The sequence below is a fragment of the Polistes dominula genome, unplaced genomic scaffold (assembly GCF_049000335.1).
Source record: "Polistes dominula isolate Pdom_NZ unplaced genomic scaffold, Pdom_raw_medaka contig_20, whole genome shotgun sequence".
In the NCBI taxonomy this organism is placed as follows: Eukaryota; Metazoa; Arthropoda; class Insecta; order Hymenoptera; family Vespidae; genus Polistes; species Polistes dominula.
The window spans coordinates 4,064,383-4,136,471 of NW_028301147.1; the positions used below are offsets into that span (position 1 = coordinate 4,064,383).

At 32.0% G+C, this 72,089-nt stretch overlaps 2 protein-coding genes across 2 annotated transcripts; both read right to left on the reverse strand.

Annotated features, from left to right (window-relative positions):
* Positions 1-373: 373 nt before the first annotated feature.
* LOC107074059 (uncharacterized) lies at positions 374-6,120 on the reverse strand. The gene is made up of 3 exons (XM_015335079.2): positions 4,927-6,120; positions 1,181-1,397; positions 374-895 (listed from the first exon to the last, which is right to left on the reverse strand). Exons 1-3 carry the CDS (start codon positions 5,423-5,425, stop codon positions 571-573), a joined length of 1,041 nt encoding a protein of 346 aa, XP_015190565.1. The 5' UTR covers positions 5,426-6,120; the 3' UTR covers positions 374-570.
* A 7,415-nt stretch (positions 6,121-13,535) lies between these two features.
* Positions 13,536-17,154, reverse strand: LOC107074066 (homeobox protein Nkx-2.3). The gene is made up of 3 exons (XM_089177123.1): positions 16,410-17,154; positions 16,001-16,089; positions 13,536-15,911 (listed from the first exon to the last, which is right to left on the reverse strand). Exons 1-3 carry the CDS (start codon positions 16,765-16,767, stop codon positions 15,117-15,119), a joined length of 1,242 nt encoding a protein of 413 aa, XP_089033249.1. The 5' UTR covers positions 16,768-17,154; the 3' UTR covers positions 13,536-15,116.
* Positions 17,155-72,089: the final 54,935 nt, after the last annotated feature.

Sequence of the window (72,089 nt, forward strand, 5' to 3'; positions counted from 1 at the left end):
TTTTATACACTTATTTACAATCTAATTTACACGCTCGCACCTACTTTTTTTATCTATATAATTCATAATAAATTTATATATGTATACTAATAGGTGGATGGATTGAAAAGTTGTGAGCTCATTTTTATTTAAAGAAAGGAAAAAGTAAATAAAAGCTTTATTGTGTTAGAGCTCAAAACTTTCCAACCTCTCTCTACCAGCTTATATATTAGTATAAATATATTTATTATTATTTATAGAATGCTTTGACAACGAAGAATACTCGTCGTCATTTACAAATTGTTCACACGTTTAATAAATCTAAAATTATGGGTTTTTTTTTTTAGTGTCCCTTTCCCTCTTTATTTTCTTTACATTTATATTCAATATTCAAATTCATTAGAATTTAATTTAATTTCTTTTCTTTATTTTTTCCTCCGATAAAAATTCGACAAACTAAACAACTCGTCAGAGATAAAAATGTCGATCAATGATTCTTGTGATTTTATTTTTTATTTTCCTGGTATTCGTTTATTTCACTTTCTGCAGAAATAAAACGTGATTTGATCGGATTTTGATAGAATTTCCATTTTACTTGTCGTTGGTCAATTTTGTTATTTGTCCCTGATCGAGATCCGGTGCGATAGCGTTTTGTACCTGAATGTGGGTAGAGTGTAATGGCGGACAAAGCAAAGGGTGATAGGGCAGACAATAGTAAGGGAAACCCCCGAGGGCTTTGTTCGCCGGATGAATTTGCGGGCTTGACATTTGTCCGGGAAGTTGACCGGAACCACGAAGAGGCAATCCTCTCAAATGTTCATCCGGATGTACCAAAACGCGTACGGCTACGCGTCTCGCGTTTCCGGAATTCACGATTGCACCTAATTCCTGTTGTTGACGTCTTTTGGTTTTATATCTGAAACAAAATTGTACCAAAGAATCGTTGAAAAATAATATTATTACGTTTTATATTATAATATGTCAGTTAATAAAATATTCAAATATTTTATATTCCCAACAAAAAATATTGTAATTAATTATAATGAAAATATTATTATTTGATTAGGTTTTTTTTTAAACTACAATTTAAGACTTAAAGTTAAATGTTAAATGATAATTATTTGAGATACAAATTTTAAAATGTATATTATAATTTATAATATATAAAAGAATTCAAATAATTATTAATATTAAATCTTACCGTCGGTTTTGAAACCAAATCTTAACTTGCGTCTCGGTTAATTTTAATCCACGTGCAAGATCCGCTCTTTCAGGTCCTGACAAATATTTCTGCGCCGCAAATCTTCTTTCCAATTCGTAAACCTGTGCATGAGAGAATGCTGCTCTGCTACGTTTTTTTCTACTTTGCAAACTTTGTCCATGATTTTGCGACTCGAATATATCCTCTTCTATATCATCTGCAATACGAAAAAAAAAATGATATCATTTTCTTTTCAATTTTTTTTTTTTTTATATACAAATCCATCAAGTACTACTACTATTTATAAAAATTCGAAGAAAAGAAAATAATAATAATTTTCTCGCAAGTGAGTAAGGAACGTGTATTTACGTTTGTAAACAATCAGTCGGTTAGCAATATACAATGAGTTTAATTTTCGTACGAATCGAGAATGGCGCCTTTTGCGAAAGAAAATTGTTTTGCAGACGAATGTTTACATCTCGGTCGATAATCCGAAGCGACTGTGCTTTGCAGTTGGATGACTTGCTGGAGGATGGATCGGTATCCTGAAGTAATCATACTCTCGAGCAGCCATAGAAACGGTGATTTACTCGAAGAAAGAAAAAGAAAAAGAAAAACTGAGAGAGAAAGAGAGAGAGAGAGAGAGAGACAAGCAAGTGTACGCATTTCCTTAGCTTTTGATGTCTCGTTCAAACATTAACACGTGCCCTCGCTACTCCGACATGTTTACGCTTTTGCCCCAGCGTTAATTCTCCCTTCCCTCTCCCCCCCCCACCGCCCCCTCTTTCGTCTCCTTTTTTTCTTCTCTGTAGATCGAGTAGCTCCGTGGAAGTGCAATCGCATCGTTCGCATCGTTGCATCCTAGCTCGTTCTACTTGGCAACGAGCCTAAGCTACTCGATTTTCTCTGCTACGCCGCAAGAATGGCCAGCCGTATTACGAAGAGTTTTCGAGTGCCAAATGAAAGGACTACTACTACCTATACCTACTTGCAAAATGAGGAAGACATTTTTGCCAGTAAATTAATTCGGGTTATCCAACGTTTTGGTTTTGTATGAATTGGATTTTTATCCGAATAGTCGGTTGTTTTTTTTAGATACGACTAACGTGTTTCTTGTAATTGGATAAAATATGAAAATTATTTACAATTTATTTATTATATTGCGTTATTTTTATTCTGTTGAAATTGTAATTCGAGATATTTTCTTTCTAATATTTAGATACAATGATAAATGTTTTTGTAATTATAAGATTTGTTTATAATTTCATTTATTTGATAAGTATTTAATTAAATAAATAGTTAATGTATTCATAAATATATTTTGTAAATTTAAATAATAATTTGTAAGTATTTTAATTAAAGATAGAATTGTTTCAAGTAATATGTAATACACATTAATATTGTAGGGTGTTAATCTTTGTAATATTGATCACTTATATTACATACTAATATTTTGTTATTAATACTAACTATTTATTATAAAATACTGGAGTAATAACGTTTTTTTCAAACAGAAATTTAAACCAACAATCACTCATTAATTTTTATTTATTATTAAATATTTTTTTCGAAACAATTTAATTGCAAAGTATAAACGTTAAGTAATGGAATTTATTATGAAAATAATTGTTTTTGTTTTGTTGCTTAAGATTTATCGTAATAGTTTCGACATAGACGTGATACGTTTAAATGGTGATCTATATTTGATCACTTTCGACGTCAAATCTGATGCCATCTCGTTCGAAGTTAATGCTTCCCTACTCTTAATGCTCTCGTCAAACATCCTACATCGCGTCTGTCTAAGAGAAAAGGAGAGAGAGAGAGAGAGAGAGAGACAGAGAGAGAGAGAAAAAGAATGACAGAGAGAGAGAAAGAGTCTGTGTGTTCAGGACGAGCAAGTGGTGTTAGTCCACTCCGATTACATCGATGACCCTTCGGATTCTTCATCTCTCTCTACTTTGACCGCTTGTTTTATCCAATGGGAATAGAAGTTTTTCTATGGTTTATTGAAATACGATGCCTATTAATATCCCATATCAAACATTAGAAGTTTATCCCGTTGATACATCTCATAACAATTTTTATAATCTTTTTTTATTATCATCGTTTTAATAATTTTGTATTTTTTGTTTGATTTATTTTTTTTTTTATAATCAAAGATTCATTTGAAATTTTTTTATTTTTATAAACTTGAAATGAGTATCACTCTTATAAATTTTGGGATTTTTTAAAAATAATTTCTTAAGAAAGTGTTTATAATTCGAATGTCTCTGTAATTTAAATAATGATTTCTAATAACATCTTTATTTCTTCTTTCGCTTTGTAATTTCAGCGATTAAATTTTATTTAAGATTTTAATATAGTAAATATTATTGAATAAATTTCATCGAAGATATTATTTATTAATACAAAAAAATTTGTACCACATACAAAAATGTTGTGACTTCATTTAGAAAATGTTAAAAGTTATATAAAATGAAATGAAAGGAAGGAAGGAAGGAAGGAAGCAGAACGGAAGCGGACGTAGAACGAAAATGTGATTCGTTTACGAAATGCTATATATTTCATAGTTATTGCACGAGATTGACCAAGATAATATATAGGAAACACATAGATAACATCGATGCACGTATAAAGCGACCACAGGGGTGGATTTCTCGTTAAAAGGACTTGTAATTTTCTGAGTACAGGTTGAAACGGTGCCAACTCGTGCCGGTTACTCTACAACTTGGGTGAGAAAGCATTAGTTTAATTGAGGGTTTTAGAATAGTTCGATGTTTTTCAAGCTCTGCCGTAATATCATTTATTTATTTAAAAACATATAAATCATTTTAAAATAATTTACATTCATAATAAGATTTTTATTTTGTTCTTTTTATTTATATCATCATCAATGACGCAAAAAAATATGACGCGAACGTATGCTAGTCGAATGAAAACTAACGGGACGACGAATCGTTAAAAGCATGATTGATTTTCGCATTTCTATCCGCGTTACGGTTAGGGGAATTTTCTGTTTACTCTTAAAGAAACGAATAGTGCCATTTCGACGATGTAATTTCATACGGATTGAAGTAAGGCGTCGGGATGACATTAATCGATAAAATCAAACGTTTGTAATAATCGATCATCTAACATTTTTCACATTTTTCAGAACAAAGTTTTCAAATGATTTGTATTAGAGTGAGAAGGCGATTTTGAAATTTTTAAACTCGATTACTTCCGGGCAACAAATTTCATAACCTTGATCTAAATACGTGTACGAAGTAATCTATAAATTTTTGATTCTCTCTCTTCCTATCTTGAAAGAAAGAGAAAGAAAGAGAGAGAAAGATACAGAGTAACAGTGTACGCCAGGAGATCGGACAAGTGCACAAGAAGAAGAAGAACAAGAAGAAGTAGAGTAGCAAGCACTTGTGACGTCTGCCCGCTCGAGTGGCACTTATGCTACTAAAATTACATTCAATTACGTTATCTGTGCTCGGGTTAACTTTAAAACCGCTTGAAAAGCTCGCCTGTTACAAGGATACCGGGTTCTAAATGATCTCTTAAGTATATATCCTCGTGGCTGACACACAATCCTCTGGAAGGGTTTATTAGTTTGTACCTACACCAATTCACTTAACGCAATAATAACAAAAAGGAAAAAAACTCTAATTGTAATTCTTTAATCTAACATGGTACATTGGATTTTAGGAATGTTAAAGAACAGAAGGAAAAATAAAGTAATTAATTATAGTACTTACCAAGATATTTGTTCTTGCTCATATCCAGTGCCTCGTCCTGTTGTCTTTGTGATGATTCCCTGGATTCTTTGGTGGTCTGATAAGCTGGTAGGTTACCCAAAGTTTCTAGATGCTTAAAAGATGCCTGCCCTAAGTGCGGCAAACCACCGAAACTCGTGAGATTAGCATGAGCTAGATTTCTCCTGAGTATATCCAATTCTCGTGCCATGTTAGTGTCGGGCGAGGGTAATCTTGGAAAACCAGTTACGATTAAACGTTGTTCCCGCTCGATTTGTCCTACTCCTCCTCCTCCTCCTCCTCCGTTATTAATATCACGTTCGAACGTTCTCTTAATCGAATCGCAAACACCTGATTGAATAATTTCGTCGGATTCGGTGACGATCATACGTTGTTTTTCGTGTTCACCGTTTGACGTTCTACGACTTAGAATATCAGCGATGCTGAAAGGTGTGGGTTGAGAAGGTTTAGGTGACGTTTCGCTTCTTTTCTCCTCCTCCATCCTTTACAAATATCCTTTTTTTAATTTTTTTTATATATATACACACTAGAATAATCCCTTAATCTTAATGATTCCTAATCAAATAATTTTACCAATCTTTGACACACTCGCATCAATTAAACGTACGACTCAATAAATGTTCGCATGTATATCAAACACATTTTTCTTTTGATCTTTTTCCGTTCATATCATAAATTTACTATATTTTAATCATTTAAACACCATAAGATAACTAGTTATTTCGACAATCACTTTTTTTCTGAAACACTTTGAAACAAAAACACAAGATTTACTTTCGTGTTAAAAGAGACACGTCAAATAATTTTAAAGGATTATTAACAATCGACAATTGATTGTTCTCTCTTGTTCGTCTCTCCCTCTCTCTCTCTTTTTCTTTCCTCTCTCTTTTGCTTTTGGATCGGGTTATTAATCCTCAGTCAGAGCACTCGCCGGCACTCTCGCAACTTGCTCACACTCGACGTAGGAGCGGTCTCTTCGATGAAGTGTGGTGCTTGTCGCGCGCGCGCCTCCTCCAACTTATTTTTCCAATTGCTCCCGAATTGAAACCGCCTCCTCCGCGAGGAGCCCTTCTTCCTGCGCCCCTTTTTCGGGACGCCTTCCCACCCTCTCTCATCCTACTACTACTACTACTACTATGACTACTACTATTACAAGTGTCTTCTTCCCCTACTATCTCGGACCACAACCCGATTCTCCCCACTTTTACTCTACTCTGCTACCCCCTCTTCTCTCTTTCTCTCTCTCTCTCTCTCTCTCTCTCTCTCTCATATTTTGAGTTTAATGTTTCGATAGTATCATTCTGTCTCTGTTTCTTTCACACATTGTTCATCCTGAAAGTCACTTACGAAGATTCGAATAAGCACTAGAGTATATATTCTTTTCTTTCTCTTTCTCTTTCTCTTTCTCTTTCTCTTTCTCTTTCTCTTTCTCTTTCTCTTTCTCTTTCTCTTTCTCTTTCTCTTTCTCTTTCTCTTTCTCTTTTTCTTTCTCTTTCTCTTTCTCTTTCTCTTTCTTGCTTTCTTTCTTACACATTTAAATCGAACATTCTTTTATGAATGAATTCACGTATACTGTTTTCTCTTACACATATCGGTGACACATGGTCTCCTCTCTTTCTTTCTTAAACGTTTTATTAATGTTATTTTTATATGTATTTCTAATTTTTATTATTTATTAAAATTCTTTGATAATTTTTATGATGAACAATTACTTGTATATTTGAACACACATTTACAGATTACGTATTACTTCTTATTTTTCTTGCTATTTTTTATTAATAAGAACTATTTAATATTATTTTTTTTTCAACGAAATCCTTGCAATCGTTGGGTCTTTTAAAATTGTTTTCTTGCAACTCCTTTCAATTGTCTTCTATCTCTCGTAGAGGGTGGTACTTTCTCACCTTTTATCCTCTCATCTATTATCCTCTTCTATTGGGTCAGGGAAAAAGTTTCCTCGTATTTTCCAGGTAATTGATCTTTAAAATCGAATAACTTTGGTAATACTAAACCTGCATGTATTTGAAAGCTGAAATATCATATGGTAATTTGTGGTATTTGTCTATTCAGTTAATAATTTTATTAGGTTTTGATAATAAGGGAAATTAAAGAAGAAATATGATATACGTTTTTGAAATTTTATAACAAAAAAGAAAAGAACTCGATTCAGGTTGTTTAAATAATTCGTGACATTTATAAATACGGTGCAAGTATTGGTCATCACCTGGTACTAATCAGTTTCGAAAGTTTTTAATTTAAAAATTTTTAATGCTAAAAATGCACCTAATTTTTATCGATAGAATGCATAGCTATGGTGAACAAATATTTAGAAAATTATTTGATGAAAATTGAATGAAAAAATATGAACAAAAATTTGTTTCAACTTTTGCATTAAAATACGAAGAAACTTTACCCCCGACCCAATATATTCCACATCAGTGTATTTCTCTTTCTCTCTCTCTCTCTCTCTCTCTCTCTCTCTCTCTTATGCTGAACGCGTGTTATAGGTAGGTGGAGCTTTGACCTCCTTCCGCTTAGCTTTCCGTAGGATCGTTTCCGTTGAACGACGGGGATGCCTCGCCCTACAGCCAATCAACGGGTTTTAGTACAACAAGACTTTTCAATGTAGGACCAATGGTCGTGAACCGAGAATATACTCTGAACCATCTCTCCTTCTCGAGATGTTCGGAGTGGGATTCTACCCGCGAGTGGGTTCTTCAATTCTCTCTCTCTTTCTCTTTCTATCTCTTTACATTTAGTTACGTCTCATTCTATTCGTCTGACATATTTCCTCTCTCTCTCTCTCTTTTTTTTTACGATCTGTTCTACTCGTCCGGTAGAGAATGATCGACTCTTATTCAAAACAGAAAAAGATGCATGCATTCGTGATGAGAGGAAATTTCCGTCTATGTATATTGAATTTTGTATTTTACATTTTATATAAGATAATTTTTTTATTTTTAATTTAATATTCTGTACATCAAAATAGAGAAATATTTTTCATTTTTATTTTGTAGACGAAAATATACTCTTATTCTTATTATACATATATACCTGTATATAAAATTATTAAAGATTTTTCTATTATTTTGTACAGAGAGTATTGTAAAGTATTGTAATGGTATTTAGTATTGTAAAGATTATTGTTTGTTTTTGAATTATTTTTTTTTGTTATTTTTTTTTTTATGTCCGCGTGTCCATTAATTACTCCATCATTTTTACACTTGGGTAAATACACACTAGGTGATGTCATTTAAGACGATTTATCATCCTATAAGACATTTTTAAACATTACCGTTCACACCGATGGCGACGTTAAAGAGTTAAATGTTATATCCAATAATTTCATCAATAAAATTTTTATTATTGTTCCATTTAAAAAACCTAATCTATAATTTAAATATCAAAAAAAATATATATATATTTAAAATATTAGAAATGTTAAAGAAAGATTTATAATCAAACACATTTTCTATGTCTCATTTTTCTTCTCTAAAAATTTGTCCAATTCTAAAATTTGCAATTTAATTAAGAAATATATTCGACAATTTAGGAATATAAAAGTGAGTTTTAGATTTATGAATATGAAACATCCAAAATTTCTTTCTCCTTTTATCTCTAATTCTCTCTCTTTCTCTTTCTCTTGTTAGAATAGATACAGAAGGATACGTACTATAGATAGTAGTCTAGTAGCACCTAGGTAGTACTTCCTCTCGTATCGAGACGAGAGAAACTGCGCGGTGCATATATAGGGTGTACTTTACATAACAATTGTCGCTAAAGACTTGCAGTATTGTCCGCCACGTGCTACTGGTCCAGAGTTCCTATGTCGGTTTAATTAAGTGTGAACCACAGAAGCGTAGACTACGCCTCACTTCATCCGATGATGACCTTGTACGTTTTAGATATCGATGAACAAATCATTTCACTTTAGTAATACGCAATGCATACTTTCATCTTCAATATATTTTTTTTTACGAGATTCTAATATTTCTATCAATCATATTTTCTTATATTTCATTTCTTAGAATTTATTCTCAAATAAAATTCATTTTTATAATATAACTTATAATTTGTGAAATATAAATGTGTGGAAATACAATTTTACGTACATTGATCTCATTTTTTTGTGTTTATAATATTTATTCCTTTACTAATCAGGTAAATGTAAATTTTTATAATTGAAATATCGATATGAGTATATAATTCCATTTTTGTATTATATAAAATATTTTTATTCTTTTATAAATATTAAATTAAAGTTATTATCTTTATTTTATTTTCATTTGAACAAATTAATTAATAAGTAAGTCTTAATATCAATATTATTATTCTCCCATTCTAAGCTCAAAATGACGACAAATAAATTTACTAAAAAAAAATTGTTCTCTTTGTTCTTTCTCGATTATAAAAGTAAGTAAAAAAAAAAAAAAAAAGAGATAAAATAAAAAGAAAGAGAGTGAACGATGGTAACCGAGCCGGAAAAACGGTGTGCTCGTCTTCGCTTCCCTTCATCGAGCTTCTTACCTACGAACGAGGCACGATTCGATGGGTAATCTTAAGAAATCGACCAATAGAAAGTTCGAAAGAGAGAAAAAGAAAGAGATAAAGTTCGAAAGAAAGAGGGAGAGAGTAAGAGAGATCCTGGAAGTTTTAGTTTTTTTTTTATCTTTCTTTATTCCATCTCTCTGCTCTTCTTCTCTCCGTTAGATTCGATCTAATCAATAATAAATTATAGGGGGGTTTGGTTCGGTGGTGGGTACATCTCTTTCCCCTTAGAACCAACGTCTGACCCTCCCGCTCAATTGGTCGCAATTCTTAAAGACCTTAATTGGCGCGGAAAATTATACCTTATTTCAGTTATCCCCACCGTTCTAGATAAAGCAGACGAGTTTTCTCTTTCTTTCTTTCACATTACTTTCATTATTTCTTTCTCTTTTGCTCACTCGCCCTTCTTTTTCACCCTTAAACTGTGCTACTTCGTCGCCTCTTTTGCTTCCTTCTCTTCTTCGAATTCGTTCTTCTATTCTATACACACACACACACACACGCACACTTTTTCTTTCTCTTTCTCTTTCAAAGATATTTCTTTCCTCTCTTTCCTGAGCAATCGCTCGAAATATCGACGATTTGCGGCCGTCTAAACGTTTTATTCCAACAGGAAGGGCCGGTCCGATCTCCTAAGGTTTTACTATAGACTACTTTTCATGCGGTAGATCCTTAAAAAAAAAAAAAAAAAAAAAAACTATCCTGATGATCTTTGTACGTGTCTTTTTATTTAACTTTGATACTTTTTTTTCTGGTTTTCAACTTCAAGAGATTCGTAATGTAATAAAAACATTTATTTCGGGATGTGTCAACTCAAAGTCGAATGCTACGACATCAAAGTATATTTCATTTTTTTCTATCTTTAAAAAGAGATTAACGTTTTATCATTCGAATTATTAAATATATCCTTTGTTTATATTTTTGTTTTATTTTCTTCAAAATAATTATGTTTATCCATCTTTAAGTGGACATTACTTTAAAATATAATCGAATCATTGAATTTTAATAATATTTCACATACATACACACACATATATATATATATATATATATATATATATATATATATATATATATTTTTTTTTTATCAAGGTTAGTAATTGATAAAAATAAAATATTATTTACAACAAACACGTTTGTTTTTGAAGATAGTAAGAACGAAATCAAGATATTTAAATTCTTCGACGGATATAAATATATTTAACGAAATATATCATTGAATCTATAAGTGCGAATACAATAAAGCATTTAAAGAGATCTCTCTCTCTCATAAAGAGATCACATAATTTTCAAAGAAAATCCGATCGGAACGTTAGGAACGTGGTTGTTGGAGCTTTTAGAAAGTTCATGAATTTATTTAAAGACGGTCGCCCAGGTTTCCGCGAAATTTACCGAGGAGAAAGGCTCGCGTCGTCGTCGTCGTCGTCTCCTACGAGATTCAAGTGCAAAGAGATAGATAGATATATAAAGTGAGAAATAGAATGATAGAATGAGAAAGAGAACATAAACGTTTAACTTAGTTTTAACCGCGTCGAGTATTAGGAGCAGGAAATTTCGCTCTCGCGTCGAGACGTCTCGTCTTTCTGACGAAACGAAAGCGATCGACGTATCCGTGTAAAAGGCGATCACGAGAAAGATGAACTATCTCTCTCTTTCTCTTTCTCTCTCTCTCTTTTTATCTCTTTTTATTTCTTTCTTCATGAGCGAATACGTTCGTTCGTATGCGCGCGCGCGCGCTCACGTTCATCCTAAGAATATAAAAACAAGAAGACCGGATGACTGCTAACTGTTTGTTAGTCTTGGCTTTTAAAGTCCGCGCGTCTGTCAGTTCAGAGATGTAATATTAGTGCTTATAGCTCGTGTACATTTTCTATGTATAAGTTTTCTATATGTTTATGTATGTATGTAGTTAAGGGATGTATGATTTTGTCTTGGTACATGGGTGGGTGTGTTTCTGTGTGTGTGTCTTGTAAGCGCCAGCATCTTCTTTCTCTCCTTTTCTTTACCTCTTCTTCCTTCATCCTTTCTTCTCTTTCTATCTCTCTCTTTTTCTTTCTTCTTTCTTATTCTTCTTTATTTCCTCTTCGTCGTCTCTTTCAAAAAATGAACAGACGCGAATGACGTCCGGACTTCGTTGAATTTGATGACCAATTAGTGGACGACGAATTTGTTTTTGATATATGTTCTCGTTTTTTCGGTTTTTTTTTTTTAGACATATCAATAAGAACTTTTGCGTGTACTTTTTTATAAATATATAATTCTTTTTTATGGGTCTTACGACGAAATATGTATCGCAATTTTTTTTTTTAATGATATATATATATATATTTTTGTTTAATATTAAATATATATTGGATATATTTTGTTTGTTTCATTTATATTGTACACTAAATTATGTAAAAAAATATGTATCAAAAAATACATACACTTAATGTAATAAATTAAACTATAAATAATTTGTATTTATATTATATAAAAAGTATGATCACTTGAAAATTGAGTTCATTTTGTATAACAGTTATTATATTTTTATGTGTTAAAGTCTAATAGTATCTTGAGCTTCTTCTGCTTCTCTTCGTTCTCGTTTCAAGATGTAACGAGATGTTATAAATCATTGTTGCTTAAATGTTCTCTCCACAGAAATACCAAAGCAGTTGTTTTTTTTGGCTACGAATCTATCGAAGCTCATCGTTAAAGTTTAACATAGCAATTTGTTTCCCTTTTTGTGTTTAGATAACTCGTTTATTGAAATGTTTATCGCAAATTATTTAGAGTTAGTTAATACTGATTATATTTTAAGAAAAATTTTGTATTTATATTCAATATATTTTATTTATTTATAATAATTCATTAAAAAATCATTTTGGTTAAAGTAGAGTGCACCACAAAATAGTTTCATGTGATTTAAAGGAAATGAACTTATCAAGAGTCGGTATAACAGAAATCTACGTGTCAAGAAAAAATTATTACGGTTGATAAGGTAATTTCCTTTTTTATCATGGTAAAAAAGGAATCTACAGAACTGGTCATTGATATTTAAGTAGTAAAAAGAAATCTTTTCTTCTTCAATTTGTATAAAACAAAAATTTTAAAAATAAATCCTAAAAAATTTTCTAAATCGATTATTACACTTCATAATGAATTTAAAATATCCAAGTTTTAAAGTATTTATCGAGCGATTGATTATCAAAGTAGTCTACGTCAAACTTATGGTATGCAATACACGTATTAAGTCATAGCTTAAATTAGAAAAGTACTATAAACTGATCGCGCAAGTAAGCTAAAATTTTCTAACCGTTTCTATGTTTAATACGATACTTAAAAGCTTTGTGAACTTTTTTCAAATTAAGATATTTTTATTTTTTTCTTATTCTTAAATAAGAAATAAAATAAATGTCAGCAAGTTAATTTTCTTAAAAAGAAAAAAGAAAGAAAAACAAACAAGAAAGGAATGCACCACGCAGGGCAGTGATTTATGATACTAATTAAGAAAAAGGGAGAAACAGTGAGAGAGGGAGGGGGGAGGAGGGAAAAAATGAGTCAATTAGGCAATATACGTCATGTGTCGCGGTTAAACGTTTTACGCATAGAAGAAGGGAATCTATTTGAACTTAATCGCGTGCCTACCCTTTTGAGGGAATTCCCCCTCTTCGAGTTTGCTTACAGGCAAATAGGATCATATTTCGATGTTAAACGTCCCGTGATTGATCATATGAATATATGACCGTATATAATGGACGGTCATCGATTTACAAAGAAGAAAAATATCGTAGGAAATCTATTTAACGATGCATTCGTATGCGTTCCGAAGATGAAGAATTGCATTTTCAAAAAAAAAAAACTTCATATATCAAATATTAAATCTTGACTAAAATAATCACTTTAAATTAAATTCACAAAAATATATGATATCTCTACATAATAAATTTGTAAAATTAGTTTGAATAATAATAATAATAATAATAATATTAATAATAAAAGAAGAAAAAATAAATAAAATGAATACTCATTTGATTTTATTATTTTAATAAATCATTTTCTCACACTCACACAATATCATACATCGATTCAAAGTTATGATCAGACTTTTTATTTCTTTTTTTTTTTTTACACAAATCAAAAGATAAAAATTCAATCATTCTCTTTGTTTCTTCATATACATGCACACATAAACGTACACATACATACAAACATACGTATTAACATATGTAACCCATGTAATAATTAAGGTTCACGTGGGAAAGTGATCTCGGTCGATGTTGAGAAAAATGAAGACCGACATTTTTATCAGCATGTTCCCATGGCCCTTTTATAGTGGCGGTAGCACCACGAAACACGATTACAAGAAGAGCACCAAGTTCATACACAAAGTAATGTTATGCACACCAAAGTATAGTCATCTATGTACACGTACGTATGTACGTACGTACGAGGGGCACTTGACTGCCAGATGACCCGTCGTGTTCATGCGATAACCTAAAAGGCACCCATGGCTTCGCTCAAGCTGTCAGAACTCACCTATTTATAAATGCCGTTTTGCTAGATTATTTCAATATCAAATTTAATTTTCTATAGCCAATTATATTTCCTTTCGTTCTTACCCTTCTACCCTTGTATCAAATTTTTTATGTTTATTTTATATATATTTTTTTATTATGTTTGTTTCAATTTATTTGTTACGTTAAATGTATACACGAAATAAACAAAAAAAGAAATTAATAGTAGCGATGAAAAAAGACTATCACTTTAAGATGATGGAAGGTGAACCCCGAGTGTGGCGCTAATCGAGTTCAAGTGCCACGAATGTGTTCCCCCGTTGGCTGCGTAAATCTTAAAGGATGATAAAAAAAAAGAAGGGAAATAACTTTGAATTTATGCTACACTGTGCGATAACATGAAGCAAGGTATCTTTTTCCGGTAGCGTTTAAGTATGATTAAAGATTGTCCATGTTTTTTTGATAAGATTTAAATAAAGTGATTTTTATGTGATCGTTAGAGATTTTTCTTTAATTATTATGACGATGATCAGGTGTTTTGGGAATTTCACTTAAGGATGGGTCGGAATCTAAAAAAAGAAATTTTACGATGAGACACAAGTTATATACGCGGAATGCCGAGTTAAATGTTTCCGCAAAAACCACTTGAAGCGGTTTCCGTTGCGGCCACTCAAGGCTTTCTATCCTTGGATTTATCCTAGAGCGAGTGAGAAAGAAATAAAGAAAGGAAGAAGCAAAAAAAAACCTTACCTAACTAAAGCTATTAAGAAAAAAGAAAAAATCTTAAAAGAACAGCTGCCAATAACTAAATAACTAAATTTCCCAACTAAGATTTGGTTTTTTCTTTTTTTTTTCTCTTTTTTTTTAATAAAAACTACAATTACACGAGTTGAAGTTTAAAGAAAATTTTTAATGTAAATTTGATCTACCTCTTTGGTTGATAATTAATAAAAAAAAAAATCAATGGGCTCGTATCTTTGGTACAAATTTGGAGATTCGTCGTTCCAACATCATCGGAGTCTTTGAATATTCGAATTTAATCATTATAAATTCGAAATCGAATTAATTAATTAGTATAAAAATGTAAATGTCACTTTCAAGTTCATTAATCGAATTATCGCATTTTCTTTACCACAATCGTTGAAGATTTTGATCCATTCCTGAAATCGGTGATTCAATTGTGTTCACGTATTGCATCGGATAATTTAACGGACCAATGTAATTAGTGAAACCATAATCGCCACTTGTAACGTCCATTATACCAGCTCGACATTCAGCTACCATTTTGTTTTCCGTTGGTACACATTTTAAATCTGAAAATGAGACATCGTTGACTGGATTCGTTGTACCCTTGTATTCGGTTTTGATCGTTCTGACACACTCGTGAACACTCGGACGTAATTCAGATACGAAATTGCTTCTGTATTCGTTGTTTAACATTTGTTGTCTTTGTTGTACGTCAACGTTTAGTACTGGTCTATTATTGTGATCAGAATTATGAACATCGTTTCTGAACTCTGGACTGATACTTGAATCCATTTTAATTTCATTAGAATTTGATCTAAATTCTGGGCTCAATCTGACGATCGATTCCGAATTTCTAAACTCTCCTTGCATGTTCATCGACATATCGGATCGAACGTTTGACCAATAAGGAACGTTGTAAGCCTCGTGAACATTTGGTTTGCCATCCTTGATCAATACGGGTACAGAAATTTTCTTCAATGATTGATTCTTCATACCTTGTACTTGTAATTTTTCAGCGTCTTCGATTCGTGCTCGTTTGTTCTTGTAACGACGATTTTGGAACCAGATTTTCACCTGAGTACTACTGAGTTTCAAATTTTGTGCTAATAATTCACGTTCCGGTGCACTCAGGTAACGTTGTTGCTTGAAACGTTGTTCCAATTCATAAACTTGTGTCTGGATAAGAAAATAAAACAATTTTTGGTTTGAAATTTACAAATATATGTAAGCTTGTCTAATGATTTTAGAAACATTTTTTAGTTTACCTGGGAAAATAATACTCGTGGTTTTCTTTTCGTTCTTTTACCGGACTGACTTTTCCGTAATTCTGTTTTGCTCGATGTCACGATGTTTCCTTGAAGAGAATATATAATTGTTAAAATTTAATAAAAGTGCATTTTTAAACGAAATTATAGAAAATCAAATTCGTACAAATAGTATTATTAAAATTCTGAACTATTTGTAGTTTGATTTTATATAAATTTTAGCAATATAAATTGAAATCACACATGAAATGAATTAACATAAATTTTAATCATCGAAATAATTAATTGGAATTTCTAATATCAATGATCAAACAATCAGTAAATATCAATTACTGGAAATGTCAAGTATTTTTCCAATTTTGTTACATATCTAATGAAATAATAAAAAATAAATAAATAAAAAACAAACCATCTTCGGTGACAGGAGCTTCTTGATAAGGTGGTACAACTTGACTCAACTGATGTACATGATTTAATTCAGAATAATGTGAATAACCATGTACTCCTTGTTCTTTAAACTTTTCCGCATCCCAATTATTATCAGGTACCGCGTTATACGCGTAATAATCCTGTGGCAAATGCGACTGTTGTTGTTGTTGTTGTTGTTGTTGCTGTTGCTGTTGCTGTTGTTGCTGTTGCTGTTGATGATGATGATGATGCGGTTGATGTTGATGATGAGTATAACACTCCATAACTGCAAACTGTTGATCCTCGTTAAGAATATCACGCACGCTGAACGGAGTCGCTGATATCGAAGATGACAACATTCTAAAGCATTCTACTTTTTCCAAGGATTATTAAAATCCTTAATGTGTAAACAACAAACTGAAACAGGTAATATTTGCACCTAATGTTTTCCGTTTTTCAATTCGAATTTCTATCAAATCACTTTTTGTTAACACATTCGATAAAACATCAATTCGTTTGACTTTTGTACTCGATTGACACCGACATTCAACGCGTAGAATTCGAATAAATGAGTTCAATATTTTTTAAGATAGATGTCAAAGTTGAATATTAAATTTTAAAGGGATGGTCACGGTCATGGAACGGTCAGGTCGGAAGGCGAACGTTTAATGTGACTTGGTTTGTCGATGAGAGTCAAGTGTTGGTTGGGGTTTCTCCTCGGACAGGGACAGCTAAACTATAGTAACGTGCGCGCGCGTGCCTTCTGAAACGTTATATGTGTGTATGGGTGAACGCGTGTCCTTCTTCTCATCTCAGACGTGTTCTCTGCTCGCGAAGACGAGATTTTTACCAGCACACCCACATACTGAAGCTACCGCTTCACGGGGGTGGTCGTTTTATCTTTACAATTAGATTTATTCTATCCCTCCTTTTCTTTTTCTTTTTTGTCTACCTTCATTTTATCTACTTTGCTTAATTTTATCTGACATTTGTTCGCATTGTATCAGTAAATACATTTTGAGTATGTAAATATAATTCAGTTAAATTTTTGACTTTATCAGGCTTATCCTAACAGAGTTTCGAATTGGTACATTATTTTTTTTATTTGTGAATTTTAATTTTTCAGGATTATTTAAGTTGTTGTTTAATTTTATTCACTTGTAGTTTTATAATTTAAGTTTAAATTTGTTGGAAAGTTTCAACTTTGATAATTGGTATTCATTGATTGTTTTATTATTGAGAATAGAAATTAAATTTCCAAAATATTTTTAAGATTTTAAAGAAATGTTTTATGTAAAAAATACTTCGAAGTACAAATTTTTGACTAATATTTACAAGTTATCAAATAAAATTAGGTTCAAATAACATTGAGCTTATATAATTTCGATGCTTGACATTAACACAATTTTTTGAATCCTTTTTTATTATACAAATTACTAATTGCAAAACAATTTGTAGATTTTATTTTTGATATTTAATATTTAATAATTTAATTGTTTTTTTAAATACGACTTAAATTAAATACTTTTTTGTGTAACACGTTAAAAGATGGCTTTTATGGAGTCATGGTTGTTAACGAGGACATCGGAGAAATATCAAAAAAAAGATTGCGAATAATGACGATCATGTCTGGTGGTACAGCATTATAATTAAGATCGGGAGTAGTATTCACGATGCGAAATAGCTTTTTGCTGGCAAGACAGCCATAACGCGTGAGTTAGTTAGGGAGGTGGAGCAAAATTAAGACCCGCCTATATTGTCTCTGTTGACGAATCAAAAGATCGAGAGATCTGAGTCTTCCTTTCTGAACTCAACGATTAAATGCGTCCTTCACATGCATACATACATTTATGTGTTACTATGCAAGTATATCATTCATCGTACCAAGAAATCTTAATTTATTAATTAGATATTTGTATAACTAGTGTAGGAATTAGACTAAAATTATCGTTTTAGGGGTATTAACAAAAAACAAGATTTTTAAATTAATTAATTATAGATCAGCTATCATAAATGTTGAAATATTAATTTACAAATTTATCTATTTTTGTAATAATTATTTAATTTAATTAATGGTAGAAATAAACAATGTTGCATCATTGATTTAACAAGAATAGAGTATTCTTGTTAATAATTATTATATTCGATGAATTTATTTTTAACAAACTTTTGAAAAATATTGATAAACTAATAATCGAAGTAATTCAATTTATTAATGTTCTTTTTTTTAAATTCATCTTGAATTAGTTGAAAATTGTAATTTAAGTTTACGTTGACATAATAACAGCGTGATCATTACGTCATTTAGAACAGAGTTTCGGATTACATATCGTTTATGAGAGATAGTTTACGAAGAATTTAAGTAGGAACGAAAAAAAAAAAAAAGAAAAGAGAAAGAAATTCGTGACGTGTGTCCTACGCGTGACATACTTGTCAAGAACGAAAAAATTTCACTTTCGGTGATGAATTATAATTCCCGTGAAACGAGGGGTTCGAGTAAAAACAAAACAATACCTTTTTTTCCCGCCCCTAATCGGTCAATAGTACAAAGAAAAGAGAAAAATATATATTAACCCTCTTTTTCGAGTCTGCGATTTTGACGACGAGTCTAAACTAACATAATCCAGACCTCTGTTTCTAGAGGCGCCCGGAACCCTTGAAGCTCGACCCTGGAATTCGAAAAATTGAACCCTCGAAACTCTATCTTCCCAGCTAATTTAAAAAAGGGAAATATATTAAAAAATAAAAAAAAGGAGAAATAAAAAATAAACTTTCTTTATTTTGTTTATGTTAATATTGTCTCACATCCAAGTATGACAACGTTAAATTATCTCTGATTAATATTATTATCATTTATTACAGTATAATATTAGTATATTTGTTATGATAATCACAGATGTTATATAAAGAAGACTTATATTCCCATTTTTATATTTATAAAAAATATTGTTTGTTTTTTTTTTTTTGCTTAATTATTATTCCATATTTAAATCAATTTTTCTTCAAGTAAGTATAATTATTTCACATAAGTTTGATCATAGATTTTACATTAATAAAACTTTTTGCTATTTTAGTTTTTGTAAAAAATATAAGATTTTTTTCTTTTTAAACTAGAAATAGGTATAATTATACTAATTCCAACAATACTTACAATAATTATCGAACAAATGTTGATTTTTAAAATAGTAACAAATTGTTGTGTATTTTCTCAATGTGAGTTGGAAAGATATTTTTTTGAAATTAATAAATAAAATATACATAGGCAATATATTATGATGTTTTTGTTTCGGGTGGTTACGTGTTAGGCTAACGATATGGTGCTGGTGAATATACGTGACCCTGTCGTGTATAGTAGGCGCCAAGAGATAGCAAAGGCGCCTTCTTAACTGTGGGAAAGCGACGTCCGCACCGGCGTTTCGAGGACCTGTTGGGTACGTGTGCGAACTCATTGTTTAACTACAAATTTTGTTTATTAAAATTTATAGAAATAAATTTAAGTTATTGTTCATAATTAAGTGCTACATTTCAATTGCACGCATAATTCTTGCACATTTTTTTGTGCGTTGTTGATAATTATTTGTAGGTATGAATGAATAATTTAATTAACTTTTATTTATAAAAAGAAACTTGATTTTTTCTTTCAAAATAATTTAATATTTATGAAAGTTTTTTTTATTAAAGAATAAATCGAAATTATGCATTTAGTTGATTAAGTATAATCATTCAATATTTATATCTATGACAAATCAATTACATTAATCCTGTAATAAATTATTTTGCTAATACAGTAATTTTGCACAACTATTTAATAATATTTACAAATTTTAATATTCTGCTTCTAATTAAAATTCTGCATTTATGTTATCGATATCCTTAGAATATAAGTATTAGGTCGTCCCGAAAATTTCTTCCTTTTTTGGTGATAAGTTAAACAATATTGCATGCGTAATATACTTTTTTTTGTATTTTATGTTATTTTACTAAATAATATCGATTCTACTCTATTATACTTTTTTTTATACTTTAAATTATTCAACCTAAAAAATATTGTACCTGTAGAATTACTAAAAAAAAAGGAAGAAACTTTTGAGACGACCTAATATAACATTTATATACATTTTAATTAATGATAATCAAATCTCTAAATATGATATTAGAAGGATTTACAAAAACAAATTCATACGAAATAAAACAACGATTCTTTTCCTTCACAAATTTCTCAAATACATATAATCAAATATAAGTAAATACGCGTACCTGTGAGATAAAATTGACATTGTAAAATTTGTCGGTATTAAAATAACTATTTCAGGAGGAGGAGGAGGAGAAGGAGGTGGTAGTGGTAAAAGCAAAAGAAATCCTGAAGCAACGTGGTGTCCAGTTGCAAGACGTTCCCGAACATCCATGTTGGCCGTAAATACAAAAGGGCCCTTTGTGAAGAGAAAGAGAAACCGTGTCCGTATCTTGCGTCTAAATACACAAGCTATATGCGACCGGGCACCGATAATATTCTATCCGTCGGGAGTTTATAGAAAATCCCCTATATATACTTTCTGATCTCTTCTCTCTATATTTCTATCCTTTTTCATCGTCATCATTTTTTTTTCTTCGTTTTCGTTGTCGTAGCAGACTCGTGGGAGGTCAGATCCCGCCCATGATGACCTTTTTATTTTTCCTTTCTTTACTAGGATCTGCTTTTTCTCTCATAAAAAAAGAAAAAAAAATCTTCTACTTTACGAACAATAAGACTGTCTGTGATTTGTTCATCTTCATGCGTGGAATGAATCATTATAAGAGAGAATTCTAATTATAATAATGTTTCATATATTGGAAAATGTATACATAAGTGTGAAGTTAATTTTTTCTGGCTATTAAGTTTAATTAAAAAGATTTAATATCAAGAACATTCTTATATGGTATAAGAACAAATTTTATATATTGCAATTTGTGATTAATTTTAGAATCATAAATATAATTTATTTGTTTTCTTGTTGTTTACTTTGATTAATTTTTGAATAAATTAAAATATAATTTAAAAATTGATCAAGCATTGTCATTTATTATGATTGAATTTTATTTAATGTTTGGAAATTTAGATTAGATAATAAATAACTCAACGAGAGAAAGAGAACTGATTTTTCTTTTAACGAAGGAAGTTCGGATGGTACAAAAAAAGAAGTTGTTTCCCTTAGATGTTGTAAACAAAAATTGGAACACGTATCTGTTGAAATTTCAGTCGATGAGCAAAAGTCGTCGGCATCGGTATTGTACTTAAAAAGGACAGCTAAGAAAGTACTAATATAGGTTCTTCCCGCACTTATAATACTACAAAGAGAGAGAGAGAGAAAAAGAGAGAGAGAGAGACTTTAGTTCGGTCGTTTCGTCTCACGAGTGGTCCAGACAATTGCGTGCTTCTGGTTGTCTAGACTGCCCCGAGCACATCTTTCCTTTTATTTTTCTGCGGTACGCGGCGGAAAATGCACTCGCGTTTACACGACGCATTTTGGTTCAGCCATTTATCTTTTTTTTTTCATATTTTTTTTCTTCTTTTTATTTTTATTTTTATGTATTTTTTTCTTATCTTTTCATTTTCCCTCGAAAAGTTGGCATTGAAATGAAATTTAAAATTTACCAAGATTTTTCTCAACTTAAAGTATTAACAATTTCAGTGATATTTTGTTTCCTTTATTATTTAAATTCTTGTATCCTTGTTTTTTAATTTAATTTATATTATATATATTTTTTGTATCACTGAGCAGTAGGAGCAATAAAATTATTGTATTAGAATGCAAAAAATGTTAAAATTAGAACGTTTTAATCTTAAATTCTATTAATTAGGTGAATTATTTCTATTATAGAAATGTGCAATTAATAGAAAGTCATATAAATAACTTTTAATATAAGAATTTCGACTCATACATACACAGAAGACAATGGTGCCAGTCTGAAGGTGAATTTCGAAGAAAACGATACTTCTGTCATATATTCCGTGTATTTAAATAATAATATACATTACCTTCGATTAATTAACAATTATTTTAATATTCTAACGCACTCTATTTATATTTAAGATTTTTTGAACGTTCCTGGGCAGTGATGACTTCGAAAATAAATGTTTCAACAATGTGACAATTAAACATTTGTTACCTAGCAGAATAAATTTCTGTAAAGTAGAGTAAATTTCTATGCGTGTCAGTCGAATAGATTTAATTAACAATCGATGATGACGTTCTCACGTGAATTTTATTTTAAAGTGGGACCATGATCTACGATATAAACTAATAAATTTAACAGGACGATGTATATTAACGTTAGATATTTCGATTTCTTTCCTGTGGGAAAAAAGTGAAAAGCGTGTTCGTGGTTCTTGGCACTTGAAGATAAGTCAAGCTTTGGATTACCTTTCTATGACTCCAGTGTCAACAAACTCGGCCCAATTTTAACGCCAGTTTCTTTCTCAAACCCTTGACCCTTCTAACGATCCGCATAATCATTAGGATAAGTCTTTTGTGACAAGAAAGTATGCGTTAATTTAGTCTTAAATATTAACTGAACGACGCTTAAGATGTTTTAATATCGTTTTATGTAAATCATGATTTATTGCTCTAATTTTAGTGTTTTTTAATTACACGTTTTTACATTTTTATTACGAATAACATGTACTTTTTTTTATGCATTAACAAGGTCATTACTACTGGGAGTATGTAGAGTGTAATTATTAGCACATAAATCATACGGTACTCGTGACAAAGTCAAAGAACGAATATTTTATGATCAAACGAACAAGAATTATATTTTGAAATTAGATCTCGTATTACAACGTTATATTATCGTGAACTTTAATAAAACTTTATTTAAAATATTTATCGAGATTTGTGATACAAATATGATATGATCAATTTTTTAAAATTATATTTCCATTTTTGTAAAAATAAAAAGAAAAGTAACTTTATTAATATTTTTACTATTCTTATTATAAAACTATATTGCAATTTTTATTAATTTTTATAATTACTTAAATAAAAATAATATTCACAATTAATTTATAAGTTCCAGCAAGGAATCCAATTTCATTTCTGTAATACCACAATAAAGAAATAATTCTTGCTATAGAAGATATCTTCTCACGTGATAATATCATCAGTCGATTTAATAATACATTTAAAATTTATTTATCTTACATTGATATATTATCAGAAATATATATTATCGTAAAACCTACAAATTTACTATTACCGGCAGCAGATATATAATCAAAGATGATCTACTATTATCGACAGAGAATAAAAACACAACTCTACTATTCCTAAAGTCAATAAAAACTAAAGGACAGTCTCAGAGTATATAAAGGTCTGATTACCTGAAAATTTATTTCTACTTATTATTTATATATGAAATATAAGTTATATAATCAAATATTCCTTGTAAAAATGACTGAACCATTAAATCTTGGTGCATTTGATCTGCGTCCAAAAAATCATGCAAAAACTGAAGTTTTGTTAGAAATAAAGAAAATGTCAATGCCTTTTGTATCATCAGATATAATTGAAAAGAGAAATGTAACAGCTTCCATATAAAAATACAGAGTTGTAAGGAATGAGTTGTTGAAAGGTTTCAGGTAAAGGAATACGACGATTAAGACATAGATGATCATTCGAATACACTAGTAAAAATCATCAAAACAAAAATGTTAAGTTAAAAAATATTTATTTATCTTGAGAAAAGTAAATTTACATAAGTACAAAGTGATATTTAAAGTGCAGTAATATTTAAAGATCCAATTTACTACGAGTTTAAATTTAAATATATAACTCATTGATAAGAATATTAAAAAATATACTATGCAAAAAAAAATTATTTTATCACGTCCGTATTAATAAAAAAAAAAATTCATTTTGTTATTAAAAGTATTTATATATACATTTGTATTTATCATGCTTCATAACATAATAAATTATTATTCATAAAATTACGCATATATTTAATATTAAAGTGTGAACGTACATTCGAGATTATAAGGTGAGAAGATTATCGTTCTTGTTAACTAAAAAGTTGATAATATTTCTCTTCTTGATACGAGATTTATAGAAAAAAAAAAAAAATGAGAATATTTAATAACTCAAATAACAGGGGTATACGATTAGTATATATAATCTGAAATGAATGCGAGCGATATTCCATTAAAAAAGAAAAAAAAATGAAAAGAAATGTTTTTCATCTATAACTATCAAAGATTTCGAGAAAGTCAATAACCGTTCGTTATCAGCAAGAAAAATGGTCGAACTTATGCATCGATCAAAAAAAAAAAAGGTCGTAAAAGAGAAAAGTCAAAGCTGATATCTCAATCTAACCCGATATCGGTCGCTAATGAATTTCTAACAGCGATTACGGATCCCATATTACGAAATTAGTTCGGATATTCGTCCCATTGAGCAAGAAAATGCTGGACCCGTATTTCCGAAGGTCATAAGTCACCAAAAAATGGGGCCTGGAGGGAAGAAAATATTACGTTACGTCCACCGTAAGAAGAAGAAAGAAACACAAAAAAAAATACATTTCTGATTAAAATTTTTTGTCTTTCTTACATGCTTGTAGGCTTTTCTCTCTCAGTTTTTTTTTCTTCTTCTAGTAAAATTGGATATAAATCTATTGATAATTAAAAATTTCTGTTAAAAATTAAAAGCTCGTTTATTCTACAATTTAAATGTCCTATTACAAATGACTATAATTACTTTTTATTTGATTATCTTAAGATTTTGTAACAGCAAACAAACGTTGCATTTCAAAGTATATATTTTAATTCTATCGAAATAAAAAGCATTCGTGATTTTTTTTTTTAGTATAAAAAATACTTTCAGGTATAACGCGAAGTGACATAAAGTATTTTAAACATTGTATCATCGTGTACAATTGCGAAATCATTCGAGAGGATACTTTCGATTGCCCTTTTGAATTTTAATATCTCTGTCTATGCGTGTTGCATTTTTGTTGTTATTTTGTTAGCAATTAGTACTATTTAAAATATAAAGATTAAGATTAAAAATAAGAAAAATAAAAAGAGAGAGAAAATCTCAGCGTAAAATATAGAAAGTCTAACTAATAAAGGAGTTTCTCTTATAAGTATTGGTATTAATCACTGCTATTATAGCGTTTAATCAACTTAATCGTTGAATAAACGACTCGACGTCAAACATTCGTTTATTTTCGAAGAAAAATAATAATAACAACGTTGGTATTCAATCGAGTATCATATTATGTACGATTTAGCAATAATCTTTTCGTTGTTGTTTCAAATAATCATTGATAATATTAAATTCTCTTACGTATTTGTATAAAATATTCTGAGAAAGTATGGAACAAGAGAACTCATAATTTTTTTCTATTATACAATTAATAAAAATCTATACATAAAAATATTATAATCAAAATTCTGATAAAAGTAATGTAAATCAATTTCGAAACAATGATAAAACATTACTCATATTATAAAATAATTAAATATTACAATAATATAATATTAATTACTTACAAAAAATATAATGATAATAATAATAACATATATAACATGTGTTATCACATTAAAAAAGACGCACATAATAAACACATAAATAAAAGCACGATAAAAAAAAATTTTTTCAGATAAAATAAGACGTCAGAAAAGGGTGAATCAAGAGATGACTGGTCGATGATATTTCAAACATACGCATCTTTTATCGATTAGATCGAAAAATCGTCGAGGAAAAAAAGAATTCCTGAGCAAGAAAGAGAAGGGGGAAAAATATTTACCTCTGTATTTTCTTTTTACTTTGTTTATTTTTTAATTTTCATTCCTGTTTTTTTTATCTTTATCTCTTCAACGTTGGGGTATCGCTATTATCTCGATATCTCAGCTGGTAGCATCAACCAAGAGTTTTTTCTTTTGGTTAGCGTGTGGAGCGTGCACCAGGGGGTAGGCCCAGGGTGGTCCAATTTGTCTGCTGGTTCGATATTATTACGAGCTCATCCTTAATAATACGGCTTGGGCCACGTCACTCTATCTCTTTCTCTCTCTCTCTCACTTTCATGTTGAGAAGACGAGATGATTCGATCAGTTAAATTATTCCTTTGCTGCATTTGTCATCTCGTTCATCGTTGATAGCATCATTTTTTTCTTCCAACTCAGGTACACAGTTCTTTTTTTTTTTTTTGATTACATTTTTGTTCGTTCGTTTGTAATTCTATGTCAATGTTAATAAAATATTAATTGTTTTCTTTTTAGGGTAACCGTCGATTTATTCAAATAATTTAGCGAACAATTAAAAAATTTGTTGTTAATTTTCATTTCATTATTTAGTGTTTTCGTATTATATTGGAAAATTCATTATTTTATTTAAAAATTAATCATGTTAGTCATATTAAATGAGAATATCAAATTGTTTACTGTAAGAGAGTCGAATAATACGATTATTTGTTAAATGACTTCATTTGAAAATTTCCTATGTGTAGAAGATACATTTAAAATTATGTTATGGCAATCATTAATTAAAAGGAAAAATGACTAATAAAATGATTTGTTATTACATATTAGATATGAGTTCTCGCTGTTAATCAATCCGTATTGCATATGGGTTTGATTATTTTTCAATGGAAGTTAAAATATCTAATGCAAGATATATTGGTGTTGATTAAACTAATTAAAAAACAAAACAAAAATAAAAATAATAAAAAAATACGAGTAAGATCTTTCAATACGTAAAAATGTACTCGTTAAAAGCCGGTCGTAAGTTTATTTTCTTTTTTTTTATTTAGTTTATTGTAAACAACTTATGCATGTACGTAAGTATTTCCACATAATTATGGCTGATAAAAATAGAATGTCATTGAAAATTGCTGAGATTGTTTAATCGTTTCGTTTGAGATTACATGCTTGAACATTATAATTTGCGCGCTTGTTTGTATGCGTGTGTTTATTTTTTTTATAATCGGAGATAAAATATAATTATAAATGAACTCATAATTAGATGCAAATATATGAAAAGTATATGATTATTTTTAATAAAGATATTACAATATCATTGAAAATAAATATTAACCTATTTTATCAATGTTTAAATTAATTCATATTATTTAAATTATATAGCAATTTAATTATTAAACAATACTATAAATTCTTTTAATTATATAAACTTATTTGTTAGTATTTTTACACATAATTAAATATACCCAGATATTTGTTTATAAAACAAACAATTTATTCCATTTAATTATCTTATTATTATAATATTAATTTTATTCTTAAAATATTTTACTTCTACGAATAGAAAGAAAAAAAGAACAAATGTTTATTCACAAAGAGTGAATAAAAAATCGATTTAATCATGCAATTAATATCATTCCAGTATACAATAACAAGAAAATACGAAGGAGAGAAGAAAAAGAAAGGTCGAAGAAGAAATAAAGAGAAATAAATTCATAGAACAATTTACTAGACTCCCACTTTAATCTTCAAGATTCCGTAATTTCCAAGTTCGTAGGCAAATGGATTAAAGGAAGACGAGAAAGATAAGTGTAAAGAGCGTTGATAGAACTTGTGGAAACGAGGATCGCGATTACGTAAACGCGGATATCTCGGTGAAAAGAGGGGAAGAGGAGGAGAGAGTTAACTTGGTCCATGATTATGAAGAAAAGATAGAGAGAGAGAGAGAAAGAAAAAGAGGGGAGGAGTTGGTGAGGGTTAGGGTGAGGGGTAGACAGGGGGGTTGAGATTTGAGTATATGTCTTGTTAGTAGACGATAACGTCTTATCTAAACGATTTAGACATGAATTACACAAGCAAGAATAACATTTATGTTTCATCATGAGATTTTATGAGAATGAAAATAAAGAGAAAGAGATAATGATATATAAATTTTTTTTTTTTTTATAAATCTGTTGCTTATGGTTGTTTTCTACAGGCCTATTGTTTCTCTTTTTTTTTGTTCTAAGCTTCATTTATCTCTCTCCTTTCTTTTTATGTTTTTCTTAATTTACTTCTCATTAATATATATTTTTCTCCCCCCATTATCTAGCAATACAAATTTCTTATCATTTCTATGCTGGCAACTCGTTAGTTTTGTCCTTATCGTTAACACATTAACCCCGAAAGATGCATTATCTTTGTTATTAAGGTGTTGGTATAGTATATAACCTTTTCGATAATTCGTTCTTCGCATAGTTCAGATGAACACGCATGTGACTACTTGGTGGTCTTTCACGTTTCACTTCGTTATCGATATTTTATGATCATGTGCAATCGATAGGAATACTTTATTTTAATTCTAAAAAAAGATCTCTCTTCGGAGATGAGATTACCGATGTTTATTTCGAAATTTTCTGCTTGATTTATTAATAGACCGTGTATGCGTAATGAATTTTTGTTTATTTTTGTAATTTAATGAGATATTTTTTTAATGTATCGCATTCAAATAATAAGATTATTTATGAATTGATATTATTATGATTATTATTATTATTATTATGAATTATTGTGATTTCTTATGACGTGTGTTTTGTGCTCGTAAAAATGTCAAATCAATTGATCAAATTGAATGTGTTTTTTTTTTTTTTAAATTAGACGAACGATTTCTATAAACTAGGACGATGTTTAAAGAACACTCTCTTGTTAAATCTTACCTACCAAGAGGGAAACATCGTTTTTTATTAAACTGAACAACAAGGTAAACGAAAAAGGCAAAAGAAAGTATAGAAAAATAATATAAATCTAACGGACAGAATTGGAGCAACGTAAGGAAGTTAACTTGACAAGTTTACACGAACACTCTTGATGATAAACGTCTCGAGCCAATAATCGGAAAGAAGAATTTTATAAAGATAAAAATATAGAGGGGCAAAAAAATATATATATTATCTCTAAAAAGGGTCACGTACCATCGTAATATCGATCATATATGTATTTTTATTTAATCAAAAAGAAATAAAAAATTAAATACAAAGTGTCCTACTAAGTGCTGATCGAAAAAAGAAAATAAAGATTACGTCACAAAGGATTTAAATTATTATTTATTAACTTAACCCTGACGAAGGAGTGAAAGGATTGGGATGAGGGAGGAGGGTCAATAAAAAGTAAAAAACTATAACTCAACTATATTTCACATTAATCAAAAAGAAGAAATAAAAAATTAACAGCAAAGTGTCCAACAGCATCGATTTAAAATCATATTTATTAAAGTAACATGCCAGGAGGAGTGAAATGTGGACAATAAAAAGTTTCAAATTGTATAGATGAAAAGAGAAGGAGGTAGACGACGATACTAATCGAGGTCCCAACGAGTCGTACTTTTAAATATCCCCATGAGCAGACGTGAAAACATCTCCATTTCGTAGTCGGGTCGGCGGTGGCCGTTTGGAATTCATAAGAGAATAATGTTGGACGAACGAAAATTAATTTAATTTGTTGGAGAAAAAAAAGGAGGGAAGAAACGGAGACAGAGAACCGAACCATAGAAAAAAAAACTAAAATAAAAAGATGAGAAAAAAAAAAGACAGAGAGAGGGAGAGAGAGGAGTAGACAAAGAGAATAGATTTTTTTGAAGAAGAAGAAAAGAGAGAGAAATAGAGAGAGAGGGAACAAGGAACCTAGGCTGGTTAGCGAGTGGGGCCTTATGGCCCCCTGCTGTGTAAAATATAGCGGGCCAGTTCGTTCAAAAGGCGCTGCTCTGTCTCCACCGTGGACTCCTTGCCGGGGCACTGAAACTTTACCTCCCATAATTGATACGAATGTCTTTTCGTACCGGGCTCGAACATCGCAAGGCTATTTAGTCTCTTTCTATATTTTTCTTGGTGTTCATTTTTCTTCGTAGCTTTTACTCTTTCGGAATCTCGTTCGAGAACAATACTGGATAGATTATCAATGTTTCTCTTTTTTTTCTTTCTTTGGGGTAGTGGGATTTTTCTTGAATTCTACCGGAAAATTGTCACAAACACAAATACACACACACACACATATATATATTATAGATTATTTCTTATGAAATTTTCTTTTTCGTTGAATTTTTGATCTTACAATTTCATGGATTTTAGTTTAGCATTATGGATGATGAAAAATTTGTATCAATGATTTATTGAAATCGTTCCAGTTAAATGAGTTAAATATTTGTTGATTTAAGAATCGTTACAAAGATAAATCGTCAAAAGATTTCTATAACTATCGTAAGAAATGCCTAATAAAATTTTGAAACAATTTAAAATCATCGTACACATTTCAATTTCAAAAAGTAATACAAATAACCTATATGATCACGTTAATTTAGATTTCTTAGATAATTTTCCCGTAATTTAATTAGCGACTTTTAAGGAATCGTAAAACTGAAGTAGTAAAAATAAGAAGAGAAAAGAGGTTGCTCTTCTCTCCGAGTGGTATCAGTTTCCGAGAGTAGACTTCCGTGGATCAGTTAACTCCGATTTCCGTTGATTTTATTTCATTTTTTTTTCTTAACAATACCAAGTCTTGGGAGTTTAAATCCAGATTTTTTTTTTCAATGGGGTTTGTGTATTTGGATTCTCGTGATTGTCGTTGTTCTGCACAGTCGGCACACTCGCGGAAGAATTAATTAGCCGATCGCGCGCGCCGGTGGTGGGCCCGAAATCGCTGGTACCAGTGAAAGAGAAAGAAAGAAATAAAGAAACAAAGAGAGAAAGAGAGAGAAAGAGAACGTAAGGTAAACTCCATGGTGGCTACTGGTTAATAGCAAGCGGTAGAACGAGCCACTGGTAATTAGTAGGTACCTACCGATCAGCATCTGCAAGGTGAACGAGCATTACCATGCTTAATGAGCCCTCGACGAGAAGAGGAAAGACAAAACCGGACAAAGAGACCTTAACAAGAGAAAGATAGTAAGAAAGAGAGAGAAAGAGAGAGAGAGAGAGAGAAAAGGACACACGCGAATCTCGTACTCGGTGTGCAGGGATTTCACCTCAGCCGTGTTCTATCGCCGTTCGATCGAACTCGGAGTCAGCGCGTTCCTGGTGCAATCGAATCGCGCGAAACCCCCGACGCTTCTTCCTTCGACCATTTCGATCGACCTCTTCTTTTGTATACACTCCTTTACGTGTTTTATCACCTACCAATACAATATTCGAATATTTTGGTCAACGATTATTCCAGGGATTTGTAAGAATGATCAGTTGGCATAATTTTTGATAATATTTAAAATTAGTTTTTGTGATTGCTTTTTTTTAAATAATATTCACAACAATTTGGGGTATTTTATGAATTATAAATAATATTAGAAATTTTTGTTTATGGTGGTATCATAAAAATATTTTTTAACAAGAAATAAATTATTACATTACTAACAGCATCGACTATCAATATTTTCTTGGATTATTTAAGAGTTGATGCGATTTAAAAAAAAAAAGAGACTACAAAAATGAAAGAGGTTAAAGGAATGGTTTAGGATTTAAGAGGGTGGAGTTTGAAAAAAATGGTGCATACAGAAGAATCGGCAGCAAGAGTGAAGGTATACCTACCATTCAGCATCATCCACTATCCACCACCACCATCACCACAACCACCAGCAACACTATTGGGACTAAAGGCACCACCAAAGTCGGTGCTTCGCCAGAAAGATTACGATCTAAGTATCCCCAGAAACAAATGCCGAATGCAACTCTCCCATTGCCTGCCTTCCTTTGTCGGCTTCGAGAGTTCTACCCTGGTTGCTGGTACCAACACCTGCGCGAAGAATCAGGCCCACGTCGTCTCGTTGCAAACTACTCCCTCCTTCCTTCCCCACTTACTTTTAGTTCCTCTTATATCGTGTGCATTGGCCTGTCATAGAAAGTAGTTATTGATTGCTCGATATAAGAAAGCAAACACGAAACCGATACTTTGGTATTTTTGTTCACTTGGTTTTAAATAAAGTTAAGTTGATACATTTGTCTGGATTATCGATTGTTTAATTTTTCTGATAAGGTGAACACAATTTTTTTTTGATCGTTTTATTGTTTAAGTTAGGATTATTAGAATGATTTTTAGAATGCATCATACTTGGTAATATTTTGTAAGTATATTTGAATAGTATAGGTAAGTATAAGAATCAATAGACTGTTAACTCGATTTAAGTGATACTTCAAAGATCAACAAGTATGAAGACGTAACTACTTATATTCTGAAGAACACTGAATGATTTAACTATTTACTATTCAATATAATGTTCACGTGGCACGTTTCAAGTTTACTCGTAATCTTTTTCTTCTAGCTACCTGGGTAATTCAATAATCCTGTAAAATCCCATTACGAATTCGCAAAAGAAGTTGAAGATTGTCTCGTTTCGAAACCACAAATGTCGTCTGTCAGTATTGAGCCGTCAAACAAGTATCGTTGCTCGAGTGAAGTGGCTCTTTTCATAAGAGTTTCAGAGAATGCTTGAATAAAGGAAGGTGGAGGAGGTGTAACGAAAGGGACAGAAAAGTAGATATACTTTTGGGATGCAGGGACTGGACCAACTCCAAGGCCCTTAGAATTGTGTGTGAGTTCTTGAAGAAGTCAGGTGAGAGGAAAAAAAGTAAAAGAAGAAAAAAATGGTATTGGAATCATGGGAAAATCGTATCCCTCATGTATAGAAAGATCAGTGAGGTTAATGAAATCATGTCCAGGACATTTCCCCGTGTGGAAGTCAAGTTGGAATCAAGTGAGTTGAAGAAGGTAAATTTTCTGGATGATCGAGCCCATCAAAAGGATTTACTCGGAGAATAACAGGTATACATATAGTATATATATACATATATAAAAATATATTATATAAATATAAATGTGTGGGTGTGTGTGTGATCAGTTGAATCCCGAGGACAATGGGCACCGTTTTCGAAGAAAAATGGTATTTTAACTCGCCACCAAGAAATCTTTTCTCCTACTTAATCCGAAAGAAGCGACGACGCTTATTTCTGACTTGGTAATTTGTTTTTTCTAACTCGCACCAGGTGGGCGGGGCGGGAAAATTAAATTTTTCGACTTACCATTTAGATTTATCGGTGACCAAAGGGGATCGTTTGTCATCGTTAAAATAATTCCCTTTTACTAGTAAGTTTCTTCCTCCTACCTTTCTTCTCTCTTTCTTTTCACTACAGGTACATATCTCGCGAGTAGATGGAATTCCAACAGACGAAGATTCTTCGATGCTTTACGACACCTCTCAGGTAAGCCCCTTGGTGTCTCTTAGCTTTTTACAAAACGTCCGCTCATCTTTGTTCGTTTCAAGATATACCAACTAGTTCTAGAAGCATTCGAAAAGGAATTTTAGATTGGATGTTGGAATGATTTTTATTCTCTATCTTTCTCTCAATCTCTATCTATCTCTTTTTCTTTCTTTCTTACAGGTGTTCACTTCTTTTAATAGATAGAGAAGGTACTTATACTCGATAGTTAACTCATTCGATTGATCTTCATCGAGTTGTCGTCGTAGCACGTATTTACTTCTCCCCATAAAAGTTCTGTAATTGGTTAGATCGGTCAGATAATTGACCGGAGGCAATAAAATTGCTTACCTATCATCAACCGACTCGCTAATTATGTCGCGAGCGGTAACCGCAACTGTTCCTCCATTGGAAACTGTTATACCTACACGTTGTCTTGATCGATGACCACGGGCTTGGCTAAACGGTCCAACGTAATCGTTCCTTCTCGTCATTAATATCCGATATGCCACTAATACAATGTCCTAATCTCGATGAGACCGAATATCATGACAGTTTGCTGTATTACCGAATGAAAATCTTTGACAATTCGACATACACTTGTGTTCTAAATAACTAAATATATAAATTATTATGAAAATATCAAAGATGAAAATATAGTCAGTAATTTTTGGTTGAGCATTATAGTTCAATAGCCAAATATAACCAAAATTTCCAAAAAGATTGTCCTTTTGAAGCTTCTTTCAAATTAACAACACATGGCTTTTCGGATCGGGTCACCCAATCCATTTACTAACCATGTCCATCGTTATTTAACTTTAATGATCATAAGAAAAACTAGTTTTTTTTAAACATGATTAGGCCTAACATCATTATCGTATTATTTCAAATAATTTGGTTCACATTTATTTAAAGGAACGTAAAGTAAATTTTTGGATGGAATTTGTTTCACAGTGGTAGTAGCAAAAGAGCCCGTCGCTATGCTAGTTGGTTGGGTCGTAACGAAGAACAATAGCCAGCGGCCTAATGCCAATTAGCGTGGTGCATCACTCATTAGGGAACTAACATCGTTAGACCCACCTGCGTTAGAACGAACAACGTAGTCTAAAGCACCCTCACTCACTCATTCACTCACTCACTAACTCACTAACTCACTCACTCATTCGTTCAACTTCTCTTTCTCATCAACCTACCTAAGTCCTTCGAACTATACTTCGTTCTCGTCTAGCATGAGAGATAAGCGATCTCCATTGTCATTTGTTTGTCTAACTTAGCGGATTAGAGCCAGTCATTCGCGTCAAAGGTTGCCGCCGGTATACATGATCGTTTAACGATATCTAAGATTAGAAAGAAAGAAAGGGAAGATTGAATTCGTTGGTTGGCAGCCCACCCTTGAGTATATCTTTCCGAAAGAGTAATTAATCCCTTTGAATGATGTAGGATCGTTCGTTCCCCTTTTCACAACGATTTTCGGGCTCTAACGATGACATCTCACTTATTGTTTGTTTGATAAGATAGTATTTAGTTTCAATCAACAAGATTTGTCAGGTATATATATATATACCTATATATAGCAAATAATATTCCAGAAGCGATTTTTCATTTCTGGTTCATTTATCTTCATTAATTAAAAAGGTAGAAAAATGTTCTCTTTCCTATTTAAAATAATATTATTTAAAGTTCATTTAATTGTTTAACTAATAAAACATTTTAATCAACGTAATTAAATCTAATTACATTCTTATTTAATATTTTTTTAATTAAATAAAATACTATTTGAATACTTCCATAGCCGGTATTTGTTAAAAACATTTATCTATGATATCAACATGATATCACTGATTACGGTATACATAGTTTTCAATATGAAAATATTATCTTATTTGTTATTTTATTTTCTAAGGAAATATGATAGTCCACCAATGAGTTAGGAAATATGATAGATTTTTTTTTTTGTAAACCGTTCGATGGATCCTTATCGAAGTTGAATCCTCAGAAGCAAGGATTTACGAGGCGTCGTTGGGTAAGAAACGACAAGGGGGCGGTCGTCAGACGTGGAGGCGTGGTGAGTTTCTAATGATAGGATACCGCGAACGCACGTTAATTCACGCCGCCTTTAAATCGCCCTGTTATGCTATCCAGAGAAAGAGAGAGAGAGAGTGAGAAAAAGAAAGAAACAAACATCTAAGATGTGAAGGAGAAGTTGGAGGATGAGATGCCTTCGAGTTCGCGCTATTTCGCGACGATCGGAGAAACGTATTACGATTTATGGCCGACGGGATCGTTACTTTTTTCTTCGAACTCGAGAAGGAGTCCCTGTGTATAAAGGAACAAGAGAAACTTAAGAGAATATTCAAAAGTTCAGAGAGAAAGAGAAAGAGAGAGAGAGAGAGTAAAATTAGAATGATCTTGGGATAGGTTCGAACTATGATCACAAATTTCTTAGAAAAATATTCTATGAACGTTTTTATGTTTTATTTTTGTATTATTATTATTATTATTATTATTATTATTATTATTATTATTATTATTATTATTATTATTATTATTATTTATTATTGTATATTAAATTATTTCAATTATTATATTGCATGAAAAGTTTATATTTTTTTTTATATTCAATTTATATTTGTAAATCAGTACCAGAGATATTTTTAATTATTATTATTATTACTACAAATTATATTCTATTTTTAATTTTTAATTTAATTGTATTTCTTTATATGTAGACATTAATAATACATAGAGACAAGTATATCTAATCGATTAATAGTTTTATTGTTAATTAATAAAACGGTAATATAAATCTTTCGATAGAATATTTACAACAGTTAAAATATTGCCAATAAAAATAACAAAAAACGTTTACCAATCAAAAACTATATAGAAAACACATAATTGAAACTATTCTCAAAGAGAAAGGATGAAATTCTTTATACCAATCTTAAAATAATCGAACGATAAATCAGAGAAAGAGAGAGAAAGAGAGTTCGATTGGCCTTTTGAAAATTAAGTATAAAAATAATAAAAATCAAAATACTTAGTATAGAGAGGTGTACTCTTTTAAATTCCTTATTATTCCTAGTGTCTCATCCTCCGAGACGTAAATGGAGCGAAAGCGAATGATCGAGATTGAAATTTCACGATTAGAGCAGTTGATCACGGGTGCTTGAATACACACAGTTATCTCCTACACATTTATACAATAAATAGAAAATCACGAACAAACAAACATGCACGTTCACATATATAAGCATATACATATACATTACAAATAAACAGATAGATAAACTTAGAAGATCAAGCTTGTTGCATTCTAAATTCAATCTCATTTTACTAATTACCTTTCTACGATAGAAATAGTTATATGTTACACCACACGATCGACGAATTCATGGTAAAATTGATCTCGTGGCTTTGCGGTTGGATCTATGGTCGCCATCTTTTCGCGGTATACGTCGTTTCCGCGACATATCTCTCTCTCATACACACATATACACTCATTTGATTTCATTTTCTCTCATTCTTTAGCTCATCCCGTCGTGCAGGATCTTCGGTATTATACATATACTTTTTCTTCGAATTCAAATATGCCGCGCGCGATCTGTTCTTTCTGTAAAAAGGGCTCACAACAGTTCTATATAGAAATAAAATAAAGAAAGAAAGAGATAGAAGAAGAAGAGGAAAAAGAAGAAGAAGAATAAGGATAAAACGAAAAGAACAAAAATGAAAAAAAAGGTAGAAGATCTTTCGTTCTCTCTTTTTCTCTCTCATAGCCGGTCTCTCGCAAGAGAAGCACGGTTACACGGCGTTACTCGTAAATACGTTGCTCCGAAAGCATCACGGCCGATACAAAGAGGCCACGACGTCTCAATCCAAGCACTCCTTGGAGGGTCCGCATGGTACGTAGTTACATGTTCTTTCTCTCTCTCTCTCTTTTTCTCTCCCTACCCTCCCACCTAACCCCCCTTCTTCCCCATCTCTCTTTCTCTCTCTCTTTCACGGAATCTTCGTTGGTTGGTTGGTTGGTTCGACGTTCAGATCGCAGCCCCCTTTCGCGAACGTCCTGCACGCTTTCGCGAAAGGGGTACCACACACCGGGCCTCACAGATCACCCCGCTATCTTACTGAGCAGATCTTTCTCCTCCAGTTCGGTATACACACACTGTGTGTCCTTATGAAAGAAAGAAAGAAAGCAAGAAAGAAAGAAAGAAAGAAAGAAAGAAAGAGAGAGAGAGAGAGAGAGAGAGAGAGAGAGTGGTTGGTGTTGGAGGAGGGGGTGGCTTTTTCTACTCTCCTCTTCTCTCTTCTCTTCTTTTCCTCTTCTTCTTCCTCTGTTCTCTTATGCTTCTTCTTCTTCTTCTTGTTCTTCTTCTTCTTTCTTACTACCTTCCTTTAGCAAGAGGTATAATACTCGATGCTGTTCTTCTACTACTACTATTACTACTACTACTACTACTACTACTACTACTACTACTACTACTACTAGCTTGATACTTTTCTTTTACTTTTTCTCTGTCTTCTTCCTCTAACTTCGTCCTTTCGAGGGACGAAGGAAGGACGCCATCTTGGTATTGGTGATGGTTGTGGTGGTGGTGATGGTGGTGGTGATGGTGGTGCACGTGTTGCAGAGAAAATTTATATTTCACCCGATCGAATTTATTAGAATGAACGTTTCAGGTCTTTCCTATCGATGCTGAGGTATACTACTTTTTTTAAATTTTTATATTTTATTATAGTTACAATAATGTGAATATTTATTTTAGTGTATAATATTTTTCTTGATTATTTTATTCAGAATTTTCTAATTACGATTGATTATACTTGGATATGTTTAGATTTGAACGAAAAACGTTCTGAAGTAAAAAAATTATTTTCATTTTTTATTTAATAAGCCGATTATTAGTCTAATCGGTTGATTCTACAAAACGAAATGGACAGATATTTGATCAAATATGTAGTTTGGTTGAAAAATTTTCAGCTTCAATAAAACAATTTTCTGTTCTATTTAATTTTAATAAAAATAAATTTCAATTAAATGAATGATTGAACAAAATATTGTTTCTATATTGGCTAAGACTCGTAAATTATCGTATCATTTATTATTGAACGATCCATAAAAATTGTTTATATTTAATTTTGTTAAACATAATTATTAGCAAAAATTTATATAATATGAATATAAATATAAAATTAAATTACTAATTATTCACAGTTCTTTATATAAATGTTTGTACATTATTTTCTGGATAGATTTTATTTGCGATAATATAGTAATAAAAATTAACAAATAAGTTAATCAAACGGATTAACATAAATAAGCTTAAAGATTTGGAAAGAAAAAGAAAAGGCTTATTAAAATACTTTGGCGGATTCTTTTCTACTTTGAATGATACGCTGTAAAAACTGTTCGGCATCGTCGTTATCGCGATTTATATACCGTCGAATACGATTCGTATCGGTGGAGGCACTTAACAAACGCCGATGATCGCCCGTTAAAGGACTCACAAGCGTTATAAAAGCAAATTCTTTCTCTCTTTCTCTCTCTCTCTCTCTCTATCTCTCTCTCTCTCGGTAGCTGCTAATAAACGCCCGGGAGTATCGTTCTCGCATGTAACCGTCATAAATAATCAATCTGTTCTCGCCCTTTTAACAAGCCCTCTAAGTTCTCTCTCTCTCTCTCTGTTTTTTTCTACCTACATCCCTAACTCTCTTATTTTCTTTATTTTTTTCCTTTAACTCAGATATTCTCACTGAACTTTAACGAAGGAAAATAGTATCATGTAAAATATTCATTCTATCTCTTTTCTTTTATTTCTTTCTCATTTTGCATTTAACGTGACATGTTTATTCCGTAAATACATTTTATTAAATTCCTATGAAAGAGAGATTTGATCAATAAATAATCTCCCTTCTATTTGTATAATCGTCGCAGTTTAACACCCTTTCCCGAACGTCCCATCATAACGACGATCTTAGCAAGGATAGAGCGATATTCTCGATATTTTCTAAACATCTACCGATCAATATTCTAACTTCTTTAATCGGTACCGAGTACTGAAAGAGCCTGTTACTCCATGTATCCGTAGGATACATTATTTTCTCGTCAATATTAGCTTGTTAAGTTCTCTTATCACTTCAAATCAAAATGTACTAAATTTACTTTCCATAACTTATTCCGTTCTTCGAGATATAAAAAAAATATCAAAAGAAAAAAAACTAGACAAAATATTTTATGATCTTTCATTTTCTATTTATATATGTATATATTTGTACAAGAACATAAAATTATATAAAGTGTCGTCGTTATTAATTACTTCAATAATTTTCAAAACTTCGGAAAGTAGGAACAAATAATTTATGTGTCTGTGAGAAGCATGAACCTTTAAAGATATTGACGTGTAAATATGTGTATGTGTATGTGTGTGCGTAGAAATTTCTTATCGTAAGTGTACCAATACTTTTATTAGGGTAGTTTCGCACTAAACGGTAGCCAAGTTGGCTAATAATTATTTTATCGATATCATTAAAAGGGAAGCAAAAGAAGGATAACAGCCCTTTTGCTTGTGGTGTATAATTACTTCATTTTCAACGATCCCCAAGTGGCCCCCACTTTTTTCACGGCCTCCAGACGGCCAACCGATGAAGATTAAGTCTTATTAGAGGACGTTTCTTCTTCTTCTTCTTTTTATCCTTCTTTTTCTTCTTCATGGACGTGAGGCGTTTGCTCGTTCAACGTTCAATCTGCTCGTTAAATCCAAAACCGGACGTGTATATCTCTTTCTCTTTCATTTCATCATAGAAATATCTTGGAATTGGTTTTATTGAACCATAGACGTAGATACGAAAATTATATTCCATTGTGTCTATCGATTAGGTTTACGTAAAAATGTGTTGACTCGAAAAGGGGATTGTTCATATCCAAACTAATTGGTGATGTCAAAAAGAGACTGAAGAATAAACAGGATAAATAAATAAAAAAGATTTGAAGGGAGCATTTATTGGAATGGTGAGAATTAAATTTGGAAAGTGTCTTAAGTTTGTTGATAATTGTGCCGGTAATTATGACAGTGGATCGAGTTACAAATTTTCAAAATTTATTTTCAGATTTATTTTATATTACTATTATTTATGTTATTAAAAAAGTGCTAATTTGTACAAAATTAAATTATTTCTACCAATTGTAAAAAAAAAAGAAAACATGTACTACTATCTGAACAATTCATAATACCAATTTCTGTTCGTTTAAGTTGAAAATTCATAAAGTAGATCAAACGTTTTTTGATATAGCAATAATAAATGAAATTAATAATGGTTCGTAGTGAAAAATGAACAGACGGGTATTTGGTTTTTTTAATACATAACACGGGGGATTAACATTTCTACATATTCTTATAATTTCTATGCATCCATAAATTTTTGTTCATAATGATATTCAGTCAGGATTTGGTATCGTTACAAATCCCAGACAAAAGTCGATTAGAATTCGATATATTGTTTGCGAGGATTCGAAGGATTAGAGAGGATCGTACGTGGGTCCATTGAAAAAGGAAGAGAAAAAAAGAAAAACAAAGAAGGAAATAAAAGAAACTAGACGTCTTTGTCTCTAGAGGGTCTCCCTCGAAGAATTCGAGGTTGCTACTAACCAGACAGGGTATATGGTAATGCAGAATGTCATTTGTTAATTTAAATATCACGATAATTCAGTCTGCTGCTTCCCTTTCTCTCTATCTTTATTTTATCCGCAGCATGCTACCCTGCACTCTATGGTATCCAGCATACAACAATAACGTAGAAAACCAGCACACCCACACTGTTTTACACTCTCTCGGTTCTTTCCTCCCTCCAATTTTTTTAACCCCTCTTCTTTTGTTTCACCAAGTATCTTAGTGAATGCCACGAAGGTGCTTTCGTAGTACGAGCTACCTTTAAAATTTCAAATTAGCTTCAATCGCATTGGCTACGTGCCGGCTCTATCTTTCTCTCCCGACTTCCCTTGGTCAATGTTGGTCGCGAGAACTTGGTGCAATTGAGCACCAGTTAAAGTTCCTGGCGCTTAATATCCAATCAACTTTCTTACGAGAAACCATCAACACATTGGCGTAACATTTGAATTATCATCTTCAATACAATTTTCATTTTCAAATCATATTATAATAATTTATTGACGAATAATTAACGTTGATAAGAAGAAAAATCATATGATAAATAATAAATATGTCGAAAGGAAATGACTGTATCAACAAAGGTGAATAAGAGAAAGAGAAATAGATAGAAGATGAAGAGTTTCGTGTTAAGAGGGTAGCACGACCTCGACGATTGAACCCATGAAGCCGGCAAGGAAGGTATATAATGGCTCCGCAGAAAGAAAGAAAGAAAGAAAAAGTGGGTCTTCCAAAAAAGTCTTAAACGCGAGAGCAAACACAATTAGAGGAAGAGCCGGAAGGGCTCCTTCTTCTTATTCTTATTCTTCTTCTTCTCCATCTTCTTCTTCTACTACTACTACTACTACTACTACTCCTTCTTCTTCTTTACCAGCTGGACTGTGAAGTCTAAGTTGAAGATACCAAGAGTCTCCTCACGGATTCTGTTCTTGGTCGTTCTTAGGAGTCTCCGTGGAGGATGAAACAAAAGGAGGAGGAGGTGGTGGAAGAAGAGGAAAGAGAAGAGGACTCAATCCTGCACAGCCTGCAAGCGGCGGTATATAAGCAAGCAAGCAAGAAGGAAGGAGACGATAATAGCCAATCACGCGGCGAACGCAAAAACCTCGACGAGGAGCGTCGTAAAGCTCGTTGATGTTCTCTCTCTTTCTCTCTCACTTTTTCTTTCTCATCCACTTTGCTATCCTCCTCCTCTTTTGACTGAAGAAGGACCAAGAGTCTTGCAGATGAAGAAGAAGTAAAAGAAGTAGAAGAAGAAGAAGAAGAAAAAGAAAAATAAGAAAGAGAAGCGAGATACTCTCTCTTTCTCGCGTCGCCCACGAGTAGAGAAGATATTAATTAGAATAATTGCTGCTAACAGGCTCGTTAGCGTTGGACTGAGATAGCAAACGAGCAGAGCCGGCTCTTACGCGAAAAATAAAATGAGACGCTGTGCCGGTACTTCTTACTCTCACAGAGCAAAACCACACCACTCTTATACGTATCCTAAATCTTTCTCTCTTCTTTTGGTGTATCGAGAAAGAACAAGGAAGAAGAGAGAGAAAGAGAAAAGATGAAGGAAAAAGAAGAAGAAGAATAAGAAGAAGCGCGGTCTCTCGTGCTATTCCTCTTGCTGAAAGAGAAGTACCTCAATCAGGCTCGACCATCGTCATTTGCATATTTCTCTCGGACGTTGGAATCCCCTCTCCTATTATCTCTCTCTCTCTCTCTTTCTTTCTTTCCTTCTTTTTCTCTTTCTCTCCTAACGTCGATGATCATCCTTTCAGAGCAACTCTTCCTATGCTCAGTTCGTTCCCTTTGTGCGTCTGTTCATCAATTTTATTTCAATTTATTAACACGTCCAAATTAACCGCGTAAATGTGTAAGATAATATATTAATAAAAAAATATTTTTGGTATCACGATTATGCGTTCAGTCAAAAGTCATTATAACCGACATTTATACTAAACTGAGTTATTGTTAGTCAAACATATTTTTAATAAGGAAATAATCAAGCTTGGAAAAAGTATGCTATTTGGTAATTGTTTTTGCACATAATTATTGATTTGTTTTCTTATTAAAGAAAACGAAAATATGGATAAAAATTATAGTAAAACTACTTACGTGTTTGTTTTTATTATAGAAAAAATCATTTATAGAAAATACAAATTTATTCATTGTTATATAAATGAATCTTAAAATTTTGCTTACTAATTTACAAAAGTAACATTTAATAATTGAAACTAATTCATCAATGTGATGAGCCGTTTCACCTTTACCTAACTAAGTTGAATTTTCGCCGTGTGATGAGAGAACGTATCAACGACCTGTTTCTCAGTTCTATCTATCTGTCTTGCTCTTTCACGTAGAATCCTACACGGGCTTTGATTTTTTAAGGATACGAAGAACTAGAAGAGAAAAAATGATAGAACGAGAGAGAAGGATAGAGAATAGAGTAAAGTATAGTATAGTAGAGTAGGTAACAGGAGCCGGTGGTTGGTCGAGTAGCAATTCCGTCTTTATTCCACAGCCGGGGGTCTCCGTCTCCTAATCAATTCCAATTAGAGAGCGGAATATTTGCGGGCAGGCAGAGAGGCCATGGAGGGACTATTAGCAGTCTCTCTTACTACCGAGAGGACTCGTTGGCCGTAAATCAAGAACCGGCCCATACACAGACTGTGTATCTCGTATGGAGAGACAAGGAACGGGGCTGGAAAGGAGGTTGAAAAGAGTTAGAACGAGAAAGAGAAAGAGAGATATCATTGGTGCGTGTATATGTCTGTTGTATGAGAGACAACACCACATTCTCTCTTGGTATAAGGACGAAAGAGAAAGAAAGAGGGAAATAATGAAAGAGGGAAAGAGAAGAAGAAGGTTTCAGTACGGAGGCTAGAGGATCGATCCAGCTAACGAAGCGAACATAACTCGGCCGATACAACTCAATACGCGATCCTCGGTGACAGTCGGTAAAACAGAGTATTTCTAATTGGCTGGACGGGACGCATGCTGATTAGGCTTTTCTTTTAGCCTCCTTGTGAGATCGAAACTCCATAGGCAGCACAGGCTTGCCCTGTTGCTGTTGTTGCTGTTGCTGTTGCTGTTGCTGCTGCTGTTGTTGCTGCTCCTGCACCATCGGGACCACGGTGGCCTCGACGAAGAAACACGTTGATTGGACACGTGGGGCATGCCGTCGTTACACGCACTAGCCAGATACCACGCCTCATTGACCTGCTCGTTGCGTACCTATTTTCTCTCTCTCTCTGTCTCTCTCTCTCTGTCTCTCCAATTAACTTTGCTATCAGGATATCGGTTCGTCGTTAATATAGTAATTATGCGAATACGGTATCAATCTGCTCGCCATTCGATATAGTTGTGATCCGGTAACTGGGACCATTGTAAACAAATTGTATTAGTATCATTTTACTTAAAAATCGATTCAGTATTATACTACTGTGTTTGAATTGTAAAATTACACCAAGCTAACAGCAGATACTCAAATAATGCATTAAGTTCCTGATTGTTATATTAATTATGTGTCAATTTATTCGTCATATCAATAAAAAAACAAATCTATTATCTGACTAACTACACCCAATTCTATATTACCATTACTTAATCTAAAAATCGATAGTCCAATCTCAAATCAACATAACTGAGAGAGTTACAAACTTGCACCCACCCACCATACGACAACATTTCAAACTAGATACTAAGATTCTGATTTTCAACTTGGACCCACCGAGTTCGAAGATCGGTAGCCGATTTCGAAGTATCGAACACTGCTTCTCACAAAATGGCTTCGAATTCGAAAGAGTCCCAATAAGGTTTCTACCTTTTCCCGTTCGCGTACAATGGTCGTCGTTATTCAAATACCGGAGGACTTCTTCGTTCGCATTTTATTCCTTCACCGGGTCTCCAGTTACGTTGTGAAAAAGGGAAAGAGAGGGGTAGGTGGGTTCGACTACGACGAGGTGGATAACAACGACGAAGACAACGACGACGATGGTAGATCGTGCTTCGAGATTTCAAGGGAATTCGGCATACGATCGAAAAGAAAGAGTTAAGGAGGGAGAGGGGTGGAAGGAAGAGAAAGAGAGAAAAGGATACCACGTGGACTGTTGGCTAGTAGGGGACGACCGTGCGGCAAAATTTAAAATTCTAATCTTATGATTTGTGGCGGTCGGTACGTACTTCTGACAGCGACTGTACCAGGAACGACTCTATTAGCTGGACTTTGCTCAAAGCCGCCCCCAGAACAGTTCTTCTCATTCGAGACGGTATACGGAAAGGGAAGAAGGAGAGAATAAGTGAAAGGGAACTGAACTACCCCCTACGTAGTATGTTTGTTTTTCTCGTTAATGATAGGCCATGATCCGTTATCGAGAATTCACTAATCCAATACTCCGTCAAAAATATCGTTCTATTCGATCTTTTTCACGTGGGAACCTATTCTCTAACTTCGGTACGATGACAAATGTATCTTAGGTTAGTCTTATTAGAAACAAAAATTGTTATATATGTGTCTGCGTTAATGGGAGTATATATGGACTATAATTTAAATTTAATTTTTTTTGTCCAATTACATAATAAATGCACTTACTCTTAAATGGCGAATTCATCATATTTATAAACATCTAAATTCATTTCTATCATAAATCTCAACAAATATCCGACATATTTGATATCCGCCATTTCTTGTATGACTTTAAATAGTAAACTAAGAAAAACGTTTGATTTATTGAAGCACACAAGGCCTACTTTTCGAATAACACAGTTTATGTTACTTTTCCATTAAAAGAAATCATCAAATGCGTGTTTGATATTTTATTTTAACTAACGTAAATTTTCATGTGTCAAACGAAGATAGAAAATATATTTGAAATACATAAAATGAGTACATAAAGATGTTGAAGAATAATCGAAAGAGAAAGAAAGAAAGAAAGAAAGAAAGAAAGAAAGAGAAAATGAGAAGAGGTACGCGAGATGTTCTTGCCAATTTAAATACATATTGTTAGACCCGCTTTAATTAAGGCTACTTAATTTTCTTCTCGAAGGCCCCGCGCCAATGCATTCTCGTAATTAGTACGGGCCGCGTACGCAACCGTCTTCTTCTTCTTCTTCTTCTTCTTCGTGGCCTCGTCTTATTCCTTTCGTTCTCCTTTTTTTTTTCCTTCCTTGTCTTACCCTCTCTTTCTCTCTCTCTGTCTCTGATAATTTTTTTTTCCTTCTTTCTTATTCACCGCATTATCCTCACTCCTCTCATTTCTTTTCTTTTTCTATTTTCATTTCTCTCTCTCTATCTCTCTCTCTATCTTTTTTCTTTTTTTTACTTTTTTTTCATATTGCAGGTACGAAATGAGGATCGTCGGGGTGAATCAACGAGTCATTCTTACCTTGCACTTTTCAACGGTCTTATGCCGAGCTCGAAATTCCATCCCTTTTCGTTTGTCTCGAATGGTAGACAGAAAGAATGAGAGAGAGAAAGAGAGAGAGAGAGAGAGAGAGAGAGAGAGAAAGAGAGAGAAAACAAGAGGTGCATTCGACTAGCTCGAGTTACTAATTGGAGAGGAAAAAGAGATAAAACTCGAATGAAAATAATAATCGGTGTATCCTGGCGTTAAACTAACGATCCGCTGAAATCGAACACTTCGAAGTCGTATAATCAAGCTAAAAGGCTTTTTAATATTTTTTTTTATTAACTATTACAAGTTTATTATATTCTTATGTAATTTTTTTTTCATACGAATTCTGTTCCATTTATTAATTTATTTTTTGTTCGTTTGATTTTATTCGTTTATATTTTGTTTTGAAAAGCATATTGAAACATTTGTACTGTTCGGTAGTTAGATCATAGATCGTAGATCATAGAACAGAAATATAAATGCAGTGAAAAATTGACGATCAAAGAAACTTCTTAATGCAATTCTCATTCGTATCGACCGACGGCCCATGCTCGGAAATGGAACTGTTCACACGTAATGAATCTTGAGACTACCAATATTCTCAAGTGTGTCCGTCCTGTTGGTTACTTTATAATTCATTGTCAACAAGTGTGAATGCGAGAATATATGCACACTCTTTCTCGAGTGGAAACGGAAAAAGGATCTCAGGATAAATTACGATTCTGCTCTTTAAAAAATAATAGACAAAAAATCTAAAATCATAAATATATAAATAAACAGATTAAAACTTTTACGTTAAATTTTTTTTCTCGACAATTTAAAAAAAATAAATTAATAAAGTAAAATTTAGGAAAAAATGAAAAAGTGAAAATATAAAATTTCTAAAAAATTCAAATAAATTCCGACAATAAAAATTCGAATAACTTCTTGTTTTTTTTTTTCGTTTTTGTTCGCAAATCGTTTGAACGAGAAAGGCGGTGGTTCGTTGAATTATCGTTGACGGGGCAAATCAAAGTTCAAACGAGATATCTTTGATGTTCGCTCACGCCAAAAATATCCATTCGACGAATACACGGATAACAATGGAAGTCGATTGGCTACAGACGGTGTACGGGTGTCATGTTCAAATCCTGTCACAAATACATACTCGTATAAACACATACACGGATATATGCAAATACAAAGTTTCATTGACACCCCCTCGACACATTTGACAGTGGTTCGAGGTTGACGTCCTTTCTCCCCCGTTTAGGATCCTTCCACGCATATGATCCTATGAGCACATATGTCTCTTCTTTCCTTTTTACTTCTCCACCCAAACTCATCTCCCACCCTTTTTTTTTCTCTCAACAACACCAAGCTCCCTCATAATCGAGACGCCATCGCGTGCAGACACGCGTGCGGTGAGAGTTCCCAGCCCTAGGGGGGATTTAAAGTGGCCTTAGAAGTTAATCCGTAGTTAAGGCCTTGGTAAACACCAATCTGAAAAGCAGCTAAAGTCTAATCGTGTTTCGAAAAACCCATAGACTTTTCTACATTCAAGACGACAACCGACGCTTGTAATCTCATTGAAATGAGACCGCCACATATATTTTTTTATAAATCTATGCTTGTTTAACTTTCGCACAGTTAAAATTATTCGATTATCCTTTCGACATACAAAATAATGCATTTCGAACAAAAAGAAAAAAAAACGAAAGATAATAAATCATCATACAGATGTCGATGGTTATTGGTGAGAAAAATAAATAAAAATGTGAATAGAAAATTTTGATTAAAAAAAATAATAATAACAACGATAAAATATTTTGATTTAAATCTTGTAATATTGTGATAAATGCGATGTCATGTAATTTTAATTAAATAATAAATCATAAAAAAATAATAAAGCAAATCTGTAATTTTAAGCGAAAAATATAAATCAAAAATATTGATATAATATTTTTTATGAATAATAGCAAGAATGAAATATTTCGATTATTTAAATAAATTCTTAAAATATTACATATATTCTCATTTGTCATCGATAATTTTTAAAATATGTTAAATAAATGTCATATATATATATATAGATAATCTTAACGATCTAAAGAATTTCATCCAGATTTTCTTGTGATTGTAATATTATAGAAACCTTAGGTAAGCTATCGACGAATGAATTCTCGATTATCCAAGACTTATTAGCATATAATATCCGTTCGTCGTTGGAGTTGGCTTTATCCCTTCTAATGCGCTCAGAAATTAATAATCGTCACGCATACAAGCCACGATACACATATAATGTATCGTGTATACTTGATGAACACACACGTATTACATGCATATCATATTCCTCGATTACAAATACACGTGACTATACTTATATAAAAGTATGCATAAACATACATATACATATATGTATATAAATGTGTGTGTGTATATAGGGTGGCGATAAATTCATGATCCAGACTCGTGCAGCTCGCATGCAAATCGGCCGGCATCGTTACGACGAGATTACGAGAGATGATTTTGGCGAACGTAAGTGTGCGTTTCCCACCGAGTTTACTGCTTTCTATTATCGACGAGGGTCGTTTGGTATAGAGAAGGATAAACCATGCGGTAGTCTTTTGCAGGGTGAACTGAGAATGGAGCTTATTAAAAAAGAGGGTGTTGTCCCTTTTTACGTCCCCTTTTTATTCCTTTATGCATTCATAAAAACATATGTTTGTGTTTTATACGAAAAAGATACATACATAGATCGATTACCTATCTAATAAAATTAATAATCGTCCATTTATATCGTCAAATTATCTACCAATTTTCGTTATATCTTTATTTTTTTATTTTTTATATAAACAAAATTATAAAATGTATTTATTATATTGCATTAGTATTATATATCGATCGAAATTTAATTTGACTATTTACTTTTAATAAAAATATTGCAAAAATATATTTTATAACCAAAATTAAAAATCTATATATATATAGTCTAGGACTATAATTAATATTTGACTTAGGCAAAGGTACCACTTTTTTATTAGTTTATTTATCATCGCATAGGTTCATTCAACGGGGCCAAGATTACCAGTAGATTTTTATTGGACCGGCGCGTTAAGCCGGCCAAGAAATCCCGTGGTTACGTGCGTCTCATAAAGATTAATAGATCAGAGCCACTGGGGAATAATCGTGGGGGAATTTGGTCGATCTATTTCTTCTCTAAATCGCCCCTCTATAAAAAGAGGGTTGCAATGATAATAACGTACAAAGCTTATACTATATACCTACTATCTAGCACCTAACAGTTGATATTACATGTGAAACGATCTAATTGAATTAATATTCTATTACAACCGCCTTTTTTTTCCTTTTCATTTTACTCTTATTTTAATTTTAATATAATTAATTAAAAAATATTGATATTAATACAGACAAAATAGTGGATGATTATTTTTCCGGAAAATATGCTAATAAAAATTTACAACCAAAAAATTGTCGAATATTAAACCGATACTTTCGCGTTTTGTAGTCTTTGCTATGTTAGTCTTTGCTATGAACTCTGTGACTATTTAATTTAATTGCACGACTCAAACTTTGAAAAGTCTTGTTTTATAACATAATTTAAATATTTCCAGCTAACAGTTTTCAAACAAATGCAATTAAACGAACGAATATCCTTAAGAAGATTGTTTCATCGTAAAAATGGCGAAAAAGGTAAGGAAAGGAAAGCTATCGTATTATCCATGAACTGAAACTCAAGCTGGTAGGACCCAAAGTTGGTAGGACCAATTTTTCGCATTAAAATTCCCCGAGTCAGGAAAGCGTATCTTAGGTATGGCCAAAAGAGAAAGACCAAAGGAAGAAGAAGAAGAAGAAGAAGTAGAAGAGCAACAACAACAACAACAACAAAAATAAGAAAAATACAAAAAATGAAAAGAAAGAAGAAAAAGCAGAAGAAGAAGAAGAAGGGAAACTGTGGTAGAAAGATCAGAGAACGAGTAAAAGAGAGAAAGAAAGAAAGAAAGAGAGAGAGAGGTGAGTTGGACTCAGGCCCTTATACAGGTAGGCTTAACAAGGTCCAATAGTTTTCCAGCTCGGTGGTCAATGGCAATATATTAGAGTCGAAAGTGCGGGGGGCCTCGGCATTGTTGCCTTCTGTCTCACCGACTCACTGATTAAATTTTGTCCATCCAAGTTAGTTGCACGCTTTGCCCCTGTATACATACACACACTTACTTATATTTATATATATACATATATATGTACATGTGGAAAGGTCCTCTTCTTCCTTCTCCGTTTCGTAAGATGCAAAAGATCGGTAGTATCTTCCACCTTCCCCCTCCTCTTCAACCCCTTTCCCTTCTTCTCCCCCCTTGTTCCCCTCTCTTTCCCTTAACCCTTTCAGTTTCTCGAAGAGGACGTTTCTTTTCTCTCAGTCAGTTCTCGAGTTGGTAGAATCGAAGCTTTCCAAGAGAAATTGTTCGATCTCTCGTTTGATTCTTTCCTCTTCTCTTTCTCTTATTCTTTTTATTTTATTTTTTTGTTTTTTATTCTTTCTCTCTTTCCGTATTATCCTTATCTTTTCTCAACATGTAAAAGGGCTCGAGAGGAGTTATCGAGAAGACGGCGTCCACCGTTTATACGGACGATTAAATTAGTCCGACTAAATTTCATTGGACGTTTCTCAATCGTAAATAAATAAAGAAAGAAAGAAATAAAAGCGGGAGTATTTGTTATTCTCGTTCGAGTGTTCAATTATTTTTTAAGTAAAAGATGCTAAAAAAAACGGGTTTTGTGGTTTCGTTTTAATAAACATAAAAGAAGTGGGAGGTTTTTGATATCAGAAATCCAAAAAAAAAAAAAACACAAAGAGTGAGGAGAAGAGTATGAATTTCAATTCCGTTTTTTCTTTTTTATTTTTTTTATTTTTTTTGAGAGAGAGAAGAAGAAACAGAATAAACGAGGAGCAAGTAGCAAGAGAAAAGTACAAAATCGTTCGTGATTGGCTCGAATTAAGAGGAAGGTGGACCGATAACGAGGATACCTCGTTCGACTACGTCCATGTAAGTAAACGAGTCGAAGTGGAGGAAGGCATGCATGAAATAAAGAAAGACAGAAAGACAGAAAGAGAGAAAGAGAGAGAGAGAAAGAGAGAAAGATCTCGTATCTCGTGGTGATGCAAATTCGGGTGAATTCTACGGATGCCCGGCACACTAAAGATCACGAATTCAGTGCGGCCTCGTGGAACAGCCCGAGTGGTTAATTGCGCAAAACGTTGAAAAAGGATGTTTGGAACGTTCTCGTAAAGACAGAATGAGAAAAAGAAAAGATAGAAAGAAAGAAAGAGAGAGAGAGAGAGAGAAAGAGCGAGAAAGAGATCGAAGATGGTAAAGACCGGTAGACCGCAAACTCTGTCCGCGTGCGTTTCTGATGCGGCTATAAAATTTGTTTGCATTCCCAGTGAAAAGAAAGAAATAAAATTGTTAAAGAGATAAAGAGTAAGAAGAGATAGAAAGAAAGACCGGGTGAATGTTACGAATGCGTTATTTCGAAGGTGTACTAAAAACAAAAAAAAATACAAAATGAGAGAAAGAGAGAGAGAGAGAGAGAGATATGTGAAAGAAGATAGAAAGGAGAATGGCGATAATGAAGAAAGAAAAGAGACTGAGAGAAGAAATATAAAAGAAAAAAAATTAGAGAAGATGAAAGAGAGAGAGAGAGAGAGAGAGAGAGAGGGTTGAGTTGGCTAACGGATGATTTAATTAAGAGAGGCACAAATTACAGGGCCGCTGGATGCTAATGCCCATCCATGCTCGCCTCCACCGAAGCTCCTTAATTAGACGCTCCTGATTCATTGAGAAATTAAACCTTGACGAATGACGGCACGACCATTCCTCCTCTCTCTCTCTCTCTCTCTCTTTCTCCCATCCCCCATGTATAATCTCCTTTTCTTTCTTTCTCTTTTTCTTGATCTTGTTACATATATGTGCAAAAATATATAAAGGGTGTACTTTTAATACAATAGTAACGATTGTCTTGCGTTCATAAGAATGAAGCAATTCTGAATATGTTTTTTAACATTTTAACATTTTATTCTATAATATTATTTGCAAGGGAGTAGTCAGAAATATTTGCTGAATAAAAATTACGTTTAATTAATTAATAACAACATTAATACGTACTTATATGATTAATATTTACAAGTATATTAAAAATTTTATTCGTAGAAATATTATAACAAGCTGAATGTAAATTCATGCACATATTTGCGATGGTCAAGTTAGTTTGTTTCCGGTTCTCATTTCGTTTCTTTTACAATTTCAACGAGATAAAAAAAAAAATATGTCGAGCAATGAGCACCGTGAGAGAAGAAACTTCGTGGGAGATAGCGAGATAAAAAAAGACAGAAAACTAGAAAGAGACAGAGAGAGAGAGAGAGAGAGAGAGAGAGAGAGAAAAAATAAACAAAGTTCGAAGAATTAGAGAAAAAGTTTGCATAAAAAGAACGTTTCGAAGAAGATTCGGAGTTCATCGCGCGAAAAGTGCACCGAGTAATTAACCAACTTATCTCTCTCTCTCTCTTTCTTTCTCTCTCTCTCTCTCTCTCTCTCTCACTCCTTTACTACTCGTGTTTCCGTTTTTCGATAGGCTCGAGATAAAAGTCGACTCGCTCGACTCGCTTCTTATCGTCTCGTCGCGGTCATTCTCTTTCTCTTTCTCTTTTCTTTTCTGGTTGCACGAAACTACCGAATGCTGAACGTAATCGAGTCATTTTTTATTTATTTATTTATTTATTTATGTTTTTTTTTTTTTTTTACTTTTTCGAATGCGTTCGCGTGGTGCTACCGATGGTGGTGGTTTGTCCTTGTCCTTCTCTCTCTCTCTTTTTCTTTCTCTTTCTTTCTTACTGTTTCCTTGCACCTTCATTAATAACGCCGTTCCGCTAAATTAGCGAGTAATTAACGCGTCGCTGGAAAGAAAGGCTCGATAACGAGTCGAGCTTAATTCGAGATCAAGCCTTTGTCTCGTACTCTCTCCTTTCATAGTTACCATCCTTATTTTTTTTATTTATTTATTATTCTTTTCTATTTCTTTTCTTTTTTATCATACGATCATCAAATGATTTTTTTTTCTACTTTATAAATACGTCGAGAAATCTTGCTTCATTTTTTTTTGTTATCCACAACCTTGAAATATCTCTCATTACTCGTTATTAATGATAAATAATTTACCCGAACGAGATTTCATAATAAAATAAAATAAAAATCATCATTTTCTAATTACTTGAATTTTGATTAAAATTAATAAACAAAACAAAAACAGAAGGCATTCACGATCTAATATTTTATTTATTTTAGGTCAACTTTCTCGACAAGTGCGTCGTAAATATTTCTAAGAGATTATGGTGGAATTATAAAGACAGAGAAAATGACGAAGAAATACGATAAAATGATGCAATTAAAACGTACGAGTTGATTAATTTTCGTTGAAAAGGCGAAAGGACGAGGTTAGCGCGAATTCGAGTAATTTGAATAATCGTGAGATATTATCTTGGCGTTATTAAAATGTCAGAAATTATTGAGAGCGCCGAATGAGGTAATAAAGTCTCTTATGCGAATGGTTATGCTAACGAATTCTAACGGACATAATAATAATAATAATAATGATGATATTAATAATGACCTGCCTGTTTAATTCTTTCATCTTGAAATGCAACATTTTAGATTGGTATATCTTAAATGTCACAACTATAGAAAAAAGAAAAAAAAGGGAAAAAAATCTCTTGTATTTTATTATATATATTATATACTTCTAACACGATTTTCAAGAATGTTAGCATACAATTACCTACACAAAACTCAAATATACGTTTATAATATATTTGTGTAAATGTAAGTATATATAGGAAGAATACCACGTGTATGTAAATTCCTGGAACGTTAGGTTTGTAGATATGATTCCATTTACGTTAAGACGATTCCGTTATGGAAAGTACCACTGTGGGTACTTAATAAAGTGAAGATAGGTTATTACGATTGGCGGACGAGCGGTTAAAAGCCGAGATAACGCGCGATCGCGTTTCTCAATTTCAACCAAGTCCCTCAATTTACATTCCTTCCTTCACAGATCGATCGAATGCATACGTAAATTTTTTTATTTATTTTTTATTTTTTTCTTTCTTTAATGTTTTATTTTTTCTTTTTTTTTTTTTTTTAGGTACTTTCTTTATTAGAGAAAGATATTTATTCCAAAATCTTTTCAAAAATTAAATTATTTCCCTCGAATTGAATTTATTTTATAGTAATTAAAATTAAAATTACATTCTCAAATAAATGATTTTTTACGATATTAAAATGCAAAATCGATTACTTATTTATATATTATTTAAAAAAAAAATGTTATTACTTTTGATATCTAATAAATAAAGATAAGGATTAACGGTGATACTCATTATACTCGAAACGATGGCAATGAAATACAATAAAAATGGTAGTGTAGCAATCGTAATCGTTGTTTTTCAATTATCATCGTATCCCATCAATTTTCTTCAGGAATAAACGAAAGGGAGCAGATACGAGAGATCGAAAATTTGTAAAGGAGAAAGAAAGAAAGTAAGAGAAGAGAGAGAGAACAAGGATGAGAAAAGAAAGTCTTGTCGAGGATACCATAGCAGGTCCGGTGTCGAGTGCGTTAATTAGCAGGATGCTCACGCGAGTGGGCAATTAAAACGACATCTTCATTATTAGTCGCTTATATATGTCAGCGTTAAATCGTATAATTCGGTTAATTCATGAAATTACTAAATGTTATGCGAATAACTAAGCATTTCTAGGAAAACATATGAAAAGAAATTTGATTACGAATTTAAATTATTAATCTTAGAAAATAATTAGGAAAAATACAAATTCACGAGAAGCAAAGAGTTAAAGTATGAAAATTACGCAATTATCCATTCTTATATTTTCCTATACTTTCAAAATCAATATCTATTCGACTATAAACTGATTTGTACTTTTTTTATCTTATACGATAGTACGAGCAGTATGAAAACATATTGCTTCATGAGACCTATTTAATTTATTCTGTACGTTGTTTAAATTTTTTCCACATTTTTAAGGAAGTATTAGCATGCCTAAAATAATTTTATTTTGATTTGATTTTAAACTCACCGTTTGAATGTTTTGTGCATTTTTATCTTTCGTCTTCCACGTTGCATCATTTTCTGTCAGTTTTACTCTAAATCCGTCCAAAAAGCGTCATTTTACTTACACTTTCCATTATTTGATGATTATAACCAGAATTCATTGTCACTTTCTTTTTTTCTCAGCACACTCGAATAAAGTTCATTTTTTTAAATTTAAATATAGTGCCAAAAAACCACCATATTCCTGAACGCATAATCTGTTAAAATTCGTGTAGATACCGGCGGAAGAAAGAAATGAAAAAAAATTTAATTAAATGTAATAATTAGTATATATGTAATTGTGAAGTATAATTACAATACACGTCTTAATTGAACGTCGAAACAAAAGAAACTAAATTAATCGAACTGATTAATGTCACTAACGACCAACTAACATTAAGACTTAAATTTTGATGGATTATATCGATTTTGATTGTCATTGATACTAATATAAATGTTATTCAGCGTACGTCTAGTATATTGTGTTACTATGCTCATACTAATTGATAATCTTGTTCAAACACCGTAAAATATAAAAACGAAATTAAATAAGTATTAAATTTATCTTGTATATACGTAGGCCTGTGTTTTGTTAATTTGCAATTCTTATGCAAATGTGGTAAGAGTGTATGTACTGCTAAAGAATAATATACAAATATGTATGTGTATAATTAGTATCGTATATAGGATGAAATATACATCGAACGTGATACATTATTGAAACATTATTTATTAAAGTATCTTTAAAAAAAATATATAAAATGGTGTATCTAATGTAAATAAGAAAATGAAACAATTAAAAAAATGTATAATAAGCAAAATATAGGAACACGTTAAACAACACGTCTGATCGGAAGTTAAGAAGAATAAATACTAAAAAGAGAAAAGGTAAGTACACATTAAGATTATAGAAAAAGAAGTTTGCTCAATCGTTTAATGTTATGTTTACAAGTATATATATATTCTATTCCTCGGTCGATGTTTGCATTAGACTTTTGTCGTTTTTATTCTATTAAGAATATCATTCTTTAGAAGGTGATTTTGACCTTCGTGTTCACCGTTCGTTCCGTTTATTTCGTTGCTGTTTTCCTACACATTGTCAGTCTGGTTTGAATGGCGAAAAATGTAAGAAAGATATTAGGTATGTGTAAAGTTTATTTCACAAATATATATGTGCATTTAGTTGATATGCAAATGTGTTATTGATATGTATGTGTGAATGAGCGTTTATATGCAAATAATATTTGCGATTCTAACCATGATTTGCATTTGACAATGAGTTAGAAAGAGATAACATAATAATACATATAACATAGAAGAATAAATGAGTGTGTATGCGTGTGAAATAAACATATCGAAATTAAATAATACTCTGATCTTAATTGCAGTTAGTGGGTTTGGATTAGAAAGAGGCGGTGTCTTTATGGGATTAAAAAGAAATAAAAAAAGATAGAAAGTTGTTCATAAACAGGAAAAACCAGTAATAACGATGTGCTATGTTAACTCATTATTCTTCTTTTTATCTCATGATCTCGAAAGTTTAAAACCGTATACTATGATATTACTTGATGCTAATTAGATTATCACTAGTGACGGGAAAATCATTCTTGTCTCATTGAGATGAAAAAAATAATTTGTCGATAGAGGCTTTAAGATCGATGATGATAGTATTTGTTTTATAATCCTTCCTGGTTTTGTTTGACTCGGTTTCTAAATGATTTGACATTATCTTTGATATTGAATAATTAAAAGTTTGTAATGTCTTAAAAAATAATTGATAATTTACACATTCGTGTTATATATTATATTAAAAGATTTATGAGATAGATTATCGTTGATAAAAAAAGTTGTTGATAATCTAATTATTTAATATAATTTAAATTAAATTTTTTTAAAAATATATTTTAAATAATGTATCCTTGAATTATATTAGATATAGAAAAAGTAAAACACGTTTATTAAAAATAAAATGAAATTTTTGATATAGCTCGTTGTAATTAAAAATCATCGTAGCAAGTTATACGAATAAATCACCAGAAATTGAACGATCCATCGAGTGGAGTCGATAAAACGAATGGCGTAATAAAAAATACCTAGGGAATGAACCTTCCTAAAAAAGAAAAAGAAGAAGAGAAAGTTAAAAAAAAAAAACAGAAAAAGAAAAACATCAGAATAGAAAGAAAGAAAGAAATAAAGAAAGAAAGAAGTTAACGGTAGCAACCGCCCCGTTTGCTACGTTGGCGCACGGGGGTATATTTTATTATTTAATTTCAGACTGGTGTGGCTGCCGGAGCGTTATGAGACATGAAAAAAGTCTTGGGTTATATTGTAGGTGGATTTTCAAGGCGAGAGCAGAGCACCAAGCTCACCCCCTTATCACCCAACCCTACCTTCTTCTATATACCCCCTTCAACCTTCTCCCATTTTCCCCTTCCCTTCACCTTCATCCCCAACTTCCTCCTACCATTACCTCGTCACTATTACCGCACCACTTTTTCCCCCTCCCTAGTCCCCCTACTGCTAGTACTCTCCAGAAAGAGAAAGAAAGAAAGAAAGAAAGAATGAGAAGGATAGAAGGTTGAAAGAGAACACATAGAACAACCCTCCTCGTCTTCGCCATCTCGGCACTTCTGCAAGCGGCGGCCGAGTCGGCGCACCGGTGACATTATTATTCGTTATGAACGGGTTTACGAGGCCGCAAATCATGGCCGTGTTCATATTTCGAACGGCCGCTCTCCTCGTTATTCAGTTTAATGGCGACGGTATTTGAATTCTCGATCTCACCCCTCTTCTCACCCTTGCATGTCTCTTTCTCTCTCTTTCTTTCTTTCTCTTCCTTTTTCTTTTGCTTTCTTCGTTTTACTTGTTTTATTTCTTGCTCTTTCTCTCTCTCTCTCTCTCTCACACACTTACACTTACTTACTCTGTATGTCTTGATTTTTATTTCTTTGTTTATTTCGTGCTATCTCTTTCCACTCGATGTTGATATTTCATCGTTGTCCTTTTCTTTCTCTTTCGTACGTGCCGCCCAACACAACTCGCTCGCGATCTTACAATGTTTAAACCGCATAAACCACCCTTCCTTCCACCTGACCACAGTCCCTCGTAAGGTGCACACAGAGAATTATTAAATCGTTATCCTCTCGTATCGATAAACGACGCTTCCTGGATCTGTCGACTCTGGCCTGTTACATGTTTTAAGGTTTAAGGACTTACTATACACTGTCGAAATATTGATCATTTTTATTTTGTGGTTCCAAAGGAGTATTTTAGTTTTTAGATGTTTAACAGAATTCAAGATTAAAAATTATGCCAATGCAAAAAATATGTATACTATTACGACACTAGTTTTTATTTAATTTAAGTAATAAAAAATGTACAAAATAATAATAATTTATTAATGTTATAATGTTAACTGTGGTTTGTAATATAACATATAGTTATACTATTGATTAAACATTTATTATTTCAAAAATATAACAATAATATAATATAATAACAAAAATAAAAGAAATATTGTTAGTAAGATTATTTTTGTAAAAAATTAGAAAGATAATAATTCAATATTTGATACGAAATACCTGCATTAGAAAAAGAAATAAAATTTATAGGAGTCCTAAGAATACGGGAACCGAAATTTGGACGTCATCTAAAATACAGCCGAAGAGTTTCTAGTTCAGCAAAGTTTCAAAGTAACCTCAAAAATAAAGGAACCCTTTGTGTTTGTAGAAAAGAAAAGAAAAAGAAATAGTATTCGAAAAGCTTTACGGAATTTCGCGAGTTTGGATTTCCCGGTTTCTCTTGAAGTGGCTTCAAATTACACCAACTTCCTGAGAAGAAGAACTTACAAGTCGGTCCCTTTAGTTAAAAGAAACTAACCTTCACTGTATGTTGGCAAGGGCCAAAGGTGCCGCGACTAGAAAGGCTTCTTCTAAGTAATCAACATCTTATGCGTATATGAGTGGAGGTATATATGTGTCTAAACTTTTTCAAAATGTTTGGTTAACGTCGCGAGAGTTTAGTTTCACCTGGCGTTAGAAAAGGATTTCAAACGACATATTCTTATTTTAAATGTCATTCTTTTTCCTTGTATTATTTACACCAACTAAAGGATTCTAATCTTCATATGTAAAACTTAATTTGTTCAGCAAATAATTGATTTAAAAAAATATTTATTATAAAAAAATAAATATAAAAATTCAACATACACGTTGATCTAATGAAAAATTGGAGTATATTATAAAGATTGATTTTGTTAAATTATTTCTGTATTTATCTAACAATTGGAAATAATTTTGAAAAGATTGAGAAACAAAAATGTTTATTAACGTTTGAACGTAAAAGTGGAAAAAATATTTTTCTCAATGTAACTTTTTTTTTGAGAAATAAAATTTGAGAAATATTAGTCAAATTCTCTCTCCCTTAATTTCTTCGGAGTTTTTAACGATGAACCATGTTCGCACGCACTCCCACCTTAATAATAACGACGAGGAGGAGGAGGAGGAGGAGGAGGAATGGGTGAGCGTGTGTTTGCCAGTATATTCGGGCTGCGCGTGTCGCCGTGCGAAAATTAAAGGCTATAAATCATAGGCGCGTTCCGCATCGGCTGCCCATGAATATTAATGGAAATCATTGCACACGCCATTTAGAGGCCTATTAATCCGTGCCCAGTTTATCGACCCTTACAACACCCCCCTCTTCTTCCTTCTCCTCCTCCTCTTCCTCCCTCACCACCATATCCCCTAATCTTTTTCCTTTTTCTTTTTCTCTCTCGCTTTATATTTATTTGATTTCTTCAATAATAAAATTTACTCATAGTTTTTTACAGTTGACTTTTTTTATTTTTTTTATCGGATTTCGATTTGGTCACGAACGATATTGGTTAATGAATATTTATTGAGAATTTATTTTTATTTGTAAAAAAAAAAAAAAAATAGAAGAAGAATTGTGTTTTATATGGGATCGGTCGATAAGTTGTGTGTGTGTGTGTGTGTGTGTGTGTTGGAATTTTATAACGTGTATATTGAAATATAGAAATGATATATGATTTATATATGTACTATGTATTGAAAAAAAGTTCGATATTCTAAATATATAAAAAAAAGTAATATTTGTTGTAGTATATATTGTTAATCTTATTTTTTTTTTTTTAATTCTATATAAGAATAATATTTTTTAGATTTTTAATTGCTCTGATTTGTTTTGTTACATTATCGTAAGAATTAAAAATAAATTTATCTTCATTAACTGTGATTTTCTTTTATATACATGGAACTGTAAGAAAATAATCTTCACGAGAAAGAAAAAGAGAAAGAGGATGAAAAGGGGAAAGGTATTATTAGCCCTATCAATCATCAAGAGGCCTCTTCATTTTCGACCCTTTTTCTCTTTCTTATTCTTTTTTCGATGAACAACTTTTCGAGTTCTCGCTTTTCGACCTACACCCTATCAAACTAGCGACTCTTCTCCGGATTCTTTCGGAAGGACGGAAAACGCATGCGAACCCTTCTCGGACCACGATCCACGCCATCTTTTATTCATGTTAACGGTGAGAAGTAGCAGCTCTTGGGATATATTCCTCTTATCGCTAGATACCTTTCCTTCCTTCCTTCCTTCTTTCCTTTCATTTTATACAAAAATGTAGTCTCTTCATCGATGATGTAAGTCGCATAGATAATGAATTCGATTATTACAATATTTTTATTTGAAAAAAAAAAAACTTCCAATTATTTTTCTTAATGAACATTTGATTTTTGCTGAATGGATCGTTATAATTTTATTTATTAAAATCAATCATGATTACATATGAGAAATTTTTCTCTTATTTTTGATCTAATTATTTAATAGAAATATAATCTAAGATAACCAATAATTTATATTTTCTCATCTCCCTTATTAATCTAAAACAAAATTATATTAATTCGTACACTAAATAATTAACCACAAAATAAAGAACAACTCTTAACTAAATATAATATAATTTTTTTATATTTACATATTTAAATGAATAAGAAAATATTGTACAAATCAATGATACATTACCTAAATATTTTCTTCACGGAACGATCGAGAAAAATGGCGTAGAAAATCGAGATTCCATTTCATCTCTTTCACCCCTTCCCTCTCACTCTCTCCCACTCATTCTCTCGATCTTTCTCCATCTTTCTCGAGGTTGCCATCTTCGTTCGAAACAAAAGGCATTGTTTTAAACGGCAAGTGCGGCGATCGTCTCTCGCGCACGTATTCCCGGATTTACATGGCGCGTCCTCGTCCCCGGCGTCATCGATATACATGCACCTATACTCGATATAAAATTCAAGTCCTTCGTAGGAGGAAAGAAGTAGGAGGGGAAGGAAGAGGAGTTGGATGAGGGTAGGTAGGGGGGGAGTAGGCTAAAAAGAGAAGGATAGTAGTAGAAAGTAGTGGTAGTTTCTCTTCGTGTACCGGTGTGGTCCACAATGTAGGATCAAAGGAAGAAAGAGAAGGAAAAGGGTGAAGGGAAAGAAGGGAGGATAAGCACCCGAAAGGAAAAGAGAGTCGTCGTCTTTTTCCTCTGCCAATCCTGGATGACCATAGTCCGGTTCTCTCTCCTTGAAGACATCGATATCGGCATATCGTTGATCCCCTTTTGCACAGAAATCGTCGAATTACGCTAAAACGAACTGGAGTTATTCCAAATTCGATTTTACCTTACCTCATCCAGGAGAGAAAAGTATGTAAGTTGCTGAGGAGAGTTTACAATTTTTTATATCTTTCTTTTGTATTTTTTTGGTTTCGTTACTACCTCTGTGATTGGTAGTTTTGAAATCATCTTTGATAATTAAATAAAAAAAGTCAGGAAGAACGAGTCACGTGTATGCATGTGTTTAGGAAAGGTGAATAACCTCGGAAAATATGTTGTTTTGAATTTAGGAGGGGTGATGAGTTGTTAATACGCATGCATGTGTTAGGTCCTTGTATGTGTATTACAATGTTTAATAAAATTTGATAACATTCGTGACATTAGCTTTATATGTAAAGTATAGAAACATAGGTCGAAGTTTCAGTTTGGTTTTAATACTCATCTTGTTAACACGTATGTATATTTTATTTTATTGTAATATATTAGGTTAAAATATATATTTAATAGATTAGATATTTTATAAATCGTAATAAACGTCAGCATAGATGATGTGTCGATGATTATGAAAGTGGTCCAAGTAAAAATGTAAAATTACATCGAATAGTTTATTAAATCGTATCTCAAGTTATAAATCAGAAATAAATTAGAACAAGTAATTAACAATAAAAAGCATCAAATTATTATGTTATTAAATAAAACAATCAAAATAATTTCATAATTATTGGCACCCGTTGAAGAATCAACAAATATTGTGAGAAAAGATGTCTCTTTTCGTTCCATTTTATTTTCTAAATTTAAATAAATTGTTCGTACTAATTTAAGATGAATAATGAAAAATGAGAGTGATAAAAAGTTTTCCAAGATAATGTTATAGTAGACGAAGTATGGTAAAAAAAAAAAGTCACACGGCGATGATCGAGTTTGCTCCCGATTCATGAGAATTTCGAGCTGTCAGTTCAATGCAAGAAGATCGATCGAGGATATCGAAGCAGAACGAAATCGGTTATTCGTTGCCAAAATATTGACGAGGAGGCTGGTATTCCGCGATGATCGATCGCATAGAATTATTCTCGAGGAGCCCAAATTTCGAGTTTAATTTGTGGCTTATAGTTGATCGGACTCAAACGGTCTGCTTAGATCGATCGTTTCGAATTCTCAATGTCATAAAGTACAAAAAAAAACAAAAATCAAAATATTTATAATAATATAAGTAACGAATAACATTTATTCGATATATAAAATTAACATAAATATTGAAGATTATCGATAAATTGATTCAATCGAATTAAATAAAATTTAGTACACGTGTACTTTATTTAAATCACACGATCGATTCTGTTCTCTTATCTCTCATTCTTTCTATTCTATTTAAAAAAAATAAATAAAAAGATCGAATTCGAAAATCTATCGAATTTTCTCGAGAAAATACGTCGAGTTTTTTCCATGGAATCTACGAATCGAAGCTAAAAGAAACGATTCGAGAAGATACTCAAGTAGAAAAAAAAAATCGTTTTATAAATTCCCTGTTCGCCGTACTTTGCATTTCCCTTTTCTGTCCTACGTGTCTCAACCTTTATAGGACTCACCCTATCCTATTCCTCGATCGACACCTGACTCTCTTTCTCTTTCTCTTTCTCTTTGCTTTCATTTCTTTTTTTTTTTTTTATTTTGTATTCCTTCTCTCTTTTACACGCCACTTTTTCTCTTCGTCCACCCACCCTCGAGTTTCGATTCGCTAGCCTATTCGTTGAATCTTTCATTCTCTCTCTCTCTCTCTTTCTCGCCATTTCGCTTTTCGTTATCACGTCCAATTCCAGAGTCGAAGATATCCGACCGGCGATAAGGACGCGCGGAATTTAAATAAAGCGAATCAATATTTAAATCGCGACTAAACCCCACCTCTAAACTACATCCCCTCCCACCACCACCCAAACCTTTCCACCTCGATTTTCTTTCATCCTCGCTCTTTCTCTTTCCTACTTTCTTTTCTTTTTTTTTTCTTTTCTTCTTCAAATAACTATAGTTCGTTTTCACCTACTCCACGAGCTTTATATCGACAGGCTCGTTTATCCTATTCGCTTTGTCGGACGACTCAATCTCTTTCCTCTTTACTTTTCTTCCCTCTTTACAATCCCCTTCCTCTTTCCACTTTCTTCTCCTATCTCCCTCTTTCTCTCTCTGTTTCTCCCCTTTCTTTTTCTCTCCGCCTATTATTTTTTTCTTTCAATACTCAAGCTTCAACAATTCAAACAATTGTACTTATCGAATTACATTTGTTATTCGCCGTAAGAGAAAAAATAACATTTAAAAAAAGAATAAAATCAAATTGAATGATTTTCATTTAATGATAATTAATTTTCTTTTTTTTTTTCAGAAAATATAAACTTAACATTGATAAGAAAAAATACTCGAGTAATTGAATTGATAAAAATAAAAAATAAAATAAAAACGAAGAAAGTAAATTGAAAGAAGTAAGATAGATAGAAATGATAGATACTAAAGAGGAATCATGCTGACGATAAATTTTAAGTTACGTTGTTATAAATCAGGATCACCACAATTCCACGTGCACTTTTGCACCTCTTACTCCTCCTGAGTATCCTTTAAAGTTTAACGGCCCTGGGGTGGTCCGCCATGGTTCTCTTATATACTTACATATATAATATATATAGTTCGTTCACAGAAACACACACACACAAGTGCATACATATACATGTATATGTAAAAGTGGTTAAGGGCGGCGTTAAGAGATCGTCCTCGAAAATTTTCAAGCTTCGTCGTCGTTGTTCTTGCAACCAAGAGGACAACGGAGTCAACTTAAAAGGATGAAAAGAGAAAGCTAGAGAAAGAGAAGACACGAGGTAGGTGAAGGAGGGAGAGGGGATTGTTCGAGGAGGGATATTAATTTTCTAGAGGATTTCACGGGGCATGCGTCGTTGAGATTTCAGCCATCTCGCCATTTAAACGCGGCTTGCGGCGACGGTATTAAATCCAAGCTCACTTCGTTCCTACCTTATTCTCTTTATATTATGTATATATATATACATGTATACTTATATACATGTATACATAGAGATAGATATAGAGAATCTAGGGAAGTTGAGCGACCCTGACTTTTTATAAGACGCATAATTTCTCAGTCCTCTCCGTCGGCAATTAAGAGTTTTCACGACGACGGTTTTCATAAAACCGCATTAAATCCTAAAGGGACGGCAGGTGCGTCGTTTTAACTTTAAGAGGGTCAAAAGATAGACAAAGATAGAAAATTTGTGTGTACGTGTTTAAAAGAAAAAGGGAGAGAGACGAAAAGATGGAAAGTCGTTTAAGAAGAAATGAGATGAAGAATTGGAGAGAGGTGGTGGTAGTGGTCTTCTTTTTTCTTTGCTCTACAGAGGAAAATATTATTTCTTATTCCACCGAATGCCTGTGAACTTCTTCACTACTTGCTCACCACCTCCTTTCTTTCTCTTTCTATCTCGGTTTCTTTCTCTTTTTGCGAGAGGAACTCGGAATGGTGTTAGGCGAGCGAAATAATTCTAAAGAAATTTCATAACTGTCGGACATGGAGACCAACCTCGTCGAAGACGAACGTTCTTCTTGGGTAATAACGAATAAGAAAAGAGAGAGAAAGAGAGAGAGAGAGAGAGAGAAACAAGATTAAAGCGATGATTATTGAAAAGACCAAATCAAGTTTAAGTGGTTTCTTTTTTATAATCATTGCACATTTTTGTTCTTTTCCAAGTATTAAGTTGAACTATTTTATAAGAAATTTCGGAAGTTTTTTTTTGAAATAAATTTGAATACGTAATTAAAATTAAAGTTTAAAATTTATTCATTTAAATTTGCTTCTTACTTTTTCATAATTTTTCATTAGTTAGATTTAGAAATGTATCAATTATAATTTTCTTCTTTTAATTAAATAAAGTTCCACAAAATTTGTAAAAAATAAAAGATAAAGACACGAATTTAAAAAACATTTTATTAAAAGTTAACTTTGTAAGTTGAAGACAATACGTGCGGATTGAGAATTAGAAAATGATTTTACGTATTCGAAATCATTAAGAAAACGACCACCACAATCAGTCAGAATTTACCACAATTTCCTGAGGTGCGACCACAATCTTCTAGTAATAGTAGTAGTAGTAGTAGTAGTAGTAGTAGTAGTAGTAGTAGTAGTAACCTAAAATTCACTTTTAAGCTCGAGAGAAAACATTAAGAGAACGTGACAACGAGGCTATATACGTCGAACGATAATCTTGTTGAATCTCAACCAGATGATTGCCTTTTCATACTTATTTTCCTTTTTAACAAATATTTTGACAAATCTTTTCAGTTCAAAAAAGTAAAGAAAAAAAAACAGAACTCATCAATAAAAAAATTTTTCATTAAAATTTTATTCGATGATTATTATAAAACAAAAAATTGTTCAATGTAATGAATGAAATTGTTTTTATCATAATAAGGGGGTTGGGGGTTGGAAATAATTCTATCGAATAAAATTTACTTTATTTTTACTAACTTCATATCGTAAGAAAACAAATTTAATCGAATATATAAATATATCTATGTATTTATATGTGTGTGTATGTATGTTAAGTTAGACGTTGATAATAAAAACTCAAACGTGCGAATAGAAATTTCCAATCGTTGGGTGGATGCAAATGCATTGAAACTTTTCGAAGAAGAAGAAAAAATACTTGATATTGCGAAAAAGTGGGCGTAGTTTAAAAGAAGAATACGACGAATAAGTAAGACGAAGAAGAAGAAGAAGATAGAAGGATCCTTTTCGAAATTTCCTCTCGACCACGTAAGCACCTCTGTCGTGCGATCTGTCAAGCTCGTTTTTTCTCTCTCTTTTTCTCTCTCTTTCTCTCTCATTTACATTTCATCCCTCTCTTACAAACACCCTCTCTCTCTCTCTCTCTCTAACACATGCTTCGTTCTCAGGGGCGTTTTATTCGCATTCAAATGGCAGCACTTTAATTTGCATGCTAAGAGTGCTCTCCCACTCTGTTACCACACCCCTTCTTTCTCACCCTCTCACTTACCCTCCCACTCTCTATTTCTCTCTTTTTCTCCGCAGCCCCGGATTTCCATTTAAACTCACAAAATGGCGCTGACTCCGCGGGGCTACAAAATTTTTTATTGAAAGATTCGATGTGGATAGCGAACGAGAACGTTCGGTAGAAGGAAAAAAGAAAAGAAATAAAAGAAAGAAAAAAAGAAAGGAAGAAAAAAATGTCTAACTCGGAAGTGAAAGAGTGATAGTGAGAGAGAAAGAGACGGACTGATAGTAACTGAGAGAGAGAGAGAGAGAGAGAGAGAGAGAGAGAGACTAACAGAAAAAAATATAGAAAGAGAAAGAAGGAAATAGTAGGAAGAGAAACGATACCCAGCCGTTGGGCGTTATTCCGCGAGATAAAATACCCTTTATCTCTACTCTCCACCCCCATCGAGTCCACCCCCGTCCGCCACACTATACTTTCCAAGTATACGCCTTTATTTCGAACTAACTTCTCTTCCTCTCTCAAAACATTCCTCGTCTCTCTCTCTCTCTCTCTTTATCTGTCTGTCTCTTTTTTTATTTTCCTTTATCTATCTCAACTAGCCCTTTTCGAGCTTCGAGATTAGGTATTACGTTAGCGAATCGTACGACTAATTCGATCTACCCCTTCTTCTTCTTCTTCTCTTTCTTCGTTTGTTTATTTTTTCTTTTCTTTTATACGTTTTATTACGTTTTATTATTATTATTATTATTATTATTATTATTATTATTATTATTATTATTATTATTATTATTATTATTATTATTATTTTCTTTCTTTATTATTTTGTTTCCTTCGAAACGCGAGCATTGTTCTCTAAATGGGAAAATCATAAATTTCTGTCATCCAACTCGCCACTTTTTCCAAACTCACTGACTGTATGTTTGTGTGTGTGTGTGTGTGTGAATATACTAGAAGAGGTGGAGGCCAATGAGAGAAAAAGACAAAACGCTATTTATGTGCACGGTTACGCCTTCGACACACAGCCTAGTGCTGTGCTATGCTACGACCTATTTTCGAGAAACACGTTCGTTCGCAAACCGAACTGCACGCGATGGATATTTACGAGCGCCCTTTCGCGACCGGGATATATACCTACATTGATTTTTTTTCATCTTTTATTTTTTTTTTTTTTTGCCAAACTTTAAACCCTGAAGTTGAATTCATGTTATATAATTTATCAGAGGGATGAGTGCGAGAGCACGGATAACGATCCAATGCCGATATTGAAGAACGTTCTTTCTGGGAGAAATAAATTTTTCTAATATAGATTTTGTGTGTGTGAGTGTGTGTGTGTGTTATAATAAATTACTTATCTTGAATGATAAAATTTTTTGGAATTCATTCTTTGAGAAATATAATTTTATAGTCGATTAAATATAATGTGTGTAGAAATGTGGAAAAATGATAAGGAATGAAGACGAAATATAGAATTGATTTTGGAAATTGTAATAAAATTTTCAGGACATTGTAAAATTATTATATTTATTATTGTAGTAATTAAAGTAACACCTAATTTGATATACACTCTTTTTTCATTTTGAAAAATAAATGATAGGTACTATAATAAAAAGAAAGTAAAAATTTATTAATTATAAAATAATATACGTACAAAATTGGATATAAAATTTATTGTTTTTGCTATCGGTATAGATCAATTTTTCAAATTAATACTAAAAATAATAATTATTTCAAAATATTTACTGCATCAATTTTAATAGTTATATTATTTTTTATCGTGTTTACCAATTAATTTTATGAGGTTTAACATAGTCCTTTTCTATACAATAGTTTAAGTGATAATAAAATATGAAAAAATGTCTAACTAATTAAAGAATATAATAGATTAAATATAGAGAAAATAATCGTAATATACAATTAAAAAAGAAATTAATAATACCTAAAGTAAATATTTAAGAAAGAGAGAGAGAGAGAGAGAGAATAAAAATCCATTGAATAAAAATTTGGTGTTCACGTGGCGAACGGAATGGTTTCCGATTCTCGTTCGTCGTTTATCGACGACTCGAAGAAAACGTTGTCCTCGTCGTTTCTTTGTTTTCTTTCGACCACCAGATTCCAACCCCTAATCGGTCTACTCACTCACCTCTCGAATTGATTCTCGATTGTTATTGGATCAGATTGGTAATACGAGACTATCGTCTATCTTAGAGAAATCGCTAGATAAACCTCAATAAAAAAATATTTATTCTATAGTATTTCATACAATATTTATACAGGATGCTTCATTTTAAATTAACAAAATTAAAATATTTTATAATGATGTTTTATTAATATAATATTATAAATAAATTAAAATAATTATATTAATGTTTTAAACTTTACAGTCACAAATAGAACTTACATTATTTTACAATATAAGAATAAAAACTTTTCAGTTTACGTATTAATAAAAATTGTTATAAATATTATGTTTAAGTATTAAACATGGAGATTAATTCAATGTTACAAATGTGTACTAATCGTTTAACAAAAAAATTCATTATATTAATTTCTACACTTAATAAATAAATAAACATAATAATAAAAAAGATACTATAAATCAATTAAGAAAAACCAATAATTCATAATTTAAATATATGTTTTATAAATCTGTAATAAGAAAAAAATTTACGAGCCTATTATGTTTGTTTGTTTCTTTCAAATATTAATTATAAAATATTCTGACACCGTTTAGGAGGATACAAATGAAACACCCTATACACTTATAGTAAAAGAGAATAGAATCTGTCAAATAGAGGATTGGAACCGACTAAACAAATAAAAATACTACAAGGATAGAAAAGAAAGAAAGTAAATAGTGAGAATAAAAGTAATAGAGTGAGAAAATAAAGTTGAAACTGGATCCTATAGGACTTATCGATGTCGCTAATACGCTTTTCACCGTGTCCTGGAAATCCGAGAAAAAGGAGAGCATATTTTCGGCGAAAGAGAAAAGGTTCGTTCGTTCGTTCGTTTATTGGTCCAACTGGGCAAACACGACTCCATCGATAAACTCTTCGCGGTGAACCGATGCCGACATTTCACCCCTATACTGAAACAATAAGCCCTTGACTCTCAACGTTATCCGCTTACAAGGCAAACTTTCCACGACGTTTCCGTTGCCCGCGTTTCTTTTTTCTTTCTCACTCTTTCTAAGATATTTCGGAAAAATGTTCGAATAGTCTCTTTACTTCAAAGGCGGGCCTTAGATACGGTGGTTGGTTTTTAATGTTTACTGAGCTATTAGGATATTTAAACTCTCTTCCACAAATTCGTTCTCTCTCTCTCTCATTCTCTCTCTCTCTCTCTCTCTCTATCTTATAGATAATATTAATAAATATAACTTAGTTTTAAAATGATGTAGAAATTATTAAAATGTATAAATACATAGTTGTATCATTATGTTTGTGTAATAAAATATCATCTCTAGAGTAATTTATTTTATTGTTACGTTAATATTACAGTTTCTTTCGTTTTTGTAACATACATCTTTCCAGTTTTAGATTTACATATATTGTTACATATATTGTTAATAAACAAGAAATTTATGCACCTTTAATTATATTTTGTATCGTATTGTATATCAAATTTCTATGATTTACAATAACTTAAGTTTAAAATTCAAAAATGATATATTGAAATGTGAATACAAATACACAATGAAATATAATTCCCACGTAATAAAGATAATTAATTTAAATATAATTAAGATATTAATACACGAAAGAGAATTCATTAATAATATATCATTACTATTCGTAGTCCCTTCATACTAAAATCGATAATTAAATACGTCGATGAACGGAAGCATTCCCCTTTCTCTTCCAAACAGATAGCTATCATCATTTTTCTTTCTTTGAATCGTACCAATTAACGCAAACATTTATCCGATAGATTACCTTTTCCATTATTGAACAAACGTTCATACATATTTCTTTTTTTCCTAACTTTCTACCACCCTCCTTTTTCTTATTCGCTCACCAATGAAATAAAATGCAAGAAAGTATATATAAAAGACGATCGTGCATTGAGTTTTCGATTCGAAGTCGAGTTCAATTGTCGCGTTATCGTTCGATTCGTACTCGTGGTTCCTACGAGAAAAAGTCTGATAGAAGAAAGGATGTGTTTCAGTGCTCACACATATTCTGCATTTATATTTATGTATATATATATATATAATATAACATATAATGTGTGTGTGTGTGTGGGTGTGGGTGTGTGTATGTATACAGTGCCAAACAAAAGTATTAATACAAATTATATTCTTTGTAACATTCTATATAAATTATTTATTTTGTTTCTAGAATATCTTCGTCGAGTTAAAAATTTATAATTTTATTATTATTCACATATAGTTTTATTAATTTTATTTTTACACAAATTTAACTCTCTTGGATAAGAAAATAAAATATTATATAATAATGAAATTAAACTTTCTGTTGACGTGGTAGAATTGTGATTTAAATTATCTAAAAAAGTGTAAATTTGTAAAATATTATTTAATAGTATATCTTGTATTATTTATAACATTATTTTTAAAATAATAATGGTTATTCAAACATAAAGCAAAATTCACCCTGTACCGACGTAGGATTACTATAAATAAAATTAATATTACATATTAAAATTTTAAACTT

Bases quoted from the DNA above. Each gene is read 5' to 3' on its own strand.
- LOC107074059 (XM_015335079.2), bottom strand. From the start codon at position 5,425: ATGGAGGAGGAGAAAAGAAGCGAAACGTCACCTAAACCTTCTCAACCC. The intron at 1,398-4,926 runs GTAAGTACTATA...TTCGTATTGCAG, and splicing joins GAGCAAGAACAAATATCTTG to ATGATATAGAAGAGGATATA. The intron at 896-1,180 runs GTAAGATTTAAT...ATTTTGTTTCAG, and splicing joins ATTTGGTTTCAAAACCGACG to ATATAAAACCAAAAGACGTC.
- LOC107074066 (XM_089177123.1), bottom strand. From the start codon at position 16,767: ATGTTGTCATCTTCGATATCAGCGACTCCGTTCAGCGTGCGTGATATT. The intron at 16,090-16,409 runs GTTTGTTTTTTA...ATTCTCTTCAAG, and splicing joins AGCTCCTGTCACCGAAGATG to GAAACATCGTGACATCGAGC. The intron at 15,912-16,000 runs GTAAACTAAAAA...TTTCTTATCCAG, and splicing joins CACGAGTATTATTTTCCCAG to ACACAAGTTTATGAATTGGA.